Here is a 66,631-nt window from a genome sequence, read left to right on the forward strand (position 1 = left end):
TCCCCTCCCTCTCCCTTGCCCCTTTCCTCCCATCTCCCTTGTCTCTGATCCCCCGTCTCTGTCCCGTCCCCCCATGCCCTGCTCCCCCGAGGGAAAATAAATCTCCTTTGTGCTGAGAACTTGGTCTTATGCTCTGGTCCAGTCCTTTCTGTTTTGGTTTTTTGAGACAGCCTTGGCTGTCCTGGAACTCGCTCTGTAGACCAGGCTGACCTTGAACTCAGGGATCTGCCAGTCTCTGTCTCCCATGTTCTGGGATTGAAGGCGTGTGCCACCACCACCCGGTCCTTTCAAGGACACCCAGGCTACATAGGGAAACCTGTCTCTAAGAACAAAACAATTAACTTGTTTTTGAACGATCTAGTGCCAGTCTGTTCCCTAACGGAGTTTTGGACTAAAAGCTGCACTACCTCCACCCCCAATATTTTAGGTAGGAAAACATCAACAACATTGTTTTTCTGCCGGGTGTGGATTAAATCCCAGCACTCCGGAGACAGAGTTAGGCAGATCTTTTTGAGTTTAAGCCAGCCGGGTCTATGAGTTCCAGGACAGCCAGAGCTACATAGTGAGACCCTGTCTCAACAAAACAATTTTTTTTTCTAAAGAGTCAAAATGACAATATGCTGTCCTACCAAAGTCAGAGCCCTTTCGCTAGCGCGGAGACTGCCCCCTAGCTCTGTTATCCACGAAACTACATTTCCCAGCGTCCGCCCATAGGGGGCAAGGCGTGGCTCTAAAGTGGGCGGGACACGCCTCGAGCTCGCCGCCACGCCCTATTCCTGTTGGCCCCGCCCCTTTGGAGTGGGCGGTGCCGCCCTTGGGACTTCCACGTTCCCCAGGGCAGGTCGTCCGGCAGTCCTTCAGGGAAAGCGTTCGGCGAGCGATGGCGGCAACGCGTGTACGACCCTGCGCCCGCGAGATTTTCACGACACTGGAGTACGGACCGGTGCCGGAGAGCCACGCATGCGCACTGGTAAGAGCTTGCCTGGCGGCGGCCGGCTGCTCCCTTGCTCAGACCTACCGGCGCATTTGGCGCGCGGGCTCCCGTCATCCATTGCGGCATTCTCGGAAACCCCGCCCTCTGCGCTCGCGTGATTCCCGCGGGTTTGAACCCAGGGTTAGTGACGGGCCCTGGAGTTTCTCCGGTGATGCTGGTGGTTCTCGTGTACGGCCCTGCGTGCCGCTGTGGTGTTTCCGCACAGGGACGGGTGGTCCTCGGCAGGCATCTCACCTTGCTCGACCGTGGTTCCTTGGGGCCCCTGGCACTTTGGAGGCGCACGGAACGCCCAGAACCCCAAGTTCACTCAGAACTTCTTGTGACTGCCTGCCCCATCTGAATACATGTTGCCCCCGTGATCCCCGGCCCCTTTGAATGTCCTCTGAGTTCCCATGATCCTCAGGGCCCATTTGATCCCCCCAAATTTAATGGGTTTCATTGGGAGAGTTTCATATTTCATAATTATTCCTTAAGAGCCTCGTGGTCCTGGGCTTCTTAGGGCTCTTGTAAGCCCTCGGGGTCTCCCAGAACCCTCTTTGCGTCCTGGTGGAATTTAGTAGGTGCCCGGGATTTTTGCCTGTGGTCCCACAAGTTCTTCGAGTATCCAGGCAGGTATTAAAGAGGTTGGAGAGATGGCCAAGTTGAAGGCTTTAAACTTTAAAGGGAGTCCCTTCACTTGCAAAAGGGCTCCAGCTTTGGAAGGATAGCATTATAACACTCAAGTTGAGAGTGTTACTCCCAAAGATTCGAGGAGAAAGACCACCGACCCAAATCATCATGGCAGAATTAATTAGAGCAAGCTTTTTTATTCCTCCCCTAAAGCGAGGTTCAGAGATCAGCCTTCGATGTGAGGAAAACAAGGTTTTTATAGCTCAGGGTTTCCAGTGGGGGATTTGGCAGTCAAAATAGTCTTTGGGGGCCGGGCGGTGGTGGCGCACGCCTTTAATCCCAGCACTCGGGAGGCAGAGCCAGGCGGATCTCCGTGAGTTCGAGGCCAGCCTGGACTACCAAGTGAGTTCCAGGAGAGGCGCAAAGCTACACAGAGAAACCCTGTCTCGAAAAACCAAAAAAAAAAAAAAAAAAAAAAATAGTCTTTGGGGTTACAGGAGCCGAACATAAGCATGACGAGTTAGTCTTGACGACCTTCCTGAACAAAGACAAGACTGCATGGTGATTGTAACAAGGTAGGGTTGTAAGGTGGTTACAATTACTTTTGAGAACAAAGGCATGGTTGCCATTTCCTGGAACAGGCAGTACAGAACCATGTGTAGTAAGGTTCCACGTGGGGCACAGCCCAATCCTTGAGAAAGGTTTAGTCCTAAACAAGATTGAGTCTACTTTGTCTTTACTGTAAAATGGCTTTCAAGCCTAAGAGTGAGACAAGCTAGCTCCTTAAGAGGTGCAGGGAGGGGTGACACCAAGGTGCTGTTAAGAGGGTAGGATCCCACCCTGCCTGGAGGGCTGTTTAGCTGTTCCTGCATGGAGAGTCCAGGATAGGATAGACACTGAGCTCTGGTGACATGGAGACTGAATCTGTCGTAACGAGATGGAGTCTGGTGTTGCTTGGCTTTTGTGCTTCTGGACAAACAATTGCAGTGGAGATAACCAATCAGAGAGATGCCAGTGTAAAAAGATACTGGACTGTGGGAGTACCTAGAAATACAGACGCAGGTGAGAGGATTTGCAGCAATTCAGAGGATTGGCACCGAGGGAGGCTGCTTAGAGGGGGAGAGAACAGTCAGGCTGAAGGTTGAGATGGGTGGATGGACTATGTCAGCCTCTGTGCTAAGCATGATTTTACTTAATCCCCAGAACAGCAGAGAGGGAACTCTTCTTCTAGTGACAGAACACAAGGTTGACGAGATGAATGGCTTTGCCCGTAGTCCACACAGCTTAAAGGGGTTTGGATGTGGTGACAAACGCCAGTGACCCAGCCTCTGGAAAGAGTTCCAAAACAGCCTCAAGAAATAAGAGAAAGAGCTGGGCCTGTCACCACGCCTTAGATTCTGGGCCCATCAGTCCCGTGTCCTGGTCTGTCGTCCCCCACCCCACCCCCTTACTCCAGCAGGGGCCTCCAGTTTACAGTCCGGGCAACTCAATCAGCAAACGTGTTTTCCTTGGCGTGAGCTTTGTTTTTGGAATCGTCAATTATTGTACAATTAATTCCATCTAAACATCCTGAATTCTAATTTCTCTCACAAATACAATTCCAAAGTTTGGCAACCTTTTGGCTCCAGTTTCCTGACAGAACCCATCTGGAACCAATTGCCTTGGCTGCTTTGGAGACATTTTCAGCAGTCAGTGTCCAACAGGCGCTCTTCTCCACTGCTGTGGCCTGCCAGAACCCTGTGGACATTCTTTGGGAGTTTGTTTTTCCTTTTGGAGGGGAGTTTTCCATCCTTCACACAGCAGCTGCTCTTAGGCACTCCCATGCACTCATCCATCACTCAACCTCAGCAGTTAGCGTTGAGTCCAGTGTCCCTTGTGCTTTTTCTCTGCTCTCAAAGTACTTCAGACAAATGCCAGCTGTCAGGCTGCCTTCCCACAAACACTGGAGTATTTAATTTCGTTCTAGCAGATAAGGGTTTTGTTACACAACCAGCACCCCATTATTCAGTCTCATAACTGTCAGTTACTAGTATTTAATGCCCAGCTTGTATTCCCATGGCCCCGCTTCCAAAATGGCTCTGTCCCTGTGGACACTTCAGTTTGGGACTTTTGGGTGACAATTTTTCTTTTTAAAATATTTTTTTTTTTTTTTTTTTTTTTTTTTTTTTTTTTTTTTTTTTTGGTTTTTCGAGACAGGGTTTCTCTGTGTAGCTTTGCGCCTTTCCTGGTACTCGCTCTGCAGACCAGGCTGGCCTCGAACTCACAGAGATCCACCTGGCTCTGCCTCCCGAGTGCTGGGATTAAAGGCGTGCGCCACCACCGCCCGGCTTTTTAAAATATTTTTATTGCCAGGCGGTGATGGCGCACGCCTTTAATCCCAGCACTCGGGAGGCAGAGGCAGGCGGATCTCTGTGAGTTCGAGGCCAGCCTGGGCTACAGAGAGTTCCAGGACAGGCTCCAAAGCTATAGAGAGAAATCTGGACTTGGGGGGGATTTTTATCTCTTTATTCTGGGTTTTGTTCTTATTTTTACTTTTTGGAACAGGGTTTCTCTGTAGTCCTTCCTGGCTGTCCTGGATCTCGCTCTGTAGACCAGGCTGACCTTAAACTCACAAGTGATCCACCTGCCTCTGCCTCCCAAGTGCTGGGATTAAAGGTGTGCGCCACCACACCTGGACAAGATTTATTTGTACTATTTATGGGTATATGTCTGTGTATATGCATGTGCATGTGCTTGTGGGTGATCACGGAAGCCAGAAGAGGGTTCTTGACCCCTGGAGCTGGAGTTGCAGGTGGTTGTGAGCTGCCTGGTGTGGGTTCTGAAGACCAAACATGGGTACTCTCCAAGAGCAGTGTGTGCGCTTAACTTCAGAGCCAGCTCTTCTGCTCCCATCTTCTTTGTTTTGGTTCAGTGTCTCACTCTCTAGAACTCCCCATATAGGCTAGGCTGGTTCTCCTTGAGCCCCAAGAGTCTTCTTCCTCCACCTTCCCAACACAGGGATTACAAATGTGAGCACCACCATCCACTTTTTTCTCATGGGTCCTGGGGATTGAACTCAGGTCCTCATAATTGCAAGACAAGCATTTTGCTGACAGAGATGTTCCCTCACCCTGCCACTTTTTTTCTTTCCATTTTTGAGACATGGTCTCCCTGTGTAGCCTAAGCTGGCCTTTAAATCATCGTGACCCTTCTGCTTCGCCACCCTGAGTGTTGGAGTTGCAGACATGTGCCACCACACCAAGCCCATTGTGCTTAAAAAAAAAAAAAAAAAGGAAATAAAAAATGACAATGCCAGTTGTCAAGATGAGGGAAAAGCAACAGGAAGTGGAAAGTAGATGTTGGGTTTAACAACCGCAAAAATGTAAGCAGGAAGAGAAAGCATGAGACATGCATGAGGAGGAGGGTGCGGTAAAGGTCACAGGAAGAACTACACCTGCGGGTGTTCAACATATGTTGATCCATCCCCTTGTCAGCAGACCTGGGGATGGTCTAGCAGAGGCAGAGTGTTAGAAAACCCTGGCTAAGCCTGGCGGTGGTGGTGCATGCCTTTGATCCCAGTGCTCGGGAGGGAGAAGCAGGCAGATCTCTGGTCTACAGAGCGAGTTCTAGGACAGCCAGGGCTACACAGAGAAACGCTGTCTTGAAAAGTAATAATAGTAATAAATAAGCCCCTGGCTAAGGGTACATGTTAGAGGACTGGGAGATGACTCAGTACAGTGCTTACCACACAAGAATGGGGACCTGAGCGCAGATACCTGCACCAGCTCAACCCGGGACAGCCAGGCATGGTGGCCCACAGCTTTAACCCAGCGCTTGGGAGGCAGAGGCAGATGGATCGCTGTGAGTTCTGGGCCAGCCTGGTCACAGAGTGAGTTCCAGGCCTGCCAGGGCGTGAGACCTTGTCTCAAACAAAACAACAACAAAAGAAGCAGTATAGCAACACACATGTAACCCCATTGTGAAAGAGGCTGAGTCTTTCTCCCAAGGGGCTGTACTGCTCATTTCCCTTCTCTGCTGACTGGTCCATCTTCTTATGTTTATCAACCATTAGAGATTTTCATTTTATGAAATTTCTCTCCAAAAAAATAAAAAGAAAAAAGAAAGAGGCTGAGGCAGGAAGATCCATCCTTGGGCCTGCTGGCCAGCCAGCCAGTCTAACTGAAGCTGTGAGCTTCAGGGTCAGTGAGAGACCCTCTTTGACAAAAAGACAGAGGGACTGGGCAAATGGCTCAGCAGTTAAGAGAGCTTGCTGCTCCTGTAGAGGACCTAGGTACATGGCAGTTTATAACCATCTGTAACTCCAGTTCCAGGACACTGCCTCTGTCTTCTGGCCTCGGTGGGCACTTCATGTGGGCAATGCACTCGCATACGTGCATGAAAAACACTCATACGACAGAAAGGTTAGACGTTATCTCAAGATGGAGAAGAAAGGAATGTAAAGCAATTATTTCCCAAGTACAGAATCTCTGTGTGATGGAAAACCCCACAAATGGACAATAGTATCAGGACATAATATCACGAATGTAATAAATCAATACAATTAATGTAATTAATGAATATCATAAATATAGTTATTGAATGAATACTACAAATGTAATCAATGAATACCACAAATGTAATTAATATCATAAGTGTAATTAATGAATATTATGAGTGTAATTAAAAGAATGAATTAATTAAAAAAAACCCACTCATACATGTAAAAATGAATCAATAATGAGTCTTTTGAAAAATAAGATAGCGTTGGGCGGTGATGGTGAACACTTTAACCCCAGCACTCGGGAGGCAGAGCCAGGCAGATCTCTGTGAGTTCAAGGCTAGCCTGGTCTACTGAGCGAGATCCAGGACAGGCACCAAAGCTACACAGAGAAACCCTGTCTCAAAAAACAAAAAACAACAACAAAACAAACAAAATAAGATAGCAATTGAAGAAGACACCCAACATCAAACTTGCAATGTGCACACACAAAAACAAGAACAATTGCATGGTAGCTGAGTCCCAGAGCTAGGACTCCAGGCTAGGCTAGGCTCGGCCTGTGCAGCAAGTACACACCGAGTCTCAGGCAGACTCTTCACAGCCTGGTAGCCTGCACGGGGCTGGATAGCATTGAGCCTCTTGAGTCCTCACTGTTCTCCCAGTGATGGTGGCTGAGATGGATAGATTACAGGGGTGGGTGCACTTGGCTGACTTAGCAGCCCCACGTGGCAAAGAGAAGCACAGGTGATATTGCTTGGAGGATGCTGGCTGGGGACACGGTGTCCTGGATACCAGGTGTCCTGCTCAGTGTGAAGTCAATGGAGCCCAGTCCTGGAATTAAGCTGAGCAGGAGAGTCCTTGCCTAATATGCTCAAGACCCTGGGTTCCATCCCCAGCACCAAAACCAAAAAAACACTACTGCATGTTTCCAGGGAAACAGAATTAACTTAAAGCCATTTCTCTGTGGAAGGAAATGTTTTGTTATTATTATTATTTTTTTAAACGTTTCATGTTTAAGCCAGGCATAGTGAAGCACGGGAGATGGGGATAGGAGGATCAGGAGTTCGTTCAGGGCACCAGTGAGTTTAGACCAGCCTGGACCCTTACATGGCACCCTGACTCAAAAAGAGCGAAAAAGAGAGAAAAAAGAAACAGTGTCCAAGATTTTGCTGGGTAGCCCAGGCTGCCCTGAGTACTGGGACTGTATAGGCTACAGCAGCAGGCCGGGCTAACATAGTGAGTTTCAGATTGTTTTAACCATAGTAAAAAAAAACCTACCAGGGGCTGGAAGTATGATTTGATAAAGCATAGGTTCTTGAGTTCAATTACCAGCACAAAACAAAAACAAATACCAGACACAGGAGGGAAAAATTAGCTGAGGGCAAAAGAGTGCAAATGTCTCCTCAAGGAGAGCTGTGCCTAAGGACGGAGCTGTCCCAGCTGCCTCAGGCCCTTCTCCAAACTCTTCTTCCTCCAGGCCTGGCTGGACACCCACGACCGCCTCTTGGGCCACTACGTCAATGGGATGTGGCTGAAGCCAGAACACAGGAATCCGGTGCCTTGCCAGGACCCCATCACAGGTTTTTGATGAGCCCCGTCACTCGGGAGGGACAGAGACCTCTCGGAGTGGCAGCCGTGTCCACACCTAACTGCTGCTGCTCCCGCACTCAGCGGCTTGAGCAGCTGTGATGGTGGTGGAGATGAGAGTTCTCATCTCTCCTGAGGACAGCCTCGCTAATTAGAGTTCCGAGTGCACCCCAAAAAGGCTTTTGGAAGCCCCTCTCTACTAAATTCCCTTCCTCAAACTGAGTGTGGTGGCTCATACCACAAATCCCAGCAACCCAGAGGCTGAAGTAGCAAGACCATGAGTTTGAAGCCAGCCTGAACTATAGAGTGAGCTCCAGGCCAGCCTTGGCTTCAGAGTGAGGCACTAAAAAAAAAAAAAGTGGGGGGTGGTTGCTGAAGAAGACAGCTCTGTGGTTAAAAGTGTTTACTGATCTTTCAGAAGACTCAGGTTCAGTTCCTAGCACCCACATCAGACTGCCTACAACCACCTGTAACTCCAGCTCCAGGGGATCCCTTGCCCTCTGCTGGTCACCGGGGTCCGTGCACTGAAGTGCTCATACCCACACGTAGACACACATACATACACATAATTAAAAATAAATTTAAAAGGCTGAGTGGTGGTGGCACATGCCTTTAATCCCAGTACTCCAGGCGCAGAGGTAGGCAGATCTCTGAGTTCAAGACCAGCCTGGTCTACAGAGTGAGTTCTAAGACAGCCAGTGCTACACAGAGAAACCCTGTCTCAGAAAACCAAAACAAATCATAAATTACAAGACATGGTAAGAGAGCGACTCGCGAGATGGCTCATTGGATAAGGACAAAGGACCTAGGTTCAGTTCTCAGCGTCTCCATGGTGACTCAAGTATCTGTAACTCTAGTTCCAGAGGATCTGACACCTGATCCCTATGGGCACTGTGTGTGTGTGGTGTACATAGAAACATGCAGACAAAACACTCATACACATAACTAAACCCAAATAAATAAATAAAAATTGTAAAAATACGAGAAAGGAAAGAAGGAAAAGAAAGTCGCTTCTTGCCTTTGGGACTTAGAGCAATGACCAGTGACTGAAGAAGGAAGGCCCTGACTTCACAGGGGGCTAGGGCTGGTTTTACTGCCCTCACTGGCTCTACAGGGCTCCCCCATCCGGGCTCCCACTTGCCTCTGCAGGAGAAAGGCTGGCCAGCTGCTTACAAGCACAGGCTGAGGACATCGCTGCAGCTGTGGAGGCAGCAAGGACAGCATTCAAGACCTGGAGCCAACTTCCTGGAGCTGCTCGAGCTCAACACCTAACCCGGTGAGGAAGCCCAGGCTAGGCCTGCGGAGGAAGAGATAGGCTCGTCCCTCAGGAGTCACAGGAGACTGGAAACAGTGATTCCATTTCCCAAAATCCTTTTGAATTAATGTCTCATGTTTCCTGCATGCATGTGGGGCTTTAGTGGCCAAAACAGCCATTGTTCCCCACAGTTCACAGTATCATACTATCATGAGGGTTTGGTTTCTCAGCACTGCATTAGAATCTAAGCTCCCTGCTTCTCATCACACTTTGGGGACAGCTATAAAGATCCCATTTCCCATAATGCAACTGGATGAGAGGCTCAGATCCAAGTTCCCAGAATCTTTGGGACTAGTTGGTAATTGGTGACCAGGACCATCCTAGACTACATTTCCTATACAGCTTTGGTACCTGCTGTCCCTGATAAATTATGGCTGCCTGAGAGGCTTGTGGGGATTGTAGTCCAGGTTGCTATGCTCGAGGCCCAACTCCTTATCTTTACAAAGGTTGGCCAAGATTATCCAGAAGCACCAGCAACTGCTGTGGACCCTGGAGTCCCTGGTCACTGGGCGGGCTGTTCGAGAAGTTCGAGATGGAGATGTCCCACTGGCCCAGCAACTGCTCCAGTACCATGCAGTCCAGGCAGTTGCCCAGGAGAAGGCACTGGCCGGCTGGGAGCCTATGGGTGAGAACCTATAGGCCCCCAGAGCCCTCCTGACCCAGGAAAGCGCCCGTCCATCTCTCATTATGGATTTTTTTTGCAGGAGTTGTTGGCCTCATCCTGCCATCTTCTTTCTCTTTCCTGGACATGATGTGGAGGGTCTGCCCTGCCCTGGCTATGGGTAGGTGAGGGCTGTGTCCCCCCAACCCCTTTTCTCAGGATGTTTGGGGTCTGAAGGAGGAGGGCTGACACCTGGGCCCCCGGCTGTGCGAGAGGAGGGTAGGGGGCTGAGCTCCGAATCTGAAGAAAGAGCCAGAAAGTGGCCTTCAGGATTCCTTAGTTGTCCCCTTTCCCCAGGCTGCACTGTGGTGGCTCTTGTGCCCCCAGCCTTCCCAACACCTCTCCTCCTGGCTCAGCTGGCAGGGGAGCTCGGCTCTTTCCCAGGGATCCTCAATGTGGTGTGTGGCCCTGCCTCACTGGGGCCTGTTCTGGCCTCCCAACCTGGAGTCCAGAAGGTGGTCTTCTGCGGAGCTGTGGAGGTATCCTCAGGGCTGGGAGTGGGATGGACATGGCTAAGGGCCAAGAGGCTCCTGCCACACAACTGAAACCCATGGGGTTCCCTCAGGAAGGACGTACTCTGCGACGGACCCTAGCAGGCAAGGGGGCCAAGCTGGGCCTGGCCCTGGGCACAGAGTCACTGCTGCTGCTGCTGGACTCAGCAGATGTAGACTCGGCTGTGGAGGGTGTTGTAGATGCCATCTGGTCAGACCGCAGCCTGGTAAGACCTGTGTGCTCGTGTCCCCAAAGTCCAGGGGGCTGCCATAGCTCTCCAAATACCTGGGGTGTTCATTCCCAACTTGGTTTTACTTTCTGTTCTTTGGAGCTTTGTATTATTTGAGGCAGGGACTTATGTAGCCCAAGCTGGATTGAACTCCTGATCCTCCTGGGATTACCCGTATGTGCCACCATGCTGGGCAAGGCACCAACTTTCTACGCCTATTGCTGTTGCTGCTCCTCCACCCCTGAGACCCCGTCCTCTGGGGTGCTCCCTCCACTGCCCCAGACTTTGCCTGTTTTGACGCCCTTTTTCCAACAGGGCGGCCTCAGGCTCCTCATCCAGGAGTCTGTGTGGGATGAAGCCGTAAGGCGACTGCAGGCTAGGATGGCAAAGCTGCGGAGTGGACGCGGGCTGGATGGCGCTGTGGACATGGGGGCTCGAGGAACTGCTGCCCGAGACCTGGCCCAGAGCTTTGTGGATGAGGCCCAAAGCCAGGGTGGACAGGTGAGCCCCAGTCACAAAATGCAGTCTTAGAGCTTGGCTACCCAACTACCGTTTCAGAGTCGGGAGGGACAAGCCCAAGACAAGCCCTGGGTCAAGAGAGGGCTAAGGCCTAAACTCCTGAGTTTGAGGAAGGGAGTTGGCCTCTAGGCTTTAGCGTCTGAGGGAGGAAGGCTAGGGTCTAGATGCCCAGGTTGAGTAAGGAGGCTGGAGCCTGGACCCCTGAGTTTAGAGAGGAGAGCGGAAGCCTGGAGGTTTAGGAGGGGGGCTGAGGTACAGCCAGGTCTAGGGAGGACAGTCATCTGTAGCTCCTTCCTCCTCCTCCCCAGGTGTTCCAGGCTGGTCATGTGCCCTCCAACAGCCCATTCTTCTCTCCGACCTTGGTTTCTGGCCTGCCCCCAGCTGCCCCATGTGCCCAGGCCGAGGTGAGTCCCTTGAGATTGTAGACACCCCTCCCTGCCCTCCGTCCTAAGTCACTCATGGGCAACAGCACTGTACCTTAGGATGATTCTGGTGCCCCTGTGACCTGGTGCTCTGAAGACTAGTGACTGCTTCCCTGTGGGTGAAATATTGACAGGAGGGCCTTGTTCTCCAGCTAAGTCCCTGACACCCCTTCTAGGTACCGTGGCCTGTGGTTGTGGCTTCTCCTTTCCGCACAGCCAAGGAGGCCCTGGCCCTGGCCAATGGGACACCGCGGGGAGGCAGTGCCAGTGTGTGGAGTGAGAGGCTGGGGCAGGCCCTGGAGCTGGGCTATGGGTAAGTTGGAACTTGCTCCTCCTACCCTATCTCCCCCTCAGGTGTCTTCCTCTCCTGTGACCAGCTTCCTGTCCCCTGCTGCCGTCTCACACACACACACACCCCCGACAAACACACCCCCTCATCTTTACCCGCTTCACAGGCTCAAGGTGGGCACTGTGTGGATCAACGCCCATGGCCTCCGAGACCCTGCGGTACCCACAGGTGGCTGCAAAGAGAGTGGGTCTTCCTGGCATGGGGGCCCGGATGTGAGTGCCCATCTCACCCCTGTGTCTCCTGACACCTAGTACCCTTTGAGTCACTTTGAGTTCATCTGGCATCCTTGTGACCATGCGTCTCTCACAGGGTCTGTATGAGTATCTGTGGCCCTTGGGGACACCTTCCTGGGAGCCTTTCCTTTGCGAGAGTCTCAACTATGACACCTTTGGCCTTGCTGTGCCCTCCAGCCTGCCGTCGGGGCCAGAAACAGGGCCCAGGTGAGCTGTTGCAGGCCTGGCAGTCTAAGGGTGACAATGAGGAGGCTGGAGGGGGCACTCAGAGCCAACCTTGGGATCTCCAGTTCTGAGTGTAGCTTTCTGAGTCTTAGGGCCTCATGGTCCTAACCCTAGGTCTGGAGAATCTCAGTTCTACTTAATGTTTGCGTTTTCCAGAAGCAAGAATCCAGGGGGTTCCTAGATGCACATAGGAACAGGATTTGAGTGTCCTAGAGGCCCATTATGTAAGAGTTTCAGATGACCACAGAAACTCATGGGCTAGGAATTCAGAAGCCTCCAGAGGCTCCTGGGAGTAGGTGTTTGAATTCTCCAAGAAGTTCGTGAGAAGAAAAGTTTGAGTCCAAAAGGTTCCTGGGAACTAAGATGGTCGAACCAGTGTAGTGGAGCACAGGGCCTAAGTGGACCCACCACCTCCTCACACCTCACTCTGTGCAGCCCAGCCCCTCCCTATGGGCTGTTTGTTGGGGGCCGTTTCCAGGCTCCTGGGGCCCGGAGCTCCAGGCCCATCCAGGATTCTTCAGGCAAACTGTACAGCTATGTGGCTGAGGGTGGAACCGAGGATATCCGAAGTGCTGTAGAGGCTGCTCACCAGGCTGCCCCTGGGTAAGAGGGTCAAATGGTCAGGGTGGCTGGGACAGGGGTAAACTTGGGACTGGAGCCCCTGGGTCGGGGCTATGGATAGAGGTGGCTATCTGGGAATAGCTAGGGCCGAGCTATACCCCTCTACTGACTTGCATTGTTTGCCCACAGCTGGGGGGCCCAGTCTCCAGGGGCCCGAGCGGGCCTGCTGTGGGCCCTGGCAGCTGCATTGGAGCGTAGGAAGCCAGCCCTGGCCTCAAAACTAGAGAGTCACGGAGCAGCGCCTATGGTTGCCAAGACTGAAGTAGAGCTGAGTGTGAGGCGACTCCAGATCTGGAGCACCCAGGTTCAAGACCAAGGCCAGACACTACAGGTGGGGCAGCTGTGAGAAGGTGGACAAGACAGGCAGCCCCAGTTGGCCAGAGCCCAGGCTCCAGTGAGCCAGGCATGTGTCCAGGCTCAGTCCGAGAAATTCTAGAAAATACAGCTAACCTCTGATGAGAGGAGAGACAGATGAGTGCTTGGCTGAGAACCCAGAGGGTCAGGGCAGGAGGAGGGTTACAGTGCTAACCATTTCCAGGATGTTCATGAGTATACACAATGTCAGAGCTTCTCAGGTTATGCCATTTAAAATCTGTGTGATGTAGGCTCGATTGTATTCAAGAAGGCTTTTGTAAGCACATATGGTAATGCAGGCCTAAAATCTCAGCATTTGGAGAACAGAGGCAGAAAGATCACAAGTTCAAGGTCAGCCTTGGCCACACAGTGAAACCGTTTGTCAAAAAAACAAAGCCGTGGGGCCACAGTTAAGAACACTTCCTGTTCTTGCAGAGGATAGGTTTGATTTCAGCACCCAAATCGGGGTGCTCACAACCTTCTGTGACTTACCTAGCTCCAGGGCATCTTATGCCTCCTTCTAGCACTCACGAGTGCACATAACTATCCCTCCACACACACAGATATATAATTAAATAAAACAAGCCAGGTGTTGTGGAGCATGCTGTAAGTCCCAGCACTCAGGAGGCAGAGGCAGACAGAGGCCATTCAAGGCCGGCCTGGTCTACAAGGCAAGTTCCAAGACAGCCTGGGCTACACAGAGAAACTATGTCTCAAAAACACCAAAAATAAATAGTTAAATAAATAAGCAATACATAAATCAAGTTGGGTGGTTGTGGTATACTCTTTTTTTTTTGGTTTTTCAAGACGGGGTTTCTCTGCCTGTCCTGGACTCACCCTGTAGGCCAGGCTGGCCTTGAACTCAGACATCCACCTTGCATCTGCATTCTCTGCTGCCTCCTGGCAGTGCACACCTTTAATCCCAGCACTCAAGAGATAGAGGCAGGTAGATCTCTGAGTGCAAGGCCAGCCTGGTCTACATAGGGAGACCCTGTCTCAAAGCAAAACAGAAAACAAGCCAGACACAAACAAGGACTGGAGTGTGGCTCAGTGGTGGAACATTGGCCTAGCCCTAGCATGCCTGGAGCCCTCCACAATACCACAAAACATGCTGATGGCACAGGCCCCAGACCCCAGCTACTCCATGCACTGAGGCCGGAGCATGGCAGATTCAAGGCGAGACACAGAGGCCCAGAGAGGGTTAACTCATACAGATTCGCACAGCCAACAAGTGGCCACTGGGCTCCAGGGTTTTGTTCCCAGCATCCACTAGTCACACTTGATTGGAGTTGCTCGGGAGGCATGTCAGTGGGGAGGATGGGGCAGGCAATGGAAAGGACCTGGGGACCTGCCCTTGACGTGTGTGTCCTCTGTCCCTGTAGGTGACAGGGATGAGAGGCCCTGTGCTCCGGCTTCGAGAGCCACTCGGAGTGCTGGCCGTGGTGTGCCCAGATGAGTGGCCTCTGTTGGCCTTTGTGTCTCTGCTGGCCCCTGCCCTGGCCCACGGCAACGCCGTGATCTTAGTACCTAGTGGGGCCTATCCTCTGCCAGCCCTGGAGGTCTGTCAGGTAAAATCCCCTGCCTCCCTGCCCGCCTGCTGTGCTCCTAGGTCTTCAGGAGCTCAGCTGGCCTCCTCCCTCCTGGTAGCCATGGTAACTTGAGTCCCAGCATCCCATCCAAGTCTATCACCCAGGTCCTACTCCGTCTAGGAGCCCCTCCAGCCACTCCAGATGCCCACTCCTCACCCTGCCCCCATTGCTGTTCAACCCTCTCACATCCTAGGATATAGCCACCCTGTTCCCTGCTGGCCTGGTGAGTGTGGTGACTGGAGATCGGGACCACCTGACCCGCTGCCTGGCCTTACACCAGGACGTCCAGGCCCTGTGGTACTTCGGCTCTGCCCAGGTATTCAGAGTCTTAACCTTCACCAACAGGTTCATGGCTTCACCCCTGAGGATCCCTCTTGCTAAAAGGAAGAAATGCCTTAGCAGCAACTTCTGAGGTCCTGCCCTGGTCAAAGTCCAGGCACCAAGGAAGAGGGTCTTTTGTTTTGTTTTTTCAAGACAAGGTTTTGCCGGGTGGCGGTGGCGCACACCTTTAATCCCAGCACTCGGAAAGCAGAGCCAGGTGGATCTCTGTGAGTTCGAAGCCAGCCTGGTCTACAGAGCGAGATCCAGAACAGCTCCAAAGCTACACAAATAAACTCTGTCTCAAAAAACCAAAAAAAAAAAAAAAAAAAAAAATACAAGGTTGCTCTGAAGCCCTGGCTATCCTAGAACTCACTCTGTAGACCAAGCTGACCTTGAACTCAGAGATCCTCCTGCTTCCGCCTCCTGAGTGCTGGGATTAAAGGTGTGCTCCATTACTGCCTGATGGAAGAGGGTCTTCTTCATAATAAGGGCCTAACTGCCTCCCCTGCCCAAAGACATCACCTTTTTGGAAAACCCGTTGCTAAGGATGGCGCCCTAGCAACTTCCCAAGCTCCAGCTCTAGCCTCCTAAAGCTCCTGTTGGGGGATGGGAAGTCCCCATTGGTGAGAGCCTTGAACATGAGCACTGGGGAAGACGGGGTTCCCTGGGTTTACTTCCTCTGCATCTGGAAGGAATGCTGGCCAGAGTCCCAATGTTCAGGCTTGTCAGCCCTTAGGTCTCTACAAGTCCTCGTTGCTAAGGAAGCAGCTGTTTAGCAACTAAACTGCTGGCGGTGCTAATCACATGCTTCCCCGTCCCAGGGCTCCCAGTTTGTGGAATGGGCATCTGCAGGAAACCTCAAGTCTGTGTGGGTGAACAGGGGCTTCCCAAGGGCCTGGGATGAGGAGGTCGACGGGGCAGAAGTGGAGCTGAGTCTGCATGCAGCACGGACCAAGGCCCTGTGGTTGCCAATGGGGGACTGATGCCAGAAGATAAATGCCTCCATCTTGTGTGCCCAGAGATACCAGATGCTTGGAATTTTTCTCTCAGACTTCCCATGGTTTCCAATAAACTGAGTGACTTTGACTGCTTTTGAGAGTTCGGGAACAGTGACTTCTTAGTGTGTGGCCCAGTAGGCAGTCCTGGAACAACACTGTGTTTATGGGATGGATAAAGGGAACTCAGCCTCATCCAGCACTCTAGGGTCATGAGGAGCTAGAGGGAAGTCCCTGGAACGCTCTGTCACCTTTATGCTTGATTCCAGAGTTGGGTGGGCTACAGGGCCACCTCCTTCCCATAAGTCCTCTTTCTGAACTGGAAGATCTGTAACCTAGCATGTCCCCAGGGGGAATGAGCTATGTCTGTGCCAGCCAGAGCCAGGGGCCACCACTACTGGGCCAAGTACTGTGGGCACAGCTGCCAGGCAGGCAGGCCCTGGCTTCCTGGAGCCTAAACTGACCATGTGTCTGCTCTCACAGCAGAGCCCTGCGGATTTAGCTCTAGTTTGGTTTTTAGGTTTGTGATTTGGTTTGTGGGGTTGTTTGTTTGGTCAAGGTCTCAAGGTGTAGCTCATCCAATCCTGTGCCGCAGCCTGAGTGCCGGGTTGTAGACATGTGCCTCCAGGCCTGCCTTCTGACTTTAGAATGGAAACACCCTCTCCTTGCTCTTTCTCTCCTCTGCTTTCTCTGCTCATCAGTGTTGCCAGGGGAACTGGGCTGATGGAGGCCGTCTTCATCCATTTTCTTGTATGTTGCAGTTTCTTGGTGGTGTTCTCTTTGATTGGTTGGTTTGGTTTTGAGGCAGGGTATGTATATATCCCAGGTTGGACCAGAACTTCCTATGGCACCAAAGATGACCTTGAACTCCTGATCCTCTGCCAGTGGGATGACAGGCATGAGCCTTTAGACTCAACTTTTTCTTAGTCTATTTTCTGTGGCTGTAACTGATTATCATAGACTGTCACTTGCCAAGAATAAAGGTTTCAGCACAAGGCTTTGAAGCTGGGAGGGGCCCATCTGGTCTGCATCTGCAAGGCCTTCCTGGCATGATAACCAGATCGAGGGTACCTTGTAGCATGACAGCTTTTTAGAGAGCACTTGACAAAGCCTCTCCCCTAGTGACCCTGATTATATGTTACTGTATGTGTCTTAATTAGGACTCTGTTGTTGTGATGTAACACATGCCAGAAAGCAACGTTGGGGGAAAGGGTTTATTTAGTTTACACATTCCAGATCACAGTTCACTGAGGGAAGCCAGGACAGGAACTCAAACCTGGCAGGACCCTGGAGGCAGGAGCTGAGGCAGGGCCATGAAGGAGTGCTGCTTACTGGCGTGCTTTTCATGGTTTGCTCAGCCTGTTTTCTTATAGCACCCATGACCACCAGGCCAGGGTTGGCACCACTCATCATGGGCTGTGCTTTCCCATGTCACTGATTAAGAGAATGCCCTCCAGGATTGCCTGCAGCCAGATCTTATGAAAAAAAGCAAGCTAGGCCAGGCAGTAGTGGCAAACACTTGGGAAGCAGAGGCGGGCGGATCTCTGTGAGTTTGAGACCAGCCTGGGCTACAGAGTGAATTCCAGGACAGACTCCAAAGCCACACAGAGAAACCCTGCGGGAAAACAAAAACAAAACAAAAGACAGTGGAGAGGAGAAAGACAGAAACACAGGATAGCTTCGGGAGGGCCTGGATCAAAATCTATCGGCCCCTTCTCTCTTCAAAAGGGCTTTTGATAACAATGTGAAGGGGCAGTGGGGAGGGGGGAGTAAAAGACCTCGCCCTTGCTAGATCAAAGCACACTGCACAGCCAAATGCAGACCCTTCCAAACACCTGGTAGCCATGCCCATGGTCCAGTCATTCCCCTATGCAGCCCTGCTGGGTAAAGCAAGCTCAGACCTTACTAGGAAACCTCTGTGGGTCTCTACAGAGGCAGGGGATCTCTGAGTTCGAGAACAGCCTGGTCTACAGAGTGAGTTCCAGGACAGCGAAGGATACACAGAGAAGCCCTGTCTCGAAACAACAATAAAAACTGGCCAGCACAGTATGTTCTTTATTTTTATTCTGTAAGTGGTATGGGCACAGAGAGACCCAACTCTCTAGTGTTGGGTGCTAGGAACTAAACTCCGGTCCTGTGCTTTTAGCCTTGAGTCATCATGTTTTAAGGTTTTTTTGAGACAGTCTTGCTGGGGTGGTAGCACACACCTTTAATTCCAGAGGCAGGGCAGGGGGCCTCCTTGAGTTTGAGGGCTACCTTGTCTATGTTGCTCCAGCTAGGGCTACATAGTGTGCTAATGAGGCTCTCAAGAAGAGAGTCTGACTAACCCTGGCTGAACTGGAACTCACTGTGTAGCCCAAGCTGTTCCGGAACGTACTGTGATCTGCCTGCCCCAGCCTTCAAGTGCTGAAATACCAGGCCCCAGGTATTACTCCATTAAAGCTCCAGCTGGAGATACCAACAGTGGGAATGTGGGAGTTAAGTTTCCAACACATGAAGACATCAAGGAGACAGGGTCACAGCACAGGTCCCCCACATCCATTCCCAAGCCTGTTGGGTTCACCCAGGAGGAACCTTCGCTTTCCTCTCTCAAGTCATTGGCCAAAGCAAGACATGCAAGCGTGCCAGAGTTCCCAGAGGGAAAGGCTGGGGACAGACTAGGGATTTGTAGACCATCTACTTCGGGTAGGTGGACCAAGAAGAGACAGAACTACACAGGGCTGGAGGTGTGGGTCAGCAGTAGAGCCCCTGCCTAGAATCACCCAGGAAGGGGCTGGGACACAGTTCAACAGTAGAGTGCCTGCCAGGAGTGTGGGAAGTCCTGGACTCAATCCCTAGAACTACACAAAGAAGATACCTAGTGTTTTTGTCCAGTTTAGGGTAGAAGAAAAACTTCAGCTTATAAAGGACTAGGGGCTAGCCAAGCTCTCACAGTGACAAAGCCAGCACTAGCCTGACACCTGTCAGACTGGTTGTGACAAATCCCCTGAAGTGATACACAAGGCAGCTTTGGAGCTCCAAGAATGACACTGCTCAACAAGCTAGCCATGACCTGCCCACCCGACACTGTGCAGCAGCAGTAGGGCTGCAGAGCACAGAGGAGCATACATGGGCAGATTACAGCTGGAGGCTGGGGATTGAATGCTTTGGTAGGCCCAGGCTGGCTTCAGTCTCATAGTGAAATGATTTTGCTGGGAGTAGAGGTGTGCACTGCCTAGCCTGCTGCTGCCATGCTGGAGAAGGAATCCAGGGTTTCATGCACACTAACCTAGCAATGGACTATCTGCAGCCCCAGGATCTAGAGATGAGATCACCATACATTATCTAAATTGACCCTAAATCCAAGAACAAGCAACCTGTGACTCAGAGAAGACGCTGCAGAGGCATGTGCAGAGGGGTGAGGAGAGGAGAGGTCAGAGGGAGCTGCAATACTATAGCCCTTCTCCCCTGGGTCCTGCAGAGGGAGCCAGCTGGACTTCCAGCCTTTAGACCTAATGGAGATAAACTCCCCCTACACACACGCACACACACACACACACACACACACACACACACACACACACGCACACACGCACACGCACACGCACACATACGCACAGGGTTTCTCTGTATAGCCCTAGCCATCCTGGAACTCGCTCTGTAGTCCAGGCTGGCTTCAAGCTCAGAGATTCATCTGGCTCTGCCGCCCGAGTGCTGGGGTTAAAGGCGTGCGCCACCACTGCCTGGCAGGGGATAAACTGTGGTTTCCAGCCACTCAACTTGTAATCTCTTGTTACATCAGCAGGAAGCTAACACCAGAGTTGTCCCAACAAAGAATGGCAAGAAAAGGGCTGCAGAGGCCCCACATCATCTCTGGGACCGTGGTCTAGAGGCCCCACATAATCTCTGGGACCGTGGTCTAGGTTGGGGGCTTTTGCTGGAAAGACTGGGGGTCCTGGAGGTTGAGACTGCATCATTTCAACATTTTTCATCTGAGACAGGGTTTCTCTGTGTAGCCCTGGCTGTCCTGGGACTTGCTCTGTAGCCCAAGCTGGCCTCGAACTCACAGAGCTCTGCCTGCCTCGGCATCCCAAGTGCTGGGATCAAAGGCGTGGGCTACCTACACTCAGTCCATCATCTGGCTTTTTGAGACAGGGTCTCATGTAGCCCAAGCTAGGCTGAAACACAAGAGAAGACTTTTTTACTGTTCGGAATTCATACTGTGGCTCTGGTAGGTCGGCTGACAGAGTCCCTGAACCTTCCAGCAGGTGGGTGACTTATCACTCAAGGTGCCACCACAACACCCTCGGGCTTTTTCCTTTCAGATTTATTTATGTTGTATGTGCGTGTGCTGTGGTTTGCACATGAAGGGCAAAGCAGTTTTTGAAAGTGGGCTCTCCCCTCTTGTGGGTCCCAGAGATTTAATTATCTGGCTTCAAAGTTGGCACCTTTACCTGTTGAGCCATCCTGCCAGCCAGCCTTGGTTTTGGTTGGTTGGTTGATTGGCTGGTTGGGTTTTCTTTTGTTTTGTCTTAGGTTCTTGAGACAGGGTCTCACTGTGTAGTCCAGGCTGGTCTGCAGCTTGCTATATTGGCTAGACTGTCCTTGAACTCACAGAGATCCGTCTGCCTCTGCCTCTCCTGGTGTTGGGATTAAAGGTGGCATCACCATGCCCTGCCTACTTTGAGACAGGGTCTTTTGTTTGTTTGTTTTTGGTTTTTCGAGACAGGGTTTCTCTGTGTAGCTTTGGAACCTGTCCTGGAACTCGCTCTGTAGCCCAGGCTGGCCTGGAACTCACAGAGATCCACCTGGCTCTGCCTCCCGAGTGCTGGGATTAAAGGCATGCGCCACCACCGCCCAGTTGAGACAGGGTCTTACGTAGCCAAGGCTAACCTTGAACACCTAGCTCTACTACCTCCAACATACCATATTCTTCATTCTCAGTCTTTCAGGCACAACCTGCTCCTTTCTGAATGGCCTCAGTGGGAACTCAGGTGCAGTCCACAAACAATGGCACTCCCTCCCCATACTTGGAAAATCCCAGGCTTATCTCCCAGGCACCAAACCCAAACGCAGACACGTGTGCTGCACAGCAGTGGTGGACTAGGAAGAGTCGGCCTGCCGGCCACCATCGAATGAACACCTATGTGGTTGGTGCTGCGCCCAGACAGGTACAGTGCTCAGTGCAAGGGCTTTGCAGGGTGGAAACAGCCACCGAAGAGGCCGAGACAATGGGGAGATAAGTCAGCCACAGGATGTGTTCAGTGGTGATAAGAACAGGGCAGGGTGAGCCCGCTGCTGCGAGGGGCGTCGTGAAGCCTCGGCCTTGTGTGTTTAAGACTTCGATGAGATGGGGAAGACATAGGTATCTGGAGGGAAGGGTATTCCACACACTGAGGAAACAGCCAGGGCCAGAGCCTTGGGCTGAGTATACTCACCTCAGCCGGGCGGGGGTGGCGCACGCCTTTAGTCCCAGCACTCGGCAGGCAGAGGCAGGTGGAACTCTGTGAGTTTGAGGCCAGCCAGCTTCCAATCTTCAGTCCTCCTGCCTCAGGCTCCTTGGTAGCTGATGTTACCGGTCTGCACTATCACCGCCCCCGCTGAAGACTGGACTTTTTTTTTTTTTTAATCTCGAAAGAATCAGGAATCCAGAGACTGGAGGGACTCAGCTGACAGGTTCACAAATTCTGTCCCCTGGGAGCAGTTGGGGGCTAGGAAGCAGGGAACTCAGAAAGGAGGCCACGGTGACATTCTTCGTGGGAGATGGTGGAGGCAAGGCCAGTGCCGTGGCAGTTGATGTGATGGGCACTGGTCAGATTCTATATCCATTTCGAAGCTGGAAGGCCTGGTTGCGACCTTAGCTAGTTCACCGTGTCGCTGTCCGTGCGCTGTCCTAGCTGAGGCCTGTGGCCGTCACTTGTCACCACTAGGTGGCGCGTCCCGCCCGGGCACGAACACACCCCTTACACAGTCTACCCCAAAGTTTCCTTTCACTTTCGGTCTTTGGCTGTCACCCAGCCTGGTCTTTCCACACCCAGCTGGGGCAAGCCTGGTGCGTGGGGTGAATGGCTTTCCAGGTCCCCGAGGGGCGGTCCCAGGGTCCCCACTCCCGGGCCGAGGGAGCAGGGTGGGGGCCTGGGGAGGATTCTGGGGACCGGTTTCTTAGAAGGGAAGATGACTTTTCACCGTCACTGGGGCTCATGCAGGAAGCCCGAGGGAGCAGGAGGCGGAAACGTGCCCACATCAAGGGCGGCAGGACGGGGCGGAGGGGTACAGGGGCGAGCGCAGAAGGGGCTGCAGGGTGCGAGGCCTGCCCTTCTGTCCCTTCCAAGACCCTGCCACAGGCATGAGGGGTCTCCGGCCGAGATGACAGTGCTGGTGCCAGCCTGGAGCCCCAATGTGCGTATACCTGAGGGATGATGGAGCAGGGCGGAGAAGGGAGATGGGTAAGGGATGGAGAGAGACCCGGGATGGTCAGAAGAAAGAGGACGATGAGATGGAGAAATGTGGACTCAGGCAGGACAGGCAGAGACAGGAAGGTGACAGACAGACACGCAGTTAGGGAAGGAAGGGCATACAGGGAGTCAGCCCTGCGCAGTGGACGCTGACATGGCCTCTTGTAGCCTTCGCTGCTGCTGCTGCTGCTGCTGCTGAGCCCGTGCCTGCGGGGCACACCTGACTGCTACTTCAGCCACAATCCCATCTCCTCCAACTTCAAAGTGAGGATCGGAAAGCTGGTGAGCGGCTCCCACCAGGCCGCCGAGCTGGGGCCCCCACATCTCTGCCCTGTCTCTCAGTGTCTCTGTCTCTGTGGGGTCTCGTTCCTGGGTCTGTCACTGTCTCTCTCTCTGGGTCCCTACTGTCTCTTTGGATCTCACTCTCTGGTCTGTCATTGTCTCTCTTTGGATCTCTCTCTCTCTCTCTCTCTCTGGGTCTCTGTCACTGTCTCTCTCTGGGTCTGTCTCTCTCTCTCTCTCTCCGAGTCCCTGTTCTGGGTCTGTCTCTGTTTCTCTCCAGGTCTCTCTCAGTTTCTAGGTCCGTGTTCCTCTCTGCCCCCCTCTCTCTGGCTCTCCCTCTCTGTGGGTCTCCCCGTGCTGTCTCCTGTCCCTTCTCTATATGGTGTCCATGTCCCCTTGTCTCAGGGTCAGTCTCCAACTCCTCCGACTCTATAACCTGTCCCCTGCTTTCAGTCAGGCCTCACCTTGTTTTCTCCCACAGACTGACTACCTGCTTAAAGATTACCCAGTCACGGTGGCCATCAACCTTCAGGACGTGAGTCACAGTCGGGAGGGCCCTGGGATGGAGGTGGGACCCAGACTCAGATGTGCCGCCCTTCAGGGACAAGGCTAGTGGGCGGCCCCCTCTTCCCTCAGACCTGGGGACCTGGACCCAGGCGTTCGAGCTCAGTCGTTCAGAAGTCTGGCCGGCCCCTCTCCCCTCAGGCTCTCAGACCGGCCTCACTGATCGTTGCTCCCTCAGGTGTAGCGGGCCCCTCCCTCCCGTCTGGGGTCTCGGACCTGTACCCCTGCCACTTCTCCCCCTTGGTGTCTGGCCGTGCCCCACGTCACACGATTGGCAGGCCACCGTTCTCACCCCTCCGGTCTCCAGCAATGCCCCCCTCTCAGGACCCCGGCCCCGCCCAACCCACCTTAGGCATCTGACCACGCCCATCCTCTTCAGACACCTAGCCCCGCCCCCGCTCAGCCATTTGGCCCCACCCATCCCTTCCGTCCGTCACCCGCCCACCCTCCCTCACCCCTCTGGCCGGCTCATCCCGTTAGTCATAAGGTAGCACCCCCCCCCGACACGCACCCCTCCACCCCCGCCCTGTGACTTGAACTGGGCTCTTGCTCTGCAGGAGAAACACTGCAAGGCTTTGTGGAGCCTCTTCCTGGCCCAGCGCTGGATGGAGCAACTGAAGACTGTGGCAGGGACCGAAATGCAAGAGCTCCTGGAGGCCGTCAACACCGAGATACATTTCGTCAGGTCATGCGCCTTCCAGGTTAGCGCTGGAACTTGGTAACAAAATAAAGGAGCCAAGTCCCTCCCCAGGCCTTGAAGCAGATACGGCTCTGCTAGGTCTTGTGGGGGTGGAGGTGGGGGTGGGGTTCTTTTGCGGACAGCATACCACAGAGGTAGAGCTGGAACCTCCAAGCCCTAAGGTCACCTGGGGACCCTGTTACTGGGTCTGTGCCTCAGTAGGTGAAGAAGGCCATTACTAAGGGGTTCTCTCCCCTAACTGTAGGGACAAGCATCCCCAGTGCCACCTGTCGACTGTAGAACCCTGAACTCTTTGAGACCCGGGCCCACTGGCTCTGACCTGCAGGTCAGGGCCCTGGGTTGGTGGACACGCTGGTATGACATGGTGATGACCTATCCCTCCCTCCTCTCAGCCTCTCCCAGAATGTCTTCGCTTCGTCCAGACCAACATCTCCCACCTCCTGCAGGACACCTGCACGCAGCTGTTGGCTCTGAAACTCTGTATGGGGAAGGCCTGCCAGAATTTCTCTAGGTGCCTGGAGGTGCAATGTCAGCCAGGTAACAGCAGCACCGGAGCCCGGCACCCCAGTGCCACCCGGCTCACCGGAGCCAAGCATCCCCAGTGCCACCCGGCTCACCGGAGCCCGGCATCCCCAGTGCCACCCGGCTCACCGGAGCCCGGCATCCCCAGTGCCACCCGGCTCACCGGAGCCTGGCATCCCCAGTGCCACCCGGCTCACCGGAGCCAGGCATCCCCAGTGCCACCCGGCTCACCGGAGCCCGGCATCCCCAGTGCCACCCGGCTCACCGGAGCCCGGCACCCCGGCTCACTGGAGCCCAGCACCCCGGCTCACCAGAGCCCAGCACCCCCAGTGCCACCCGGCTCACCGGAGCACAGCACCCCGGCTCACCAGAACCCAGCACCCCCAGTGCCACCCGGCTCACCGGAGCACAGCACCCCGGCTCACCAGAACCCAGCACCCCCAGTGCCACCCGGCTCACCGGAGCCCAGCACCCCCAGTACCACCCGGCTCACCAGAGCCCAGCACCCCCAGTGCCACCCGGCTCACCAGAGCCCGGCACCCCCAGTGCCACCCGGCTCACCAGAGCCCGGCACCCCCAGTGCCATCCGGCTCACTGGAGCCAAGCACCCCCAGTGCCACCCGGCTCACTGGAGCCCAGCACCCCGGCTCACCAGAGCCCAGCACCCCCAGTACCACCCGGCTCACCAGAACTCAGCACCCTGGTGCCACCCGGCTCACAGCCCACAGTAATGCTTACTGTGTATCCTAGAGGCTTCTGCTTCCGTTAGCTGAGACTTGAGACAAGTTCTTTCTCCTTTCTTTTTTCTTTTTTAGAGACAGGGTTTCTCTGTGTAGTTTTGGAGCCTTTTCTGGATCTCGCTCTGTAGACCAGGCTGGCCTCGAACTCACAAAGATCCGCCTGCCTCTGCCTCCCGAGTGCTGGGACTAAAGGTGTGCGCCACCACCGCCTGGCTGGTCATTCAGCTTTTTATTAGACCAATCAGGTACCTTAGGCAGGCAAGGTGAAACAGCAACACATCTTTACATAGTTTAACAATTATTCTGCAACACAAATACAACACATTTTTACTTAGTTAAACAAATAATGTGGCTCATGACATTTTCAGACTATGTAGGCTAGGCTGGCCTTGAACTCAGAGCAATCCTCCTGCCTGTCCTGATTACAAGTGTGAAGCCCCCACATCTGGCTTCATAAGTTTTTTTTTCACATTTTTTACACATATTAATTATATATAATGATGTGTCTCATGACATTTTCATACGTGTCTCCCTGTCTCACGGATCCCCTTCCTCTTTCTAACTAGTCCCTCTTCTATTTTTTAAGCCAATGAGGTCAGTTGACTCCAGGAACCATGCCTGAGAAGTTGTTTACAGGGCACCTTACCAGTGGCTGTTACACTACTGAAGAAAATGTCTTTTCCTACCTAGCAACCATTAACTGCAATAGATGCTTGGGGAGGGTCAGACACGCCTTTTTTTTTTTTTTTTTTTTTTTTTTTTTTTTTTTTTTTTTTTTGGTTTTTCGAGACAGGGTTTCTCTGTGTAGCTTTGCGCCTTTCCTGGAACTCACTTGGTAGTCCAGGCTGGCCTCGAACTCACAGAGATCTGCCTGGCTCTGCCTCCCGAGTGCTGGGATTAAAGGCGTGCGCCACCACCGCCCAGCCAGACACGCCTTTTTATGACCTCTGTTTACCTGTCTTTGAACTTCCAGTCTGTTTGTCTAGGACTGTCCTGTCCACTAAGAAGGGAAACTGATTGAGCCACAGGTTTCTGGGTAACAATAATTTTTTCTTTCTTAGTTTTTGTTTTGTTTAATTTTGAGACAGGGTCTCTCTATATAGCCCTGGCTGCCTGTAACTTTTTATGTAGATAAGGCTGAGATCCTCATGCCTCTGTCTCCTGAGTGGTGGGATTAAAGGTGAGGCCAGCCTGGTCTACAGAATGAGTTCCAGGACAGCCAGGGCTACACAGAGAAACCCTGTCTCAAAAAAAAAAAAAAAAAAAAAAAGTATGGGCCATCATACCCAGCCAGGCTCATACTTTTTTTTAATTAATTAATTTACTTATTTAGATTGTGTGTGTGTGTATGTGTGTGCAGAAGAGAGTATTGGATTGGTAGCTCCTGGAATCAGAGCTACACTTGTGAGCTGCCATGTGGGTGCCAGGAATTGAACCTGGGTTCTCTGGAAGAGCAGCCAGTGCTCTTAACCACTGAGCCATCTCTCCAGCCCCAGGCTCATACTTTTTATATCCAATTTGGTTTGTTTATTTTTGAAAGTGTTTCACTAAACATCCCTGTCTGCCCTGGAGCTCACTATGTAGACCAGGCTAGCCTCAAATTCACAGAGATGCATCTGCTTTTGCTCCAGAATGCTGGTTAAAGGCGTATGCTGCCTGGCCTATCTCCCCCCCTCCAAGTTTTCGGTTGTTTGTAGGCCCCTCATGCACTGTTACCCATGGTCCTCCAGGACTTCCAGTGTCTGCTCTGGCGAGTGCCTCAGTGACCTGGTTCTGCTCTCTCCCCAGACTCGTCTACCCTGCTGCCCCCAAGGAGTCCTATCGCCCTAGAAGGCACCAAGCTTCCAGAACCTCCGTCCAGCCAGCTCTTGCTGCTGCTGCTGCTGCTGCTGCCTCTCACGCTTGTGCTCCTGGCCGCTGCCTGGGGCCTTCGCTGGCAAAGGGCACGAAGGAGGACGGCGCTCCGCCCTGGGGTGAGCCCAGAGTCCAGGGCAGTTGGAGGGAGTGGGTGGCAAGGGATGAGGGTGGCAGGTGGCTGACCTTGTGGGGGCCTCAGGTGCCCCTCACCTCCCATCCCTAGGATATGACACTTGTGCGGCATTGACTCAGCCGGGGCTTATCTCGGTGAGTCTTCCATTTATACTGAGCATGGAATGGCCAGGCTTGGGGATAGAGAGTCAGTCCAAGATGGGGGGGGTCTCACTATGTCTCACTGGAGTGGCAGGGGTTCAGGGGAGTGGTGTGGTGTCCGGGGGAAGAGAGCAGCCTTTGATAAGCTTCCAGTGTGGCAAAGCTCAGGGGCTTCTGAAGCTGCCACCATCAGAAGGCAGCAGAGAGCCATGGAAGGCTGTGGGGAGGAGCCTGGTGTGGGAAGAAGGCAAGAAGGCAGGTCCCCCGCAAGTACCCATATTTTAGAGTTCACTGTGTGCTTTACACACATGCCTCTCCTGGAGGTTATACCTGTAGTCCCAGCACTTGAGAGGCCAGAGCAGGGCGGCTGCTGCAATGTCTGGCCACCCTGGGCTACATGGTGAGTTCAAGGCCATTGTGAGATACACAGTGAACCCTTGTCTCCTGTCTCAAATAAACAAACAAAAAACGCAATTCAGTGACACTTATTTTTTTGCAGATGAGGTCTCACTATGTTGCTCAAACTGACTTTGAACACCTCGATGAATCTTCCTGTCCCAGCCTTCCCAATAGTTGGGCCCGTAGGCATGTTATGTACAACAAGGCTTTTCTCTTTCTTTTTTCTTTGTTTTCTCGGTGCTAGAGTTGGGAACCAAAACAAGGAACAAGCTAGGCAAATACTGTGCTACTGAGCTACATCCCCTGCCCAGAGGACACAGTGTCCAGGCATGGTGATGGACATCGGTAATCCAGTACTTCTGAACTGGAAATGCTGAAGCTGGAGGATACTGACTTTAAGAAAAACAAAAAGGAAGAAAAAGAAAGAGAGAGGAACACTGTAGCCCTGTGTGGTGGCTTCTGTCATCCCAGCTCCTTAAAATAAAGAACGACTGCTGGGTATGGTGCTGCGTGCCTGTGACCTTAGTAAGAGGCTGAGGCAGAGGGATCGAAGCTTCAAGGCCAGCCTGGGCCACTGAATGAGCTCTGCCTCAAAATAACAATGAAAAACGGGAATGCTGGGGTGGACCTGGAGCCCAGTGGCAGGCAGGCCCTGCACAAGGAAGGCCCTGGGTTCCCTCTGCTGCTGTCACCGACACTAGAACACGGGACAGTCTCTAAATGTTGTGGTTTCCCACTTCTGGGCTTGTTTCTGAAACGCACCATTTATCAGACATAGTGGCACATGTCTGTAATCCCAACTCTATTTATTTATTGTTTTCTGAGATGGTCTCTATGTAGCTCAGATGGCCTGGAACTCGTGGGTAATCCATCCCTCTACCTTTGGAGTGCTGGGATCACAGGTGTGTACTATCATACTAGATGGCAATTCCCCTTTTTAAAAAAATTAATTCGACCCTCCCCAAAATAAATAAAACTTGAAAAATAATTACACATGGGGGTATAACTGTGGCGTGGTGCCTGTGTGCCAGTCAGCGGACACCTGCAGGAACCAGTTCTCTCCTTCTACCAGGTGGGTCCCAGGGATGGACTCAGGTTTTCAGGCTTGGTGGCAGAGGCCTTTCATCCATTAAGCCAGTTTGAGGAGTGCCATGATTTGTTTTGTTTGTTTGTTTGTTTTGAAACAGGGTCTCATGTAGCCCCATCTGACTTGGAACTTGCTGTGTAGACCAGGCTGGCGTGAAACTCAAGAGATCCACCTGCCTCTCCCTCCTCAATGATAGGATTAAAGGTGTGTGTCACCATGCCTGGCTGTAAGACTCCCTTTGGAAAAACCAAAACCAAAACCAAACCAAACCAAACCAAAAAAACAAAATCTGGGAGCAGATTTTGTGGTGCAAGGTCTCTGCACCCTGGAGAAGAGGCAGAAGGGTCAGGATTCTGGGTTATCTCCTGGTACATAGAAACTCCAGGCTAACCTAAAGGGGTGGAGTGGGGGAGGGACGGGTGAGGAGGGGAGAGTGTAGCTCAGTGGTAAGCGGCTTTGCTGAAAAGGGATGGGGGCGTGGCTCAACGGTAGAGTGCTGTCGTCGGACAGACCATTGATGATCCAGTGTTACAGAGGAGGAGACTGAGGCCAAGCAGGAGTCACGTGACAGACGTTGCACAGCCTGGACACAGGGAAAGTTGGGTGGAGGCTGGCCCCCTCTTGGACCTCGCTGCCCCTCCAGCTCTCTCCCTAGGATGAAGTCAACATCAGAAACCAGCAAAAGCCCTAATCACCCCACTCTGTACAAAGTCTTTGCCCCCATGAACTTGGATATAAATGGTTTTTACCAGCTCGTCCGGACCTATCTGTGGACGGGACAGGGCGTGCGTGGGCTGTTTTAGGTTTCAGGATCCTGGTTTTGCAGTGCTTGGTGATGTAATCCCAGCTCTCCAGAAGCTGAGGCAGGATCTCAAGTTTTTAAGGCCAGCCTGGATTGCAGAACTCCTATGTCAAAAGCCAAAACCAACGACAAAAGGTTCTGTTTGTTTTCTGAGGCCTCCAATGGCCCAGAATCATCACTGAGAAATGCTCCCTGGAGCCCTGATGGGAGGCAGGAGCAGCCCAAATTCCCCAAGGCCATGGCCGCAAAGTGTTGGAGCTTCCAGGAGGAATCGACTCAGGCTGGGATGTTTGGGAAGGTTCTCTAGAGAAAACGAGTTACGGAGACTGCCCAATTTACTTGTCTGGCTAGTTTTCTGGGGGAGGGTATCTCACATAACGTGCACAGCTGATGCAGAGGCCTTTGGACACAGACGCAGGTGGGTGTGGCTCGGGAACCTGGAAGTCCTTCCTTCCCCCAACTCCTCCGTCTTGGGTAACTAACTACACCTGTTTAATATTCACAAACTCCTAGACTCAGAAAAGGCCTGCAGTTGTCTTGCACACCGTGAGGTTGAAGGGAGGGAACGCAAACCGCTACACTTCTACCGCAAACACGGACGAGCTGGCCAGGGCTTATGCTCGCCCCCTCACGGCCACCACGTGTTCTGCAACCGTCATTACGTGGGAGTAATGGCGCTCCACACAGCGGATATATCAATGGAGAGGCGCACTCCCTCCAAAATATGGCCGCCGGGGCTGGACGGCCTTGTCCTACTGAAGCCGCCCCGGGACCCACGTGACCTCTCGCCCCGCACAGTCATGGCCTCCCAGGTCCCGCTCAAACGATACCTTGATTGGACAATATAAAGATGGCCCACCTTCCAGTGTGCGCACGCAGACGGCTTCGGCCAATGAGAAGACAGAATTCCTTCTGTTCGGCCCAGCCTACGTCACTTCCTCCGCCCCTGCGGCAAGGGATAAGAAACCCTGCGCCAAGACCTCCTCCTTTCCCAGGCGGCTGCCGAAGATGGCGGAGGGGCAGGTTGGGCTCTGCGCGCGCCGGGCGGTGTGGGGGGTCGGGTGGGTTCCAGGCGGGAGCGGAATGGGGGCGTCCGCCCCTCTCTACGTGCGCGATGGGACTTAAGGACGGCAGTTAAGAAAAATAGGAACGCTTTGACGCGAAGGGAGTGTGAGACGTGGGCATAGCATGCCGCGGATATCTTTAGGTATGGGGCGAGGAGAACGCGACGTTTTTCCTGGGGACTGACTGGACGGGAGTGGAACTTGGGTTCCCAACACCTGGAAAGAACTTCTACAGATCTCATCCCAGGCAATTGGGATGCGGGAAGCTTGGGGTCGCTCGTTGCTGGGTTTGTACGTTCATGTGGCACTAGGAATGGGAATTGCTGAAATGGAGGCTCCTGTTTTCGTGACTTAGGGTGCTGCTTTCCTATCGCTTCTGGTACTATAACAAGTAATCCTGTTAAGTGTGTTTCAAAGTTCTCCAGTGTGAAGGGGTGAATTCCTGAGACAGACATGTAAAATCAACTATTCTGTAGAGTGCGGGAGAAGCATCGTGATTTTGAGGCTAGTCGGGAATCGAATTGCACCTTTCCTATTACTTTCAGATGCTTTAAAGGAAAGTCGCTGCTGGAGAAGTCTGTAGTAAATGATGCTATCTGTGGGACATTTTTGCCCTTGAAAATACCTGGAGGATCTCTAGGAACAGAGCAGAAACTTATCTCTATGAATAGTAGAAAAGAGAGGATAGTTGTGGAGTGGGTTTCTGTGTGACTATCCTGTAGTTTGGGCTGGTTTATAGGCACATGTCAGCCACCGTGTCTGAGAGTTGAAGACTGTTCTTCACTGCTGTCCAGAATTAAAAACTAGACAGAAGAGCCATTTTATATATATATATTAAGATTTAGCTTAGCATAGAATTTGTCGTGGTGCAGGGTGTTCACACATGAGCAAGTACATCTCAACTATCCAGCATTTTGAGGCTTGGTAGGTGACATGGTGAAGGTCTGTTAAAAAGATTTCAAGGCGAGTCGGGCGGTGGTGGCGCACGCCTTTAATTCCACCACTTGGGAGGCAGAGCCAGGCGGATCTCTGTGAGTTTGAGGCCAGTCTAGACTACAGAGCGAGATCCAGGACAGGTACAAGCTACACAGAGAAACCCTGTCTCGAAAAACTTTAAAAAAAAAAAAAAAGGAAAGAAAATTTCAAGGCTTAAAAGTGGAATGCCGAAATACTGAAGGCACCTGAAGTCTTCTCTCTTACCGCTGCTGGACCAGCCTTAGGCTCTCTCGGTTTGTTGTGTCCCTTTGGGGCACTTTTTTAATCTGGTTGATAGGCATGCTGTGGGAAAAAGCACTCGAGGGTTTGGTGACTTGGGGTAGGGAGAGCCAGATTGCTTCCTAAACCTTTTTGTCTCCCACAGGTTCTAGTGCTGGATGGCCGAGGCCATCTTCTGGGCCGCCTGGCGGCCATTGTGGCCAAGCAGGTACTGCTGGGTGAGTTTCATTCAGGATTTCCCTGCTGTCTGGGAGTCAATGATGAGCAATAATCACCATCTTTCGTTTGAGTCTCACGACGGTGAGATCAACCCATGCACCGCTCTGAGACTGGCCAGCCCCGCCTTGCTCGGGACTCCTGGGCAGAAGTGATTCTGGAGCAGTTTTGCTTTCCATCCTAACTCCACAACCCGTGTTTTCTCTAGGCCGGAAGGTGGTGGTTGTGCGCTGTGAGGGCATCAACATTTCTGGAAATTTCTACAGAAACAAGCGTGAGTTAGGGGTTAGGGCCTGGGGATGGTCTCCAGGTGGGGCACTGACTGGAGTCCAGGACTAGGTGCTGTTTCTGGGACTGAGGAGGCCTCATCCACTTTTCTCTTGACAGTAAAGTACCTGGCGTTTCTCCGAAAGCGGATGAACACCAACCCCTCTCGAGGCCCCTACCACTTCCGAGCCCCGAGCCGCATTTTTTGGCGCACTGTGCGAGGTGAGCTGGGCCTGTGGGTGACATGGGGAAGGTGGGAATCTGACAGCCTATGATGAGGATATCTCCCACTCATGTTCGAGTTTCCCAACTATGAGATGACTCTACATGCACTACCATCTGAGGCTGGCTGGTCTCCCTGCTCTGGGCTAAGAGGGGAATTTTTAGCCCCCCTGAAAAGGAGACCTGCTATTCTTCCCACAGGCATGCTGCCCCACAAGACCAAGCGCGGCCAGGCTGCCCTGGAACGCCTCAAGGTGTTGGATGGGATCCCTCCACCCTATGACAAGGTGAGCTGTGCAAGCCAAGCCTCCTCCCAGCCTCTGTGCATCCGGCGTCTGTGATGTTCCGCTGTTACCTACATTGTTTGAGCCTCATGAAAACTCCTCTGGCTGAGACGCCTGCCCCAGCAGCCTCCTTCCCAGGTGTCCTTCACCGCAGGTCTCTGAGTCCTTCTCCTTCTCCAACAGAAAAAGCGGATGGTGGTCCCTGCGGCCCTCAAGGTTGTGCGGCTGAAGCCTACCAGAAAGGTAAGCTCCAGGTTGCAGAGTGGGGACTGGGTGGGACCTCAAGCCTGGCAGATGATGGTTTCCTTTCTCACGATGGTCTGCGGATGCCACTGGTGGGCAGTGCCGATAATGCCACGGGCTCAACTGATGCCAGGAGGGGATGCGGTGTGGGGGTGTGTCCTTTCATAGAATCTCTAGGGTCCTCTAGCTGACCCTTGTGCTGCTGGGGCACCTTCCATGTCCTTACAGCTTTGTGCCCCTGCAGTTTGCTTACCTGGGACGTCTGGCTCATGAGGTCGGGTGGAAGTACCAGGCAGTAACAGCCACTCTGGAGGAGAAGCGGAAGGAAAAGGCCAAGATCCACTATCGCAAGAAGAAGCAGCTCTTGGTGAGGACAGGACCTGTGCACCCCAGGGTATGAGAGGGTAGTCCTGGGAGAGAAGCCACCACTTGACCCCCACTTGTCTTTTTACCCCACAGAGGCTACGGAAACAGGCTGAAAAGAATGTGGAGAAGAAAATCAGCAAGTTCACAGAGGTCCTCAAGACCAATGGACTCCTGGTGTGAGCCCAATAAAGACTATTTGCTTCATGCCTGCCTGGTCTGCTCTTCCTCCCGCCGACCAGGGAAGTGGGGACAGGTGCTTTGGTCAGGCTCCTGTGGGAGAGGGTACTTTTTAAACAGCTCTGAGAGCTTTAGCGCCTGCTTGGTGGGTTTGATTAAAGGAACAACCATGCAATCGAATTGCTTGGGCCCATCAGACCCAGTGCCATATTCTGCAGCTGTGAGACCAGGCACACACCTGGGCTGGGATTACACGTGCACACTGAAGGCAGTGCCTTTGCTCCTTCTCAAGACTGATCAGAAAGCAGCTTTGTTCTCCTGCTGCAGGGTTCTACATGCTAATAAATTATTTGACTATGAGGAAACTGGTGTCTTTGCCCTGTGTCTGCTGTGTAGGCAGGGCCAGCGGGGCACCATCCAAGGAATAAAAGCTCAGGTGACATTGAGCCGGGCTTCATTCATGGTCTGCCCCCTTCATTGAAGGCACGGTGGGTCAGGTGATTGGTTGCTCAAAAGGTGCAGGCACTAATCATCTTAGATCCTGCCTGAGGTAGTTTTCAAAGTATGGGATTGTCACTGGAACTTAGGCTCCAGGAATTCAGAATACCCAAAATGAGTTAAGCCTAGGATGAAGGGTACAGAAAATGGTGAGTTTGGTCAGCCAGTGTGAGCCTGGAAAGGAGGGATTAAGGGTCGGAGGGATAAAGATCACTTTTAGTGGCTCCAGAGGATCCAACGCTCATGGGGCCCTCAGTGGAATCCCATACATGTTAGACATACATACACTCAACTCAAACCAGCTACCAAAATGAAGCTGGGCAGTGGTGGCGCATGCCTTCAGTCCCAGCACTTGGAGGCAGAACCAGGCGGATCTGGTGGTCTACAGAGATCTAGGACAGGCACCAAAACTACAGAGAAACCCTGTCTCAGAAAAAAGTGAAACGGTGTCGTTTTTCATGGTTGTAAGTGTCCCATTCATCCTTAAGCTCTGCTATGACCAGGATCTTTCCTCATGAGAACTTAAAACATGGTTTTTGGAGACAGAGTTTCTCTGTAGCCTGGCTACCCTGGAACCCATTCTGTAGACCAACCTGACATCAAACCTGGAGGTCCTACTGCCTCGGCGTCCCAAGTGCTGGGATCAAAGGCGAGGACTACCACTTAACTGTGTAGAATTGTGGTAGTGGGTCCATACACATGGATGGCTCCCTGAGCCACACCTTCAACTATAGAAAGCTGTCACTGCCACAAAAAGGAAACCCAGGTGACTGGCTTTATTGTGGTCCCTCCGTTTGGGCGAGGAGTGGTCATCTAAGATCACACATTTGGCCAGAGCTATCGGGACATAAACCCAGGAGGAGAGATTTACCCCAGCTGGCCCTCCTGGTCAGGACGACTTGTGACAACACGGACCCTGTCCAAACACAAGTAAATTAACTTGGTAACTGCCTGGTTGAAACACCTGTAGTTTCAACTACTTGGTAGTTTGAGGTAGGGACACAATTTCAAGAACAGACTTGACAGAGACCTTGCCATAAAAGCATCGGATTACAGAAGCGGGGCCAGTCAACACTAGCCATAAGCCACGTGTGTATGTATGTACGCTTAAGTTTAACACAAGGAAATAAAGCTGACGACTTAAGAAAACGGAGGGCAGCCAGTCCCTCGAACCAATGCCCTACTTCGCTGAGAACGGCTGGGTGTCCCCGGCGCCTCCTGAGCTGTCCTCCCCCAGGAAACGTTAAATGCCCTGCTTCGTGTCAATATTCTGTACACCAACCACGGAATGGTTCGTGAACAACTCCCACAAGACGGGCCACCACCGCTTCGGCTCGGAAAACTGAATCCCGCCACGCGGTTCCCACACTCCCTGTGGGTGCAACGCCTGCAGAAACCAGACCCGCCCCTCACGACTCTCGCGATACCACAGGATGCGCCTTGGAAAGCCACCTAAGATCTCGCGAGATGACAAGCTCTGCTTCCTGCCGCGATAGACCTCCATCATGGCGGCGTACGGACATCAGTCCCAGAATCGCGCGCTCTGTTCCGGAAGTACCTCCCAAATCCGTAAAGGGTTGACCACGTCACTTCCGCTCCAGACCTCGCGGAGTCGATAAGGAAGCCCGGGAGTGAGCCCACCTCTCTTTTTCTCAGGCCGCCGGGAAGATGGCGGACATTCAGGTGCGAGCTGCGGGTTAGCGCCGCGTCTGGGCCCGGCGCTTCAGTGTGGATGTTCTTCCTTAGCGTTATCTTACGACTTAGGCGAAGCGAGGGCGCCTGCGTGTGTCTTCGTCTGATGAGCGATTCCGAAATCCTGGGGTTTACACAGTAACGGGGTCCCGAGCGCTTTGGGAGTTAGTCCTTTAAACTCGGCGCCTGGCAGATGATGGTTTGGGCGGCGGCCGTCCGGCGGGACCGGAGGTCTGAGGGCAGAAAACAGGGAGGCGGGTGTAACCATTTTCTCCCTAAATGGAGATTGAGCCCCGGGCCTCGTGGTCGCTAGTACAGCGCTGTAACGCAAAGCGTCCCGGCGCTTGGTGTAATTTTGCATTTTGACGCAGAGTCTGGCCTTTAGATCACCTTTAGATCTTGGACTTGTCATCCTCCTGCCTCAGCCTTGTGAGTACCTGGATGACAGGCCACCAGGCTCAGCTACGTATACATACGGTGTGAGTCCTGAGTGGGTGAACTTGCGTGTTTTGGAAAACCAACATCCTGAGAGGCCATGGTTTTGGTCTAAGACCGTGATTCTGCAGGCCGTGAAACGTGTTAGAACCTAGTGTGTGAGCTAAGAAATTTTGGGTGATTGTGTTTATAGGGTCGTTGTGGGGCAGCGGCCCTCCGAGGCTGGCGTAAAGGGGTGAAAGCTGTAAAAGGGTGGGGGGAAGAGCTATATCCGTGGCCTCCTCGAAGTTTAACCTGTAACTTCGCCAAACTCTCAATCCCTGCAGACGGAACGTGCTTACCAAAAGCAGCCCACAATCTTTCAAAACAAGAAGCGTGTTCTGCTTGGAGAAACCGGCAAGGAAAAACTCCCTCGGTACTACAAAAACATCGGTCTAGGCTTCAAGACGCCCAAGGAGGTACAGGACCCTCCAACAGATGAGACTTGTGTATTTCTGCATGTGTGGGAGCACGCCTCTTCTCAGTGGCTGACCCTCGAGCTCCTGGGAGTTGTAGTCTGGATGTGAGGCTACATTATTTTTGGTTTTTTCGAGACAGGGTTTCTCTGTGTAGTTTTTGGTGCCTGTCCTGGATGTCACTCTGTAGACCAGGCTGGCCTTGAACTCACAGAGATCCGCCTGCCTCTGCCTCCCGAGTGCTGGAATTAAAGGTGTGCGCCATCACTGCCCAGCCGAGGCTAAATTCTTGGTTCTATTTAGGAACCAGTAGTCTAAGCCACGCTTTCTCATCCTTTCAGGCCATCGAGGGCACCTACATAGACAAGAAATGCCCCTTCACTGGTAATGTCTCCATCCGAGGTCGGATCCTGTCTGGTGAGTGGGAAGTTAAGTGTGGTCCTGGGTTCCTGAGTCCAGGACTGCTGGCACATGATGTCTGTTTTCACGATGGTCTTCAGACAGCCCCAAGGGCACTGCTGAGACAGCCGATTGGCACAGCTGATGCCAGAGATGGAACTTCCTGGAGCCCCACTCAGCCGCTTTTCCAGCAGTCTGAGTTACTCCTGGCTGCTGACACCTTCCTGTCCACTTCCCTCAGGTGTCGTGACCAAGATGAAGATGCAGAGGACCATTGTCATCCGCAGGGACTACCTCCATTACATCCGGAAGTACAATCGCTTTGAGAAGCGCCACAAGAACATGTCTGTGCACCTGTCTCCCTGTTTCAGGTGAACGCAGTGTTTTGATAGCCTAGGTCAACCTGACACAAAGCAGGGAGTCACTGGCTGGGCTGGAGAAAGCACCTGTGTCAGGAAGGGCCGCTGGTGGGAGAGCCCTTATTTTGGAAAGGGTGACTTTGGGAGAAAGTGGGGTGTCCTGGTTCAGAATCTGGGGAAGAGCAGCCAAGGGAAGCTAAATGTCTGGGGGAATGAAATGACAGTTTGTGTTACTCCTAGCAACCCCTAGAGTGGCCACTGTGGTAGCTGGAGCCAGGGAGGCGCTCCTGAACACCCCTTCCCCTCTAATCCCACAGGGATGTACAGATCGGCGACATCGTCACTGTGGGAGAGTGCAGGCCCCTGAGCAAGACAGTCCGCTTCAATGTGCTCAAGGTCACCAAGGCTGCTGGCACCAAGAAGCAGTTCCAGAAGTTCTAAGGGGACTCTGGACAACTCCCCAGAACAAATAAAGTGGTTTTCTAGCTCACACAACAGGCTCGGAGTCTGCGTCTGGGCCAGAGTGGGGATTGCCAAAGCTTTCACACAAGGCTTCTCTGAGCTGGGATGTCCTGCTGCCTTCCCTCTTGATAAATCTTGGCATCCAGGTGGACATGGTCAATTACCTGGTGCAGCCGGCACCCATCCTCCCACCTCCCAGTCCCTTGGGAGCAAGTACATGAGGGTGGAGCCCCTGGCCTCAGTTTAGGTCTAAGGCTTAGAGCGCCCCCAGGGAGCAGCCTGGGCTTTCCCTCTGGGCCTCTGGTCTCCCTGTACCAAAGGGAAACCGCTCCCACACTGGCCTTGCAGGTGAGACACCTGGAGAGTGGAGGGACAAGTTCCCCACCTTGAGAGCCACAGTCTGCTTAGATAACCACTTGTGAAAAGCATGTTCCCACTGCCTGCTGCGTTGAGAGGCCTTGTGCCCAGGACAGGAGGACAGGGTGGAGTTGAGAGGTGGGAAGAGGGCCCCAGGATGGTAGTTACGGATGTGGGAGTGGTGGGGACACCCACTCAGGAAAGAGACCCAAGGCATCCCGGGTACGTGGGAAGGGGACAGACCTGGAAGAAGCTGGAGCTGCCGCTGCTGGGGTCCCCAGGTCCCTGCCCCCCAGGCCTGTACCAGGGTCTGAAGTACAGCACTGGTACAAGGGTTGGGAGACAGGGCCTTGGGAAGAGTCCTCTGCCTGCGAGAGATGCCGCACCACTGCCTCACCTCAGCCTTCTGCCTTTTACCAGGGCGCCGAGGGAGGGGGTTCCTGTCAGAGGAAGTGGGCCCGCATCAAAGCAAGCAGGAAGGGGCAGGGACAGGTCAGAGGGGCCACCGCCCAAGCTGGGAGCCTGCCAGCCACCCAGGAGGAGAGACACCAAGCAGGGACTGCAGGGGACAGGGACCCTGAGGAATCTGAAGCCAATTGTTGAGAGGTGTGGCCCCTCCAACCACAGGTGCTTCCGTTGGGGTGGGGCCTTGTGTTTACAACAGCCCAGCTCCCCCATTTCCTCCCAGCGGTGGTTGGGACTTCTTGGTGCCCATGACAGGTCATGAGATGAGGAGAGACCCCCTGACGACCCTTAAACAGTTTTGTCACCCAAAGAATGGAGCTATGCTTGGGCTCTCCTTGCACAGCTCCAGACCACAGTTCCCTGACCGCTCAGCAGCTTCCTCCGCCCTCCTTTCCCACTGGGCTCCGGCTTGCTCAAATCCCCAGTGCCAGCCAGGCCTGGTACCTCCGCTCCAGGTAGACGTGTGCTCCCTGGATTCGTGGTTTTAGTGATTTTGACAGGGTTTTGCTGTGTGTTCCTAGCTGGCCTGAAGCTGACTGGCGACAGTCTCCCTTCTTGTCTCCTGGGAGCTGAGATTCCAGCCCATTTTGGTCTTCTGTTTTTTTTCTTGTTTTTTTTCAAGACAGGGTTTCTCTGTGGAGCCCGGGCTGTCCTGAACTCACTCTGTAGGCCAGACTGGCCTCAAAGATCCACCTGCCTCTGCCTCCTGAGTGCTGGGATTAAAGGCGTGCACCACCATCATCCAGTCCAGTCTATTTTGGTCTTTAATCTTGGGCACCTATTTCCATCTGGGAAATGTCCAGCTCCAATCACTTGTAGACATTGGTGGTAATTCAGTTGCCAAGGAGGCTGAGCTGAGGTGGGGGGATTGTCAGAAGTCAGAGACCAACCTAGGTAATTCAGCCCTGTCTCAGAATAAAACTAAAGAGCTGGGGCTATGGCCAGCCTAGAATCCAGCAGTGAGGGGCTGGGATTGTAGCTCCATGGTGGAGTGCTTGTCTAGAATGGAAAGGCCCTGGGATCCATGCCAGCACCTCACAGACCAGCAGCAAGCACCTGTAATTTACAGCATTTGGGAAATAGAGACTTGAGGAGAATCAAAGTTTAAGGCCACAGAAGACCCTGTCTCAAAAATAAGAAACAGCACATGGCATGGTGGTGCACATCTTTAATCCCAGCAATCGAGACAGCCAGCCTGTCTACATAGTGAGAACCCTTTCTAAAAATGAATATTATTTATATGAGTGAGTGTATGCCTGCCACAGACCCCTAGGTGGAGGTCAAAGTAGCCAGTTCTCTTCATCATGTGGGTTCCCTGAGTCAAACACAGGCCTTCATGCGTGGCAGCAAGTACCTCTACCCACTGAACCAACTCACTGGCCCACACTTCCTCCTTGAGTCTCCGATACAGAGAGTTGAACCTACTTCCTGCCTGTCAGTTGTAAAGACTGTAAGACTACTATCTGCACCCCTCACCCCTGGAAGTGGAAACATGAGAAGGGGACCCCCAGATCCAGATGTCCTGAGACTGAGCCGCAGCACTCAGCAGCTGGGTGGCCTTGGATAAGTGACTCACTCAACTGCAGACGCTGTAAGGTGTCCACACCAGCAGCTGTGCAGGTGGGACACTGTAAGGTAGCTGCAGAGGTTTTCTACAGTATGGGACACTGGGTCTTTGAGAGCAAGCTCTGTGGAGTCCTTGTTGTATGCTTCTGGGAGATTCTGACACGGCATGCCTGGTGGAGGAGACCGTGGGGGAAATGGACTCCGGGCAGGGCTTCTCAGCAGGGTTCTAGTTATTGTTTTGTTTTTCAAGACAGGGTTTCTCTGTGTAGCCCTGGCTGTTCTGGAACTCAATCTGTAGACCAAGCTGGTCTCCCAACTCAGATATCCACCTGCCTCTGCCTCCCGAGTGCTGGAATTAAAGGCGTGCACCACCACCATATGGCTCAGGGTCCTGGTTTGGTGGTGGCAGGCTTCAAGCCCACCAGCTGTAGACAAGGCAGTCCTGCCTTGGCTAATACTGTGGCCTGGTCTGGCCCTAGTATGGAAGATCACTGGAACATTCTAAGGGAGGCAGAATGGCCAGCAGGTGTTGCTGCTACTCCTTTTTGGGTTCTTTTTTTTTCTCTCCGAGACAGGGTTTCCTCTGTGTAGTTTTGGTGCCTGTCCTGGATCTCGCTCTGTAGACTAGGCTGGCCTCGAACTCAGAGATCCACCTGGCTCTGCCTCCCAAGTGCTGGGATTAAAGGCGTGTGCCACCATTGCCCGGCTTGTTTTGCTTTGAGATAGTCTCACTCTGTTGTTCTGGCTGTTTAGCCCAGACTAGCTTCAGATTCATAACCATCCTCCCACCACAGCCTCCAAATTGCTGGGGTTGCAGATGGCTCCCTGTGGGCTGTGATAATGGGAGAGCCTATTGATACTAATACAGGTCCAGAACCCAGGCTGTATACATACTGACTTTCGTTTCTTTGGTAGTTTTGAGACAGGGTCTCTACATAACCTTGGCTGACCTGGAACTCACTATGCAGACTAGAATGGCCTCAACCCACAGAGATCTGCCTGCTTCTATCTCTCAAATGCTAGGATTAAAATCCTGTGCACCTGGCTCTGTTTTTTGTTTTTTGTCTGTTTTTAGTTTTTCAAGACAGGGTTTCTCTGTGTGCCTCTGGCTATCCTAGAACTCACTCTGTAGACCAGGCTGGCCTGGAGTTTAGAGATCCTCCTGCCTCTGCCTCCCGAGTGCTGGGATTAAAGGCGTGGACCACCACTGCTGCCTCTGTTTTTTTGTTTGTTTGTTTTGTTTTGTTTTGAGACAGGGCATCATTGTGTACCTTAGGCTATCCTCAAACTTGTTGCAATACTTCTGCCTCTTATTATTATTGTTGTTATTATTATTATTGGCGGAGTCTCACTGAGCCTGTAACTGAGGATGGCCTTGAACTTGTGGTCCTGTTGCCTCCACCTCTTGATGGAGGAGTTCTCCACCATGCCCCACTTGTATAGAACATGGAGGCGAACTCAGGGTTGTGCATTTGCTCGGCAAGAATTCTACCAACCAAGCTACATCCCCAAGCTCAAAACCAGAGCGATTAAAAACATTTTTTCTTAACCTGGCAGTGGTGGCGCACGCCTTTAATCTCAGCACTGGGAGGCAGAGGCAGGCGGATCTCTGTGAGTTCAAGGCCAGCCTGGTCTGCAGAGCAAATTCTAGGGCAGCCGGGGCTGCACAAAGAGACTCTGTCTTGAAAAACAAAGCAAAAACAAACAAATTAAAAATGGCCTTTAAATTACAATTATTTAGTTAGTATATGTCTTTGCCACAGTGCATGTGGAGGTCTATCCTGTCCAGCACGGCCCCGGAGACAGACATGACTGGGGTATCCAAGGAATGAAGGAAAACACATGGACACACAGACAGCCTGGGCTTGGGATGCCTGGGCTCTCTGTTGGAGAAGCTGCGGTTCTGGGGAGAGCACTGCTTGTTTTATAGAGTTGAGCAGAAAAGCTGGGTCATAGCACCCAGCTCATCTCCACTGGCTCCGTAAGGGCCATAAACATCTCTTCAGGCCATAAACATCTGGGAGAAAGCTACAGTAAACTTTTTATGGACACACCATCGACAGCCACACATGGTCCAGAGAAAGGCTTTGCCATGCTCACAGCGCCCCCACCAGCCTCACCCCAGCGGCAGGGTTGGGGTCTTTGCCATTTCCCATGGGTCTGAGACGAAAGTTCTTGATAAGGCACTGCTCTCATGAGCTCAGGGCTTCCTCTGCTCCTCACAGAGTTGGGAGGATGACTTTCAGGAGTCAGTTGAGTCTCTCTTCCCTCCACTCAGATTCTGGGACTCAAGCTTGGGTAGCCAGGCTTGACAGTGGGCACCTTTACCCCCTGCCCCATCTCACCAGACCTTTACCTACTTACTTCTGCTGGACTAAAGAATCCATTCAAAACTGAAAGTGTGCCAGGCAGTGGTGGCACACGCCTTTATTCCCAGCACTTGGGAGGCAGAGATGGCAGATCTCTGTGAGTTAGAGGCCAGCCTGGGCTACAAAGTGAGTTCCAAGACAGCCAGGACTGTTACAGATATAAACCTTGTCTCAAAAAAACAAAAACAAAACAAACAAACAAAAATAAAAAAAAAAAAACCCCTGAAAGTTTGGTATATATCACACACAAATAAAAATTTTAAAAAGAGATTTAAAAATATGTATGTTCCTGAGTATATGTGCATGCATCACGTGATTTAAGCATGGGCACTGATAGGAAAGAACAGTACACATCCAAGTGCAGCTCTGAGCTTCTCAAGAGAGAAGACCCTGTGGGGTCTTGACAAGAGCTGTGTAAATGATATTGAAGCTTCTGAAGTCCCTGTGTCCAAACCCTTCAGACATTTTTATTAGATTTATTCAGTGTGTCTGGGGTCAGTTCCCTCCTACCACGTGGTGTCCAGGGACTGACCTGGGTTCTGGGGCCTGCACAGCAAGTACCGTTACCCAGTGATCTAACTCTGCAGCCCTGTGCAAACACTTTCTAAGGGTTCCCCCACGTCTTTTGGTAAATGAACTCCTAGGGTGTTTCCTGAGAGGCTCAGAGTAGGGTCAGAGCTGATAAAGACAGGTCTCAGGGCGACACAAGGGGCTTAAGATGTTTCTGTACAGAGCACAAAGTTCATAGTCTAGTTTGTGAAATTCCCAGAAACTGCAGGGTCACAGCTAGGAAAGGGGTGCGGTAAACCCCGGGGTCAGGTGTGCTCGGCCCTGAACGTAGCTTATTGCAGTTTTATGGTCTTTGAAACATTCATACGTAGAAGGCATGTCCCTTTGTAAGTAGCCATCAACATAAATTTGGTAAATTATCATGGCTTGCTTTCTTCTTTCTTTTTCTTTTTTTCTTCTTTCTTTATTTCTTCTTTTTTTTTTTTTTGTTTTTTGTTATTTTTTTTTTTCAAGAGAAGTTTTCTCTGTATAACTGCCCTAGCTGTCCTGGAACTCCCTTTGTATGTAGACCAGGGTGGCCTTGAACTCACAGAGATCCACCCTCCTCTACCTCCAGCAGGAGTGCTGGGATAAAAAGCGTGCGACACCACTGCCTGGATCTTTTCTTTTTTTTTTTTTTTTTGGTTTTTCGAGACAGGGTTTCTCTGTGTAGCTTTGCGCCTTTCCTGGAACTCACTTGGTAGTCTAGGCTGGCCTCGAACTCACAGAGATCCGCCTGGCTCTGCCTCCCGAGTGCTGGGATTAAAGGCGTGCGCCACCACCGCCCGGCCACGATCTTTTCTTTTTTTTCTGTTTTTTTTTTTTTTGAGACAGGGTTTCTCTGTGTAGCTTTGGAGCCTGTCCTGGAACTCACTTTGTAGACCAGGCTGGCCTCAAACTCACAGAGATCCGCCTGCCTCTGCTTCCCGAGTGCTGGGATTAAAGGCGTGCGCCACCACTGCCCGCTTGGATCTTTTCTTTTTTCTTTTTTTTTTTTTTTTCATTTATCTTTTCTTTTTGTGTTCATAATTTTTTTTATTTCATTTATCTTTTCTTTTTGTGTTCATAAATTTTTTTAATTTCATTTATCTTTTCTTTTTGTGTTCATAAATTTTTTTTATTTCATTTATCTTTTCTTTTTGTGTTCATAAATTTTTTTAATTTCATTTATCTTTTCTTTTTGTGTTCATAAATTTTTTTTATTTCATTTATCTTTTCTTTTTAGGATCTTTTCTTTTTAAAAAATAATTTTTCGTGTGTGTTTGTATGTGTGTATTCTGCCTGTGTGGATGCTTGTGCACTACCAGTGTGCCCAGAGGTCAGGAAGAGGCATCAGATCCTCTGGAACTGAAATTACAGAAGATTGGGATCCACCATGTAGGTGCTGGGAACTGAACCCCAGTCCTTTGCAAGAACAAGTGCTCTTAACTTCTGAGCCACTTCTCTAGCCCCCTAAATCCTTATCATATTTATTCATGTGTGCATGTGTCACAGCACATATGTGGAAGTCAAAGGACAACTTTGGGAGTCTGTTCCACCATACAGGTTCCTGGGGATCGAACTTGGGATGTCAGCAGGATTGGTTGGCGGCAAGCACCTCTACCCACTAAGCATCTTGCCTCCTCTTTGTGGTACCTTCTTGTCCTTTCGTTCTGTAAAACTTAGGAAGCATTTCTCTTGCCCCTAGGATGGTGCTGCCAGGCAGGCGCTGACTGAATTCACCGAGACAGAAGGCAGCCATGGGAGAGTTGACTAGAGCGCTGAGATGCTGGAGGCTGCTTCTCGAGCAGTGTTTCTGTGTCACTTAACGTCTTGTCAGGGAGGACACCTGTGGGGCTCGTGTCCTGCCCACGTGGACACCTCACTGCTGAGGAATAAGTTGCACAGTGTCCCTTCTTGGGACTGGCTATCTGCAAGCATGGGTCACAGGGTCAAATTTCCGATGATGTGAGTGTACTTATTAAAGAGTAGCATTAGGGCCAGTGAGCTGGCTCAGCAGCTAAAAGTGCTTACCATGCTAGCCTTTCGACCTTCCTCTGATCCCCAAGAACCCCTCGGCGGAAAGAGAGAAACAATTCAAGAGAGCTAGCCTCAGACGGCCACATGCACACCATACACTCCCCATGTAGTGCGCTCTCTCTCTCTCTCTCTCTTACACACACACACACACACACATACACACACCACACCATACCACACACACAGTAAACTTTTGGAAAAAGAGTGGAAATGGGACTGGAGAGATGGCTCAGCAGTTAAGGACCTGGGTTCAATTTCCAGCATCCACATGGAGGTTCACAATCATCTTTAACCACAGTTCCAGAGGATCCCACACCCTCTTCTGGCCTGCATCAGCACCAGGCATGCGCAAAGCACACACACATGCAGACAAACCACTCATGCACACAAAATAAAAATAAAGACAAAACATTAAGGAAAAAAAGAGTCACTATTAGGGCTGAGGCTGTCACTCAGAGGTATGGCATATCTAAAATTTCTGAGGCCTGAGGTTCAGTGCCCAGTACTTGCAGATTAACTAGCAAATCACCTAGCTGAGCGCATACACATTCATACACATGCATTCACACAGAGTGGAATGCTCTATGGCAGCGTCAGGAAGCACTGAGACGGACTGAAGCCTGGCTTACTGAGCTCCCAGATCACTCTGGCCAGCCACAGCCTTTCTTGGAGCGAACCTATGTTGAAGGCAAAGCCAACTTATTCTGAGACTAAAATGAGGAATCTCCTCACCTGTCAGGTGTTCTGTGTTTTGTGGTATGACTGAGCATTTCTTGGGTATATGCCCAAGAGTGGTATGACTGGGTCTTGAGGTAGATTGATTCCCAATTTTCTAAGAAACCGCCATACTGATTTCCACAGTGGTTGTTCAAGTTTGCATTCCCACCAACAGTGGAGGAGTGTTCCCTTTGCTCCGCATCCTCTCCAACATAGACTGTCATTAGTGTTTTGATCATTGCCATTCTGACAGGTGTAAGGTGGTATCTCAGAGTCTTTTTGATTTGCATTTCTCTGATGATTAAGGATGTTGAGCAATTCCTTAAATGTCTTTCAGCCATTTGTGATTCTTCTTTTGTGAATTCTCTGTTTATCTCTCTCTATAGCCCATTTTTTAATTGGATTGTTCGGTATTTTGATGTCTAGTTTCTTGAGTTCTTTATATGCTTTGGAGAGCAATCTTCTGTCAGATCTGGTGCCCTCTTCTGGCCTGCAGGCACACATACATGCAGAACACTGTATACATAATAAATAAATCTTTAAAAAACAAAGATTTACATATTTCAAATGGAAGGTACCATAGACAAAAGGCAAATTAAAGCTAGGGGCTAACACTCAGCAGCAGAAATCTGCAGGACCCCCTTCCCCCCACAACATAGGAGAATTTCAAGGACTTGCAGTTTTCTCAATTTGTTTAGCATCTCCAAACACCTCAAGCATCAAGCACCTGCCATTTTTCTTTAGTGAAGGGCCACTGCTCACCCACACAGGCTTATTAGTCAGCCATTTTAAAGACAGAGCAGTTGGGCTCTGGCAGTGGCCCTTACTTCAAAATCTGGCTAGCTAATTCCTGTCTTGTCTTTTTTTTTTTTTTGACAACCTGCATAGCCTGTAACTTTCCTTGATAATTTTTCTAATACCTTTTCCAGGAATATATCCCATTTTTAACACCACTTTATGAGCTGTTTTTGAAATCATAAGAATACTAATTTGAGCCGGGCGGTGGTGGCGCACTCCTTTAATCCCAGCACTCCGGAGGCAGAGCCAGGCGGATCTCTGTGAGTTCAAGACCAGCCTGGTCTACCAAGTGAGTTCCAGGAAAAGTGCAAAGCTACACAGAGAAACCCTGTCTCGAAAAACCAAAACAAACAAACAAACAAACCAAAAAAAAAAACTAATTTGAGCTCGCTTCTCATTGTTGAACCAAATCTCTCCCCCATAGATTCATGGCTACATCAGCTGCAGTAGACCTTAACACCCCTTCCTGTTCTTCAGGTCCTATACATTCAATATGTTCCATACTTTGTTTTACATAATGTTTCAATTTCTAAAAATTGAATAGAAACTTCCTGTAAGGCCAGTTGGGATTCCATGATTGTTGAGAAATTATAGATATATCAGCTCCAGAATCTGATAATCCTTTAATCTCAGTCGCATTTAGTTTTGTTTTTAATTTTGGCCTTTCTTCATTGATGACTGTTTGCCAAAATACTTTTATTGATTTTTTTTTTAAATGTAGTGTTCTGCCTGCACGTATGCCTTCATGCCAGAAGAGGGCACCAGATCTCAATCTAGAGGGTTGTAAGCCACACTGTGGTTGCTGGGAATTGAACTCAGGTCCTCTGGAAGAACAGCCAGTGCTCAACCTCTGAGTCATTTCTCCGGCCCCCTTTTTCTTTTCTTATTCTTTGAATCAGGAGCCATTTTAATTGTCACTCCTGAGATGAGGAATTTAAATCCCCATCTTCCTGTCCTATCCTGGAGTCTCATCTACTGCTGTACTTTTGGGGGGCGTACTTTACTTCCAGTCTTGGAGTGTCCGGACCTATCTTTCCTCAAGTTCTATGTCATTAGGCATCAAATGTCAGGGTGTTCTGTGTTGTGTGGGTTGGTTGAAAAAAGAGGTCACTCCAAGATGAAATTTTTAGGCCTGTGTGGCAGCAGAAAGGTCCAGCCTCTGATGAACTGAACTTTGAACAGCTGTACAAAGACATATTTATTGATTGTTACACAAAATTGTTTTCTCCCCCCCCCACACACACACACAGGGCTTCTCTGTGTAGTTTTGGTGCCTGTCCTGGAACTCACTCTGTAGACCAGGCTGGCCTTGAACTCACAGAGATCCGCTTGACTCTGCCTCCCGAGTGCTGGGACTAAAGGCGTGAGCTACTGCTGCTTGGCTGTTTGTGGTTTTCTTTTGTTTTTGTTTTTCCAGACAGGGTTTCCTCTGTGTAACAGTCCTAACTGTTATGCCCAGATTAGGACCCCAAAGACAACCACCACAGACCTTAGGTTCAGAATGCAATAGCATGGTTTATTTCTGTTTGTTTACAAGCCGCGGACAGGGAAGCTCGATCCAAAGCACTCACTCGTAGTCGTGAGGCCAGGAGGAACTTGCTTTTTCTTTGTGTGGCTAGCTTTTTTTTTTTTTTTTTTTTTTTTTTTAAATTTATTTATTTATTATGTATACAGTGTTCTGTCTGCATGTATCCCTACACACCAGAAGAGGGAACCAGTCTCATTACAGATGGTTGTGAGCCACCATGTGGTTGCTGGGAATTGAACTCAGGACCTCTGGAAGAGCAGCCAGTGCTCTTAACCTCTGAGCCATCTCTCCAGCCCGTGTGGCTAGCTTTTTAAAGGCAAAATCCACAAGCCCTTCAGGGGGGTTGGGGGAATTTTGCACAGGTGCAACTCGGATTGGTTTATTTTTATCTCTGTTCTCTTTTAATTGGGTGAGGGTATGTAACCTTTGAATTTACTGGTTGGTGGTTACAATTTATTACTTTGGGGGCAGTCCAGCACAAGTCCCAGGCTTTGTCCTTGAGCCACCATGGGGGCTGGCTGGCCAAGCACATACTGCACATAACTCTAAGTTGGTGAGGGGCCCCAGAAAGTAAACATCTGGCTGAACTTTGAGCAGTCTTTTGTTCATGGCCCTCCCAGAAACTGCTTGCTCAAGTCTCAGGAAACTGAAATTGAGGCCTGATCTCTGAGAGAAGACTGAGCAGCCTGTTATGGCATCTGCTTGGTCCTTTCACTAACTGTCCTGGATCTCGCTCTGTAGACCAGGCTGACGTCAGACTCACAGAGATACACCTGCCTCTGACTCTCGAGTGCTGAGATTAATGGCTTGTGCCACCATGCCTGGCTCACAAAGTTGTTTTTTGGATAAAGCATTTCCTCATGCCAAGGAGCCTAATCTAATCTATATGTTTCTCTGAAGGAAAGCATTACACCTCTGCCACTTTAGTCCTTACTGTGTGCTGTTGGCAGTGCCCAATAATGCAAGAGCCTCAGGTATTCCAGAAGCATCTTGTGACTAAAGTCATGTGAAGGCTGTAATGCCCCTTCAGAAAAACAGTTCTACAAATCATGGAAAAGAATCACTGTTTTCCACAATGATTCTTCAAGGTCAAAGGACTTCTAGAAAACAACTGTTCACTCTAATGTTTACCCCAGATGCAATGACTGCTAAATTCCTACAATACTTACCTCCCACCCATACCACAGATCAGCAAGGTCCCACCTTTGGGTCTGAGGTCATCTTCTGAAGCTGCTTCACACCGAGGAGATATCATGGAGGCCTGGATAGTTTTCCCACTCTGTCACAGGACTACAGGACCTCAGGGCATAAAAGTTCGCAGAGGAAGCTTGGAAACTGGAGGGAAGGTCTGTCTCAGGAGATAGTGGTGGATGGAGAGCCCCAGTGCTGGGTGGCAGCATTAATGCTGCAGGGAATGGCCAATATGCCCGAGACAGCGCCATCTTAAGCTTAAGGCCTATAATTGGGAATGGACCCATCAGCCTGGTGGTTGAGTGAGTAGGGGCCAAAGACATAAAGCACAGTTTGACAAGAAAGTAGCTGGGGACATAGCTCGGTTGGTAGGGGTTGCTGTAGAGACAGGAGGACCTGACTTCAGATTCCCAGTGCCTGTGTAAAAGCCTGGAAAGTACCCCACCTTGTGATCACAGTGAAGGTTTCGGAGGGTTCAAGAGGGACACTAAGGTGGATTACTGGGGAGTAAAGAGTCTATTAGTAGAGCTATTAATGCCACAGACAGACAGACAGACAGAGAGGCAACAGCATAGATGTTCTCTGAGGAAACAGCCCAAGTGGCAGAAGTGGGATCTTTTTTGAAGCTTTCTGAGAGTGAGAAAGGTCACAGACATACCCTGCAGCCAGACTCTCTAGTTCCTAGGCAGGAGGCAGGGAAGGGTGAGGAGAGCAGCCCCCGTGCGGCCACTTTGATGTAAACTTACTTCTCAGGTGAGAGTTCCTGCCCACTCCTCCACCCCCATGCCTAGACGTCTGTGAGCCAAGTCCCTTCAGTGGAGTGTCTGTAGGTATCTTTGAAAGGGACCGCTGTGGCCTGACGCTGTGGTCTGATGCTGTGGCCTGATGCTGTGGCCTGACGCTGTGGCCTGATGCTGTGGCCTGACACTGTGGCCTGACGCTGTGGCCTGAGCAGATTTTTACACTCAGTACTGGGGGGGCTGGTAACACAGGTGGAGCCCGGAACTCATTGGCCAGCCAGTCCAGCCAGGCTTTGAGTTCCAGGTTCAGTGAGAGACCCTGACTCAAAACAAAACAAAAATAAACAAAACAACTCAAGGTGAGAGAAAGACCCAGGGCTACTCATTAAGATCTGGAGGTGTCTGTGGGTGAGTTCCCCCAGGTGTCGTCCACCAGGTCCGCAGGAGGAAGCTGTTGTCTGGCCTTCTGGGAGTGGACAGGTTAACTGGGGCAAATGGACCCACGGTGGCAGGACTGGCTTGTACCTTGACTGTACTGGCAGGACTGGATAAGGTTAGGTCTAGACAGTGTCTTATCCTAGAGAAGGGTTTCAGATAAACCCAGTCTCCCCAGTTAATGTGAGGGGCACTCCAGAGAGACTGAGCTCAGGACTGGGGCTCTCATTATCTGGGGCCTCAGGGAATTCCCAAGATATGACACATGGAGATAGATAAGGTGTCTGGGGTTCAGTGAGAGAACTGTTTGGGGGAAACGTGTGCTGGAAAGGACTGAAGAGGCTAAATGGGGCTGCACAGTTCCCAGTAATACAGAATGTATGTATGTATTTATTATTATTTTTGTTTTATTTTTCCAGACAGGGTTTCTCTTGTAGCCCTGGCTGTCCTGGAACTCACTCTGTAGACCAGGCTGGCCTCAAACTTAGAGACCCACCTGCCTCTGCCTCCCAAGTGCTGGGACTAAAGGCGTGTGCCAGACAGAATATTTTTAAATATTATTTATTTATTTTTATTTTATGTGATTTGCTTGCATGTGTGTCTGTCCACCACATGCATGCCCTGGTGCCAACTAAGGCTAGAAGAGGGAGTTGGCTCCTCAGGAACTAGAGTGACAGGTGGTCATGAGGTGCCATGTGGATGCTAGGAATTGAACCAAGGTTCTCAGGAAGAACAGCCAGGGCTTTTAACCACTAAGCCATTTCTCCAGTTCCCTAATATAGGATCTTAAAAGTACTATTGGGAGGCCAGGGGTGGTGGCACTTGCAAGCTTTAATCCTAGCACTTGGGAGGCAGAAGCAGGTGCGGATCTGAGTTACAGGCCAACCTGGTCTACATACATAGTGAGTTCCAAGGACAACCAAGACCCGTTCACAGGGGTTGCATATCAGATACCCTGCATATCAGATATTTGCATTATGATTCATAACAGTAGCAAAATTACAGTTGTGAAGTAGCAATGAAAATAATTTTATGGTTGGGTTATCACAACATGAGGAACTTTACTAAAGAGAATACAGCATTAGGAAGGTTGAGAACCATTGCTCTAGATCTTTCCAGAAAATCGAGGGTGACACGCTGCATGAAGAGCTTCCCTCTCTCCCTGAGTGGTATAGGGAAAGAAAGCTGTAGGGATGGAGTGTAGCCCAAAGCCAGGGCTAATCTGTCCTGAGGGTACGGTGGAGACCTCAGAGGCCATATTTGTTTTAATGGGAATGTCTCTGTCCACTGCTGACCGAATCCTCTAGAACCAGTAGATGTTCTGGTCCTGGTATGGTGGCAAATGATGTGTTGTCAGTCGCACCCTGGAGTGGTCCCCTATGCTGAACAGGCTGTAGAGGTCCATGTGCTGTAGATGGGGGCAGAGGAGGGCAGAGGAGGAGAGCCTGAGGGAGTAGCAGAGACCTAGCGGGGGTGCAGACTTCTGAGAACGCTTTTCCCTATTTATTTTATTACATTTATTATTTATTTTGTGTGTGGTGATGGTGGTGGTGGTGGGTGCCAGTGCCACAGCACAGGCATGGTGGCCAGAGGACACCACTGATGTCAGTTCTTTCCTTTACAATGTGGGTCCCAGGAATCCAACGCAGGCCATTAGGCCAGCGCCTGTACCCACTAAGCCGTCCTTCTGGACTTATTTATTGATTTGGGTTTGTTGTTATTTTATTTTTGAAACAGGGTCTCTCTGTGTAGCCCTGGCTGTCCTGGAACTCACTCTGTAGACCAGGCCGGCCTCAAACTCACCGAGATCCGCCTGCCTCTGCCTCCCGAGTGCTGGGATTTAAGGTATGCGCCACCAGCGCCCGGCTGACACAGGATCTCTTGCGGCCCAGGCTGACTTTGAACTGCTTCCCCCTCCGGAGCGCTGGGATTGGAGGTGTGCACCACACACACCTTTACACCTGGGTGCTGGGTGTCAAAGTCTGGCCTTGAGGCTGGTACTGTAGGCACTTTGCCACCTGACTACCCTCCCAGCCAACCCTGTGTTAACCCTGCGATCAACGGAGACCGCTCAGGGGCTATTCTGTGGGAGACAGGAGGAAACTCCGTCTTCTCTACTGTGACACCTGCTGGGGTGGCTCAGGGTCTTGTTGACGACGGGGCTTCCTTTGGAATCACAAGGGACACGTAACACGGGCAATGGTGACAGTCTGACGTCTCTCTCCGGTTCGAGGACTTATCAGAGCGGTAGAGCCCTTTTCCTGGGGACCCACTGCCCCTGGGTCCCCGATGACTTCAGAGGCCAAGGGTCAAAATCCTGCCTGGCCTCTTGGTCTTGCTGTACTGACTTGCTGAGGTCAGTCTTTTAAACACCAGTGGACAGGTTCCCCAGTCTTGAACTGGAAATAATGAATTTTAGTGTTGGCAGCCTGGTGCTAGCTATGTAGACTGGGCTGGCCTTGAACTCATAGAGATCTGTAACAGGCTCTCTTTTGGGCCGCGAACCAGCTCCCAAATCATGACACAGAGACTTATGAATGCTTAGCCTTAGATGAGGCTCTTTTCTTGATAGCTCTTATAACTTAAATTAATCTGTTTCTCTTCATCTGTATTTTGCCTCAGGGCTTTTTACCTTTCTTTCCTATGTCCTACTCCATGTCTGGCTGACTGACCCTGTGTGGCTCCCTCTCTTTCTCATTCTCTTCTCCCCTGGGAGCCTAGATGCCTCCTCCTACTCATTCTCTCTGTCCGTCAGCCCTGAGTATCCCTCTCCTGCCTAGCTATTGGCTGTTCAGCTTTTTTTATTAGACCTTAGGTGCCTTAGGCAGGCAAAGCAACACATCATTACAGCATTAAACAAATGTAACACATCTTTGCCTAGTTAAAGTAATGTTCCACAACAGATCCGCCTGCCTTGCCTCCCGAGTACCAGCCTGATCTACATAGCAAGTTCAGGCCTGTGAGCACCACACAGGGAGGCCCTGTCTCAAAAAATAAAAAAGTAAGCCAGGTGGTGATGGCAAACATCTTTAATCCCAGCACTCGGGAGGCAGAGGCAGGCGGATCTTATGAGTTTGAGGCCAGCCTGGGCTACAGAGTGAGATCCAGGAAAGGCGCAAAGCTACACAGAGAAACCCTGTCTCGAAAAACAAACAAACAAAAAAAAAAAAAAAAGAAAAGAAAAAAGAAAAAAAATTCAAAAGAAGGTTGACTCCAGTCACATCCACAATGTGCTCAGCCTGCTGTCCCGTCCACAAACTCCCTGACTTCAGGGCTCGTGTCCTCTGTACTCTGCATGTCCTGGGAAGAATTTATTGCTCCTTGGGTGCTTTTTTAAAACAAAGGTTCCTATGCACACTTTTGGACCTCACAAGAATCTGAGAGTTACAGAGCGTTGCATTCCAGAAAGATCTGCCAAGATAATGGCTGGTGTGTTTAGGGAGCCTAGCTCAACAAGAAGAGAGAATCCACAGAGAGCCAGGGAGGTTTCCATGTTACCCTAAAAGTGCAGTTTTGTTATTTTGTCTTTTTTTTTTCCCCCAAAGCTGAGGACCGAACCCAGGGCTTGCACTTGCTAGGCAAGCGCTCTACCACTGAGCTAAATCCCCAACCCCATAAAATTGCAGTTTTGGATGCAAAAAAGTGTGCTCCCCTGGGTGACAAAGGAAAGAGAAGGAGGCTGGGCCAGTGGCCCAGTCTGTGGAATGCCTGCCTGCCATGCACGCGGGTCTGGGTTCAGTCCCAAGCACCACACCATCCAGATGGTGAGCCCGTCTGGAATCCCAGAACTTGGGAGGCAGAGGCAGGAAGGTCAGTAGTTCAAGGCCATTCTGGACTACTTATAGAATTTGAGAGTAGCTGTTCTTTCTCTCTCTCTCTCTTCTTCTTCTTCTTCTTCTTCTTCTTCTTCTTCTTCTTCTTCTTCTTCTTCTTCTTCTTCTTCGTTTTTTTTCGAGACAGGGTTTCTCTGTGTAGTTTTGGTGCCTTTCCTGGATCTCGCTCTGTAGACCAGGCTGGCCTCGAACTCACAGAGATCCACCTGGCTCTGCCTCCCGAGTGCTGGGATTAAAGGCATGCACCACCACTGCCCGGCCCTTCTTCTTCTTTTTTAAATAATGTATTTATTTACTTTGGTTTTTTTTTCCAGACAAGGTTTCTCTGCCTGTCCTGGAACTCTGCTCTGTAGACCAGGCTGACCTTGAACTCAGAGATCGCCTGCCTCTGCCTCTGCCTCCTGAGTGCTAATCACCAAATGAACTCAGTTCCTCAGGCTGCAGTGATCTCAAAGCGAGATTGATAAACTAGAACTGGCAGCAAGCAGGTCAGGTGGAGGGGCTGTGGAACCTATTTGGGAAGAGCAGGCACAATGCCCACCAGTTGTCCCCTCATGCTCTGGAGGCTGAGAGGAAATGCTGGGCCAGGAAGAGAAAGGAGGTCTAGGTGGTAGAGTGCTCACCTAGCAAGCAGCACATAAACTGGGCTTGGCGGTTGTGATGCTAGTTCTGGTCAACTTGACGCAAACTAGGGTCAACTGAGACAATGTCTCCATCAGATCTGCCTGTGAGCAGGTCTGGGGCCATTTTCCTGATTTTTGTTGATGTAAGAGGCCCAGCCCACTACGGGTGGTGCCACCCCTGGGTAAGGGGTGCTAAATTGCACAAGAAAGCAGGCCGGAGAGCAAGCCAGTCAGCCGGTCCTTAGGGTGTCCCCATCAGCCCCGTCCTCTATGGTGTCCCCATCAGCCCCGGCCTCGGCATCAGCCCCGGCCTCAAAGCTCGTGCTTGAGTCCCTGCCCTGGCTTCCGGTCATGAAGGGATGTGAAAGATGCAATCAACCCTTTCCTGCTCAAGTTGCTTTCCGTGTGGCATTTATCAAGCAATAGAAAGCAAGCCGCCACTCCCTGTAATTCCAGCACTCAGGAGGTGAAGGTTCAGGGGAAGGCTGGGCTGCGTGGGAGCCTTTCTCAAAACAAGTAACAAAATTGAGAGGAGAGAAAGACAGTCTCTCTAGTCTGTCAATCACACCACACTGCGGGGAGTCCTGTCAATCACACCACACTGCGGGGAGTCCTGTCAATCACACCACACTGCGGGGAGTCCTGTCAATCACACCACACTGCGGGGAGTCCTGTCAATCACACCACACTGCGGGGAGTCCTGTCAATTACACCACACTGCGGGGAGTCCTGTCAATCACACCACACTGCGGGGGAGTCAGAAGTGTCCCCTTACTCTTGCAGGCTACAATGAGCCATCACAAAGTGTCCCTCAGCCAGGGTCTATCAGTTGCAATTACGACATAAGGCTTTTCACAAGGGACTGAAAGGAACTCCTCAGCCTGCTTGTACCCCCTGGGGCAACAGCAGCAGTCCAGGGTAACAGCCTGGCCACCCTTGGGTCACTAGGTTCTTTTATATATATATTTTTTAATGACCATGAGACATGTCTGCTCCTGGCAGCAGCAATCTACTTCAGAGAAGATGACGGGCATCGAAGAAACTTCATATGGGGTTTACTTTCATTGTGGTAAAAGTTAGCCACAGGTAGCCGGGCGGTGGTGGCACACGCCTTTAATCCCAGCACTCGGGAGGCAGAGCCAGGAGGATCTCTGTGAGTTCGAGGCCAGCCTGGACTACCAAGTGAGTTCCAGGAAAGGCGCAAAGCTACACAGAGTACACAGAGAAACCCTGTCTCAGAAAAACAAAACAAAACAACAACAAAAAAAAGTTAGCCACAGGGCAAGAAAGTGCTCTTGCCTTGACTGCTGACAGTATGCTGTCCAAAATGGACAAGCAGGACACAAAAGAAAGGAATGCCAAACTTTGCCAAGACAACGTAGGACAGCCCTTCAGAGTATCCTGCTTCACAGAAAAGTCTGTCAGATATGCTAGACCTGTAGGCCAAAGATGAACGCCCCAACGTTACAGAGGAACTTTGAGTGACTGTCCAGGCAGCCAGATGTTTCTGTCATTTCTCACATGTTTTGGAAGTTGCTTGCTTGCACTTCCTGCTTACTCAGGTAATATTATTGCCTTCTCAGGTCTCTGAGGGAGTTGAAGGCTAGATAGTTATAGTTATGGTTTTCCTTGTTACCAGATTCAGAAAAGAAATTCACTAATGAGGTGTAAAGTGTATAGGGTTGTGAGACATTAAAAGGTAGTTTTGATAACGCAAGTTAGAATAGAAAGTGAATTAGGTACAACCTTTTGAACTCACCAAAATACGGTAGATAATGGAGTATTTTCTCTGAATTTGTCAAATGTTTATGGACTAGACATTGTTGATATATTTATTGCCTGTATATATTGTATATAGTTATTACACTTATTGTATATAGTTTTTCTTGATACTAGTTATAACCTTTTTTAATTGTAGACAAAAAGGGGGAAATGTGGTAATATTTTGTTTGTACTCTAACAAATAAAGCTTGCCTGAGGACAGGAAATGATATGGCTGGGCAGAGACAGGAATATAAGGCAGGAGGAGACAGGAGCTCACCCCCTTTTGGTCTGAGGATTCAGTAGAGGTAAGAAGTCTCTCTAGTGGCTGGCTCCTTCTCTGATCCTGATATCTGACTCCGGGTTTTTATTATTAAGACCAATTAGAGTTTGCACTACATCTCTGAACTGCTCACTCAATGACCTCAGGCACCCTAGGAAGAAGTGGCCAAGAGATGAAAGAAGAGAAGTCCCCATACAGGTCACCAACTTGCCATTCCAGCACAGCATTGACGGGCTGTGAATTCACCCAGATGGCAGAGGCAGTGGTAAAGTCTATTATGTACACTGAGGTGAAGCCACAGTGGAAAAGCAGGGACCCTGACTGCAAAAGTGATCTAAACTTAAAAAAAAAAAAAAAAAAATGCAGGGTGGTGGTGGCACATGCCTTTAATCCCAGCACTCGGAAGGCAGAGCCAGGGGGATCTCTGTGAGTTCGAGGCCAGCCTGGTTTACAGAGCGAGATCCAGGACAGGCACCAAAACTACACAGAGAAACCCTGTCTCAAAACAAACAAACAAACAAACAAAAAAGTTTAATAAAACTTTCTAAAATTATTCTTTGTTTGTTTGTTTTTTGAAAACAGAGTTTCTCTGTGTAGCCCTGGCTGTCCTGGAACTTGTTCTGTAGACCAGGCTGGCCTTGAACTCAGAGATCTGCCTGCCTCTGCCTCCCGAGTGCTGGGATAAAGGCCTTCATCACAACTCCCGGCCCCCAGTTAGCTTTCTATTGCTGTGATAAACACCATGACCGAAAGTAACTGGGGGGAGAAAGGGTTTATTTGACTTATACTTCCATATAACTGTCCATCACTGAGGGAAGGCGGGGCAGGAACTCAAGCAAGAACTTGAAGCAGAAAATAGGGAGGAGAGCTGCTTTACTGACTTGTTTCCCATGGCCCCATCGGCCTGCTTTCTTGTGCAGCCCAAGACCACCTGCCCAGGGGTGGCACCATCCAATGTGCTGGGCGCTCCCACACTGGTTGTCAATCAAGAAAATGCCCCACAGACATGCCAACACTGAAGTCCCTCCTCCCAGATACTTTAGTTTGTGTCTAGTTTATAGAAACTAACCAGCAAAGCTGATAAAATGCTTGCCTTGCTGAGGACCTGAGTTTAACTCCCAGAACCCAAGTGTGGGGGGCTGGAGCTAGACGTGGAGGTACACGTGTCTAATTTCAGCAGGAGTCGGGAGACAGGAGGATATCAGGGACTCACTGGCTGAGCAGCCTAACTGTAACAGACTTTCTTTTGGGCCACCAACCAGCTCCCAAATCACAACACGGAGACTTATTATGAATGCTTGGCCTTAGGTGAGGCTCTTTTCTTGATAGCTCCTATAACCTAATTTAACTGGTTTCTCTTCATCTACATTTTGCCTCAGGGCTTTTTACCTTTTTTTCATTCTGTATGTCCTACTCCACATCTGGCTGGCTGGCCCCGGGTGTTCCCCTCTCCTTCTCTCTCCTCTTCCCTCTGGAGCCTAGGTTCCTCCTCCTGCTTATTCTCTCTGCCCTCAGCCCTGCCCATCCCTCTCCTGCCTAGCTTTTGGCCGTTCAGCTTTTCATCAGACCAATCAGATGCCTTAGGAAGGCAAAGCAACACAACTTGACATAGTTAAAGTGATATTTCAGAACACTTAACCAACTGGCTGTGGTCCTTGTCTCAGAGGAGGTAGACGGCACTTCTGAGAAGACCCTCTGGCCTCCACGTTCACGCTTGCATGCTCACGAGCACAGAGTGGAACCCTGAGACAGACTGTAGCAGTCTGGTTAAGGCTGGTTATGGCTCAGAACGATAAGGTGGACAGCAAGTGGAAGACATTAGACCTACTCTGAGCTCCACGAGAGGGTGTGTAGGTGTGCATACTACATGTATTAAACACCTCAAAAAAATAAGAGATTAAAAAAGAAAATGTTTAAAAAAAAAAAAAAAGAAAGAAAAAAAAATGTTGCTGGATGGTGGTGGTGCACACCTTTAATCCCAGCCCTTGGGAGGCAGAGGCAGGCCTGTCTGGAAAACCAAAAAAATAAAAAAGCTGTTTCTTTTTCGTTTCTTTTCTTTTTTTTGGAGGGGGGTTGTAGTTTCAAGATAGGATTTCTTTGTGTAACAGCTCTGGCTGTCTTGGAACTCACTCTGTAGCTCAGGCTGGTCTCGAACTCAGAGAGATCCTCCTGCCTCTGCCTCCTGAGTGCTGGGATTAAAGGCGTGCAAAACCACCACCTCCCAGCATGACTTTTTTTTTAAAACTAAAAAAAAAAAAAAAAATTGACACGGGTCTCAGCACCTAAGTCTGTCTGTCCTGGAATCCATTATGTAGATCACACTGGTCTGGAACTCACAGAGATCTGCCTACCTCTATCTCCTGAGTACTGGGATTAAAGGCATGTGCCACCATGCCTTTTTTTTTTGTTTGTTTGTTTTTTGTTTTTTGATTTTTTGAGACAGGGTTTCTCTGTGTAGCTTTGTGCCTTTCCTGGAACTCACTCTGTAGTCCAGGCTGGCCTCGAACTCACAGAGACCCGCCTGGCTCTGCCTCCCGAGTGCTGGGATTAAAGGCGTGCGCCACCACCGCCCGGCGCCTGTTTTGTTTTTTGGTTACATGTATTTGAATGACTCTGTGTGTCTGCATATGTGAGTACAGTGCCCTCAGAGGCCAGAGGAGGGTTGTGAGCATTCATGTAGATGCTGGGAACTCTTTTTTTGGAGCAGAGATTGAGACAGGGTTTCTATATGCAGCCCTGGCTGTCCTGGAACTCACTCTGTAGACCAGGCTGGCCTCGAACTCACAGAGATCCACCTGCCTCTGCCCCCTAAATACTGGAATAAAAAGTGTGTGCCACCACCACATAGAGCAGCCCGTGCCCTTAATCACTGAGCCATCTCTCTCCCCTAGAACCAGCTTTTTACATGGCAGCTCCAGGGCAGAAGATCAGAACTCAGATCCTCATACTTACAAGGCAAGTACGTACTGCCTGAGCCGTCCCCCTAGCCCACAGGAGGCCTGTAATCCCAGCATTTAAACTGGAGGCAGGAAGATCAGAAGTTCATGGTCAGCCTGGGCTGCACGAGTCTCTGTCTTGACCCCGACACACACACACAAAGAGTACAGACCAGTTGGAGAGGCAGGTCAAGACAGCACCAGCGGCTGACTTTCCACTTTCCCTTAAAGAATTTTTTTAAGATTTATTTATTTTCTTTATGTCTGCATGTGCACCACGTTCCTGCCTGGTGTTCAGGGAGATCAGAAGTTGTCAGGTCCCCCGGAACTGGAGTTACGGGTAGTTGTGATCCACTCTGTGGGTGCTGGGAATCGAACTCAGGTCCTCTGCAAACTTTCTGTTCTTTTGCATCTGTCTTCAAGCGCTTGGGCTCCAGTCCCGTGCCACCACAGCGGCTTTGTCTATCTCTTCAGCCTGTCGGTCTGTCTGTTGACCCACCACTCAGGCTCTCTCAACCTCCTTCTCTCATCTGTCTATAGTCCTTCATGCAGCCCACGTTGGCCTTGAACTCCTGGCCTCCCTGCTGCCACCTCCCGAGTGCCAGAATCACAAGCAGGGGCCGCCACCGCCGATCCCCCTTCTACTTTACTGCCTATCTGCCTGTCAACCTACCCATCTGCTGGTGTCCGTATTTGTGTGTGTCTGTGTCCTGGCACGATCATGGGTGGGCAGCAGGGTGGGAAACAGGCCTGAGAGAAGCTTCTATCCACAAGAGTGTGCAGGCAGGGTGGGGCGCCTCACTCAAGTGTTGGGTTCACGGAAGAAACCAGAGCAGGCTTGCAGCTGGAAGAGGGCGCTAGCCAAGTCTTGTGTGTTAGGCAACCACTCCAGGACTGAGCCACACCCCCAGCCTCCAAGTCCTGGGGTGCCTTAAAGCAACATGCAGTGTCCAGGCCTTTCCAGGGCTGTGAGTCTACTGTGAAAACCCCCAGGGTGAGTAAACATGGAAGCTTCTCTGGGAGGCAGGCCGAACTGACTATGCCCCAGGAGACTTCCAACCAAATACCACAGGAGCTTCCAGAGAGGCTGGGCAGAGGCCCAGGGGCGTGCCTAGCAGCTGGGGGTGGAGTTGGATGCCCTCAGAGTCCCACAGTTCTGTGCACAGGATGTAAGTAAAGAACTGGGGGCTCCGGCCAGAGGATCCGCAAACTGCAGGCAAAGAGGGAAGCAGGCTTCTGTGAGCAACACAGGCCGAGGCCAGGGAGGAGGCCGAGGAGGAGGCCGAGGAGGAGGAGGCCGAGGCCTGGGTTCCCAGGTTCGAGGGCCAGCACCAGGGTCTGAGGGAGGAGGGCTGGGCTTGGACCCCTGGGTGTGAGGGAAGAAGAGTGTGCCCGACTCCTGAGGGGGAGAGAAGAGGCTGGGGTCTGAGGGAGGAGAGCAGGAATTTGGGCATTTGAATCCGAGGGAGGAAGGCTGGGCCTAGATTTTTGGATCCCAGGGAGGAATTCATGCCATTGGACTTCAGGGTCTGTGGGAGGGGGGTGAGGTCTGAGCCTCTGGGAATGAGGGAGGAGAAAAGGAAATAGCAGAAGTCTGAGACGAATTTTGGTGTGTCTAGTTCTGTAATTAATTAACTAAAGTGGATCAAATGAAGAGGTGAAAGTTCACACAGGAGTCAGGCACTCCTGTCATCGCGGACTGGGTCCCCATCCCACCACCAGTCTGGGTCTATGCGGAGTCCACAGGGGCCTTGTGAAGAGTCAGCGAGGCGGGGTCCAGAGGAGTCACGTGTCCCTCCCACTTCAGGTCGCCCAGTCAGGATGGGGATGCCCCAGGCCTGGGTCCTCAGCCTCTTGCTGGTCCTCCTGCCTCGGACCTGGGGTGCAGGTAAGAGGCCACCTCATGATGTCCTGGCACTCCTGGAAATCTCACTGTGGATAGCTTTCCTCGGCTTTCCAGTCAAATACACGTGACAGTCTCGGGGTATCCGTCCCTCCCTTTTGGGTCTCAGTCTGTTTCTGTCCATCTTTCTCGCTCCCTCTCTGCGTCTCTCTCTGTCCCCTCCCTCTGTAAGATCACTGCCCCTCAGATTGAGTCCAGTTTCTCACTGTCCATGCCTCACTGACGCCCCTCTTTCCTATGCACAGAGACCCGTCCCCCACTGCTGTACCACCTTACAGCTGTGTCCAACCCATCCAAGGGGGTTCCCTCCTTCTGGGCCACGGGCTGGCTGGGGCCTCAGCAGTATCTGAGCTACAACAGCCTGCGGCGGGAGGCTGTGCCCTGCGGGGCCTGGATGTGGGAAAATCAAGTGTCCTGGTATTGGGAGAAGGAGACTGTGGACATGAAAAGCAAAGAACAGCTCTTCTTGGAGGCCATCAGAACCCTGGAAGACCACCATATCGATGTGCTTAAAGGTGGGGTGCAGTAGCCTGGGCCTGAGGAAGGAAAGTGGGGTCTGGACTCCTGGGTCGAGGAAGGAGGCTGGAGCCATAGGTCTGAAGAAGAGGGTGAGGTCTGAACCCCTAGGAATAAGGGTGAAGGCTGGGTCTGGACCTCTAGGTCTGAGGGAGGAAGCTGGGGACTGAGCACTGGGTCTGAGGGAGGCGGAGACAGGAAGCCTGGCCTTGTCTCGGTCTGCTCACCTGCGTGTTGGCATCTAGGTAACTACACACTGCAGGGCCTGCTGGGCTGCGAACTGGCCCCCGACAATTCCTCATTGCCCACGGCTGTGTTCGCCCTCAATGGCGAGGAGTTCATGGAGTTCAATCCAAGAATTGGCAATTGGACTGGGGAGTGGCCTGAGACAGAAATGGTTGGAAATCTGTGGATGAAGCAGCCTGAGGTGGCCAGGAAGGAGAGTGAGTTCCTGCTGACTTCCTGTCCTGAGCGGCTGCTAGGCCACCTGGAGAGGGGCCTTCAGTACCTGGAGTGGAAGGGTGAGCCCATCTCCTGCCTGTCCTCTAAATCTCTGTAGCCATGCTGGAGGCTCGCCCAACATCCTGCTCAGTGCATTCCCACACATTCCAGGGGACCTGTTAAGACAAGGTCTCATGTAACCCAGCCTAGCCACGAACTCACACTCACGATGGAGTGGAGGATGATCTTGAAATCCTGGTCCTCCTGCCTCCTTCCAATTGCTGGGCTGACAGAAGTGTATTGCCACACCCAGCTAATTAATTGTAGTTCAGGCTGACCTTGAACTCACAGTGGTCTGGCAGCCTCTGTCTCCTGAGTGCTGGGACTAAAGGAGTGTGCCACCATGGCCAGCTACTTTTTCTTTTTCTTTCTTTCTTTTTTGTTGTCGTTATATTTAGAGCTTCATAGTGTAGTCCAGGGAACCTCAAACTTGTCGTTTTGGTCTCAGCCTCCCAAGTGCTAAGTTTTTCCATGTCTTTTTCTTCTTGTTAACCTCTGAGAGCTCTTTGTATACTGTGGACCCAACCCGTCACCAGATAAGTGTTTCAAAAACACTTCCTCCACCGTATTTCTTTTGTTCTTTTAAAGGAAGGTTTATTTATTTATGTGCGTGAGTGCTCTGTCTGCATGTATGCCTGCAGGCCAGAAGAGGGTGTCAGTAAGATACCATTTGGTTGCTGGGACTTGAACTTGGGTCCTCTGGAAGAGGAGCCAGTGCTCTTAACCTCTGAGCCATCTCTCTAGGCCCCTGAGAAGTGGAACTTTTTCATTTATCACTTTGCTCTCTTGAGAACTGTGCTTTTGTTAGTCTATCTTGGAGGTCATTCCCAACCCAAGGTGACCTAGGTCTTTCTGTGTATTTGGAGGGTTTTACAGCTTTGCAGTCTATGTAAAGCCCCCCCCCCTTTCCTTTCTAACAAACCAAAGTTTCATCCTGTCTGGATTTGAGTGTGCTGTGCTCATGCGTGTGCTCATGTGCATGAAGGCCAGAACGCAGCCTCAGGGGTTGTTCTTAGGACCTTTTTCTGAAAAAAAAAATTTAGGGCTGGACGCGGCTCGGTAATTAAGAGCACATAGTGATCTTGCGGAGGACTGAGTTCAGTTTCCAGAACCCACATCTGGCAGCTCACAGCCACCTATAAGTCCAGCGCCAGGGGATCAGATGTCACTGGCCTCCACGGGCACCTGCACTGGTGTGCACACATACATGTTTTTATTTTTATATGTGTACTTGTGTGTCTGTGTGCACGTGAGTGTAGCAGCTCACCAAGGTCAGAAGAGGCTTATACCCACTGTAGCTGGAGTTACACGCAGTGATGACCTGCCCAGTGTGGGTGCTGGGAACTGAGCTCAGGACCTCTGCAGGAGCAGCACGCACTCTTGCCGCCTGAACCACCTCTCCAGTCCCAACTCCTTTTGCTTTTAATCCCACCTCTCACTTCGTTGACTCTTTTTGGTATTGAACTCAGACCCTTCTCTTGCTAGGCAAGAACTTGGCCACTGAGCCATGCCTGTCTTCCATCTTTTAGGTTTTTGTTTGTTTTTCTCAAGACAGGGTTTCTCTGTGTAGTCCCGCCTGTCTTGGAACTTGCTCTGTAGGCCAGACTGGCCTTGAACTCATAGAGATCTGCCTGCCTCTGCCTCCCCAGTGCTAGAATTAAAGGTGTGCGCCACCCCCCCCCAGCCATCTTTTAGGTGTATAAAACATTTTAAAGCTTACATTTACGTATTTATTTATTATTTTGTGTACATATGTGACTGTGTATGTGTGTGGTGTATGCACACGTGCATATGTATGTGGTGTGCACCTGTCCACATACACAGGTCTGAGGACAACGGGTTCCTCCTCTATCACACTCCATCTTATTTCTTTGACACGGATTCTCTCACTGAACCTGGAGCTACACTGGTACCCAGCAGGTCCCCCAGTGGTCCTATCCTCTCTGGTTGCACCCTCAGTGCCCAGGTTACAGTTTTTACAGAAGTGCTAAGGATTCGAACTTGGGTCCTCAGGCTTGTGCAATAAACAGGCTTATCTGCTGGGCCATCGCCACCGTTTGAGGAACTGTGGCTGGATAGCAGTCCCCTGTGGAGCCTGGTCCATACTGTCGTCTTTCATCTGCTGTGGGTGTTCAGGGTGTTTCTGTACTTGGCTGTTTTGACAGATGCTGCAATGCAGAGTAGGGGCCAGTATTTCCATGGCATCTAGATTTCAACTTCTGGATAAGTGCCCACAAGTAGGGCGGCTGGGTTCATTTTAGGAAAAAAGAATAATTATTTTTATTTTATGTGTATGGGTGTTTGGCCTCCATGTATGTCTATGTACCACATGCATGCAGTGCTCACAGAGGCCAGAAGAGGACATCGGATCCCCTGGAATTAGAGATAAAGATGGTTTTGAGTTACCTACCATGGGGTGGGTGCTCGGAATTGAACCTGAGTCCTCTGGAAGAGCAGCCACTACTTTTGCCTGCTGAGCTCATTTATTCAGGAACCTCCATGGTGGCTTAGTGTGGTGGTCCATGTACTCCAGAGGCAGGGCAGGTAGATCTCTGAGCCAGCCAGGACTAAGTGAAAAAGGAATACCATGTAGTTGCACTGTTTACACACCCCTTGGCAAGGGTTCCAGTTTCTGCAGGTACTGGCTACGCTTGGTACTTTCTGTCTGTATGGGATTTTGTTTTTCATAATGGCCTTCTGTTATCAGGTATAAGGCTGTGTTTCTGTTCCCTTTCTTCCAAACATGCAAGGCAGGGGCTCTACCACCAAGCCATGCTCACTGGGGGATTCTAGGCTCTACCACTGAGCATGTCTCTAGCCCTCATTTTACTTAAACACACACACACACACACACACACACACACACACACGCACACGCACACGCACACGCACACGCACACGCACACATCCCAAAGCGTAAGTGTGAAGGTCAGAGAACTTTGTAAGCTGGATCTCTCCCTTCCGCCATGTAGGTTCTGGGGCTAGAACTCAGATCTTCAGGCTTGTCAGCAAGTTCCTTTCCCACTGAGCCACCTCACCAGCCCTGCATTTATTTTATTACTAATTTATCAGATCTGCAGCTGGAGTTACAGGTCATCCAATGTCAGTGCTAGGAATCGAACTCAGTTCTGTAGGTAGAGCAGCACACGCTCTTAGCTGCTAAGCCATCCCTCAACCCCTAATTGGCCCTCTTTTGACTTTTTATTTTGAGGTGGGGTCTACTAAGTTTTCCGGGCTAGCTTTGAACTCACTCTATGGCTTAAACCTTGAGCTTGGGATCCCTCTGCCCTAGCCACCTGGGTGCTGGGCTCACAGGCCTTGGCCACACAGCTTCATGTCTCTGGTGGTTAAGGTGCTTCCTTTTTTCTGTTAAGCAGAAGCCAAGGGTAGGCTGAAGCTCAGGGCTGAACCCTCAGGGTCAGCACTGGAAAACAGGAGAAACATGGGCCCCTCAGCACCACCCACAGGAAGTCATCCTCACTAGAAAACAATAGTAACCACTGGGCAGGACACAGAACTGCTGACCGAGGTCCGG

The 66,631-nt window shown here is 51.1% G+C and overlaps 5 protein-coding genes and 5 non-coding genes across 20 annotated transcripts in view; all 10 read left to right on the forward strand.

Annotated features, from left to right (window-relative positions):
* Positions 1-802: 802 nt before the first annotated feature.
* On the forward strand, positions 803-16,088 carry Aldh16a1 (aldehyde dehydrogenase 16 family member A1). Its single transcript, XM_052712906.1, has 17 exons — positions 803-970; positions 7,558-7,660; positions 8,817-8,943; positions 9,429-9,607; positions 9,687-9,764; positions 9,941-10,122; positions 10,209-10,361; positions 10,680-10,865; positions 11,192-11,287; positions 11,482-11,618; positions 11,761-11,866; positions 11,964-12,094; positions 12,548-12,715; positions 12,863-13,064; positions 14,470-14,655; positions 14,870-14,992; positions 15,819-16,088. Exons 1-17 carry the CDS (start codon positions 881-883, stop codon positions 15,978-15,980), a joined length of 2,409 nt encoding a protein of 802 aa, XP_052568866.1. The 5' UTR covers positions 803-880; the 3' UTR covers positions 15,981-16,088.
* A 5,850-nt stretch (positions 16,089-21,938) lies between these two features.
* Positions 21,939-30,246, forward strand: Flt3lg (fms related receptor tyrosine kinase 3 ligand). 9 transcript variants are annotated; one of them, XM_052712532.1, is made up of 8 exons: positions 21,956-22,023; positions 22,304-22,370; positions 22,595-22,708; positions 23,190-23,243; positions 23,830-23,973; positions 24,365-24,509; positions 27,023-27,207; positions 28,008-28,264. In XM_052712532.1, the coding sequence occupies exons 2-8, from the start codon at positions 22,338-22,340 to the stop codon at positions 28,035-28,037; spliced, it is 705 nt and encodes a 234-aa protein (XP_052568492.1). In that variant the 5' UTR covers positions 21,956-22,023; positions 22,304-22,337; the 3' UTR covers positions 28,038-28,264. The 9 variants fall into 9 exon arrangements, with proteins under 9 accessions (XP_052568494.1, XP_052568492.1, XP_052568488.1 ...); XM_052712528.1 differs by lacking the exons at positions 21,956-22,023; positions 28,008-28,264 and adding exons at positions 27,291-27,358; positions 28,951-30,246 and having other exon boundaries at positions 22,032-22,370; XM_052712527.1 differs by lacking the exon at positions 21,956-22,023 and adding an exon at positions 27,291-27,358 and having other exon boundaries at positions 22,032-22,370.
* A 370-nt stretch (positions 30,247-30,616) lies between these two features.
* On the forward strand, positions 30,617-33,737 carry Rpl13a (ribosomal protein L13a). 2 transcript variants are annotated; one of them, XM_052712535.1, is made up of 8 exons: positions 30,617-30,675; positions 32,077-32,149; positions 32,356-32,421; positions 32,535-32,636; positions 32,838-32,923; positions 33,104-33,163; positions 33,408-33,530; positions 33,623-33,737. In XM_052712535.1, exons 1-8 carry the CDS (start codon positions 30,661-30,663, stop codon positions 33,707-33,709), a joined length of 612 nt encoding a protein of 203 aa, XP_052568495.1. In that variant the 5' UTR covers positions 30,617-30,660; the 3' UTR covers positions 33,710-33,737. The 2 variants fall into 2 exon arrangements, with proteins under 2 accessions (XP_052568495.1, XP_052568496.1); XM_052712536.1 differs by lacking the exon at positions 30,617-30,675 and adding an exon at positions 30,811-30,859.
* LOC128095819 (small nucleolar RNA Z195/SNORD33/SNORD32 family) lies at positions 32,182-32,264 on the forward strand. The gene has a single exon (XR_008213422.1). It is a non-coding gene; the product is annotated as a small nucleolar RNA Z195/SNORD33/SNORD32 family (small nucleolar RNA).
* LOC128095818 (small nucleolar RNA Z195/SNORD33/SNORD32 family) lies at positions 32,679-32,763 on the forward strand. The gene has a single exon (XR_008213421.1). It is a non-coding gene; the product is annotated as a small nucleolar RNA Z195/SNORD33/SNORD32 family (small nucleolar RNA).
* LOC128095820 (small nucleolar RNA SNORD34) lies at positions 32,966-33,036 on the forward strand. Its single transcript, XR_008213423.1, has one exon. It is a non-coding gene; the product is annotated as a small nucleolar RNA SNORD34 (small nucleolar RNA).
* On the forward strand, positions 33,210-33,299 carry LOC128095829 (small nucleolar RNA SNORD35). Its single transcript, XR_008213428.1, has one exon. It is a non-coding gene; the product is annotated as a small nucleolar RNA SNORD35 (small nucleolar RNA).
* Positions 33,738-35,753: 2,016 nt separating the features above from the next.
* Rps11 (ribosomal protein S11) lies at positions 35,754-38,041 on the forward strand. The gene is made up of 5 exons (XM_052762200.1): positions 35,754-35,887; positions 36,658-36,789; positions 37,128-37,203; positions 37,427-37,556; positions 37,862-38,041. The coding sequence occupies exons 1-5, from the start codon at positions 35,873-35,875 to the stop codon at positions 37,983-37,985; spliced, it is 477 nt and encodes a 158-aa protein (XP_052618160.1). The 5' UTR covers positions 35,754-35,872; the 3' UTR covers positions 37,986-38,041.
* Positions 37,253-37,339, forward strand: LOC128095828 (small nucleolar RNA SNORD35). The gene has a single exon (XR_008213427.1). It is a non-coding gene; the product is annotated as a small nucleolar RNA SNORD35 (small nucleolar RNA).
* A 23,044-nt stretch (positions 38,042-61,085) lies between the features above and the next one.
* The window catches only part of Fcgrt (Fc gamma receptor and transporter), a 9,353-nt gene continuing 3,807 nt past the window's right edge, over positions 61,086-66,631 (forward strand). The window contains exons 1-4 of one of the 2 annotated variants that reach the window (XM_052712730.1): positions 61,086-61,170; positions 61,984-62,064; positions 62,325-62,594; positions 62,841-63,116. In XM_052712730.1, coding sequence (XP_052568690.1) covers positions 61,998-62,064; positions 62,325-62,594; positions 62,841-63,116 — 613 coding nt within the window. In that variant the 5' untranslated portion in view covers positions 61,086-61,170; positions 61,984-61,997. Of the gene's footprint in view, positions 61,171-61,255; positions 61,493-61,983; positions 62,065-62,324; positions 62,595-62,840; positions 63,117-66,631 lie in introns of those variants that run through there. The other variant, XM_052712728.1, reaches the window with a different exon arrangement.

Source organism: Peromyscus californicus, unplaced genomic scaffold, assembly GCF_007827085.1.
Source record: "Peromyscus californicus insignis strain IS unplaced genomic scaffold, ASM782708v3 Scaffold_4__1_contigs__length_199733344, whole genome shotgun sequence".
Classification (NCBI taxonomy): domain Eukaryota; kingdom Metazoa; phylum Chordata; class Mammalia; order Rodentia; family Cricetidae; genus Peromyscus; species Peromyscus californicus.

Bases quoted from the DNA above. Each gene is read 5' to 3' on its own strand.
- Rps11 (XM_052762200.1), top strand. The intron at 36,790-37,127 runs GTACAGGACCCT...TCATCCTTTCAG, and splicing joins GCTTCAAGACGCCCAAGGAG to GCCATCGAGGGCACCTACAT. The intron at 37,204-37,426 runs GTGAGTGGGAAG...CACTTCCCTCAG, and splicing joins CCGAGGTCGGATCCTGTCTG to GTGTCGTGACCAAGATGAAG.
- Aldh16a1 (XM_052712906.1), top strand. From the start codon at position 881: ATGGCGGCAACGCGTGTACGACCCTGCGCCCGCGAGATTTTCACGACA. The intron at 10,123-10,208 runs GTATCCTCAGGG...GGGTTCCCTCAG, and splicing joins TCTTCTGCGGAGCTGTGGAG to GAAGGACGTACTCTGCGACG. The intron at 12,716-12,862 runs GTAAGAGGGTCA...GTTTGCCCACAG, and splicing joins GCTCACCAGGCTGCCCCTGG to CTGGGGGGCCCAGTCTCCAG.
- Rpl13a (XM_052712535.1), top strand. The intron at 32,422-32,534 runs GTGAGTTAGGGG...TTCTCTTGACAG, and splicing joins AAATTTCTACAGAAACAAGC to TAAAGTACCTGGCGTTTCTC. The intron at 32,924-33,103 runs GTGAGCTGTGCA...CTTCTCCAACAG, and splicing joins TCCCTCCACCCTATGACAAG to AAAAAGCGGATGGTGGTCCC.
- Flt3lg (XM_052712525.1), top strand. From the start codon at position 22,146: ATGACTTTTCACCGTCACTGGGGCTCATGCAGGAAGCCCGAGGGAGCA. The intron at 24,510-27,022 runs GTAACAGCAGCA...CTCTCTCCCCAG, and splicing joins GGAGGTGCAATGTCAGCCAG to ACTCGTCTACCCTGCTGCCC. The intron at 27,208-28,007 runs GTGAGCCCAGAG...TCTCGGTGCTAG, and splicing joins GGACGGCGCTCCGCCCTGGG to AGTTGGGAACCAAAACAAGG.